The sequence below is a fragment of the Ursus americanus genome, chromosome 32 (genome assembly GCF_024610735.1).
Source record: "Ursus americanus isolate L20-20 chromosome 32, mUrsAme1.1.p, whole genome shotgun sequence".
NCBI classification, from domain to species: domain Eukaryota; kingdom Metazoa; phylum Chordata; class Mammalia; order Carnivora; family Ursidae; genus Ursus; species Ursus americanus.
In genome coordinates this window covers 41,370-110,996 of record NC_142158.1, presented here as the reverse complement: position 1 = coordinate 110,996, position 69,627 = coordinate 41,370, and the positions used below count along the sequence as shown (strand labels likewise).

General features: G+C 52.8%; 3 protein-coding genes across 4 annotated transcripts in view; 1 reads left to right on the top strand and 2 right to left on the bottom strand.

Moving 5' to 3' along the window:
* MOG (myelin oligodendrocyte glycoprotein) overlaps positions 1-4,250 on the bottom strand; it is a 12,147-nt gene extending 7,897 nt beyond the window's left edge. The window contains exons 1-4 of one of the 2 annotated variants that reach the window (XM_045803915.2): positions 3,984-4,250; positions 3,069-3,622; positions 1,397-2,186; positions 1-310 (exon numbers count right to left, since the gene is read on the bottom strand). The exon at positions 1-310 is cut by the window's left edge and continues 38 nt beyond it. In XM_045803915.2, the coding sequence (XP_045659871.1) occupies positions 1-310; positions 1,397-1,478 (392 nt within the window). In that variant the 5' untranslated portion in view covers positions 1,479-2,186; positions 3,069-3,622; positions 3,984-4,250. The remainder of the gene's footprint in view (positions 311-1,396; positions 2,187-3,068; positions 3,623-3,983) is intronic. The other variant, XM_045803914.2, reaches the window with a different exon arrangement.
* A 15,975-nt stretch (positions 4,251-20,225) lies between these two features.
* GABBR1 (gamma-aminobutyric acid type B receptor subunit 1) lies at positions 20,226-46,433 on the top strand. Its single transcript, XM_045803913.2, has 23 exons — positions 20,226-20,491; positions 20,873-20,960; positions 21,594-21,797; positions 22,553-22,738; positions 24,097-24,117; positions 25,466-25,626; positions 28,823-28,957; positions 29,208-29,378; positions 30,553-30,654; positions 31,233-31,298; positions 31,720-31,911; positions 36,394-36,636; positions 37,217-37,280; positions 38,314-38,391; positions 40,968-41,118; positions 41,573-41,705; positions 42,705-42,821; positions 42,911-43,018; positions 43,382-43,475; positions 44,059-44,186; positions 44,700-44,828; positions 44,998-45,141; positions 45,422-46,433. Exons 2-23 carry the CDS (start codon positions 20,873-20,875, stop codon positions 45,593-45,595), a joined length of 2,889 nt encoding a protein of 962 aa, XP_045659869.2. The 5' UTR covers positions 20,226-20,491; the 3' UTR covers positions 45,596-46,433.
* An 8,077-nt stretch (positions 46,434-54,510) lies between these two features.
* Positions 54,511-55,442, bottom strand: OR2H2 (olfactory receptor family 2 subfamily H member 2). Its single transcript, XM_045803899.1, is given in 2 exon segments — positions 54,511-54,923; positions 54,926-55,442. Coding segments are annotated over 2 exon segments (930 nt in total).
* Between the last annotated feature and the right edge of the window lie 14,185 nt (positions 55,443-69,627).

Here is a 69,627-nt window from a genome sequence, read left to right as displayed (position 1 = left end):
GAATGGTCCCGGAAGAAGCAGGTGAAACCGCCTTCATCCGAGAACCTCACGTTCCGGATCCTGAGGGTCACCTTCCCCTCGCCCATGGTGTCCCTCAGCAGCTCCGTCCGCCCCCGGTATTCGGGCGCCTGCTCTGCGTCTTGGTCCTTGCCGTTTCGGTAGAGGTGGACCACCCTGGAGAAGGGGGGCCGGTACCAGCCCACCTCCATGCCCGTGGCGTTCTTCCCGGGGTAGATGCGACACGGGAGCTCTGCTTCATCTCCCACCAGCGCCCGGATGGGGTGGCCTGGTCCTATTACTCTGAACTGTCCTGTCCAAGACACCAAAGGAAAGAAACCGAGAGTCACAGGACCTCGCCACACAAGCCTGTCCTGGGAAGGGCTGCTTCCTAAGAGCCAAGGAGGAAGACACCTATCTTTACATGGAGTTCTGGAACCGGGGAGGAGAGATCCCTCGTTACTGAGGCGTCTCGAGGGCCCTGGACAGGAGGAACGTTCTAGCATGTGGTCACTCAGCAGGGCTGCTCACCCTCCTGCCGACATATCCATCTCTGACTCTCCAGCCCAGCCTTTAGTTCCCACCACGGGACGGGCTCTGGCACCTTGCAGTATAATTCTCGGGTGGGGGCTCCCTGTCTGAACTTAACCAAGCTGCTCCCCGACGTTCCCCTGGTGGGTTTGCTTTGTCCTTGTTCACACCCTGTTCCCAAAACGTCCCACCCCAGAGCTGGCTCCACTTCCTTGTTCTCCTCTGTGCCTTCAGCCCAGGCTCCCAAACTTCTCCCTGCATGGAGTGTGTCTGTCAGCCAGAGCTACATGAAGGGAAGACACCTGCAAGGGTTCCCCAAGGGGGAGTGGGGCTGGGCTCCGCTCTGGGGGTTCCCTGAGGCGGAGAATCTGTGTTTTTGGTTTGTTTCGTTTTTTTTATTTCTCCCCAGAACGTGAAGGCCGGGCTCCTCTGTAAAAACTCGTTGGTGCTTGATCATGTGGAAGAGAGCTCTCACGCGTGATGAGATCCGGCCGTTCGGCATTTATCAGGATGTATCGGGGCAGGCACGACCAAGCACGTTCTGTACCTCACCCCATTAAACCCTGGCAGCAGCCCCAAGGAGCTGCTATTAGGGTGTCTCCACCGGTTGGTGAGAAAGCACCCGGGGATGATGGGTAAGAATGAGCTGAAGGAGAACGTGAAGGTCACATTAGGGAGCTCGGGTCCTACTTTGACATGCGTAGGGAGCCACAGAAGGTTTCGGAGGAAGGAGCCCCGTCAGCACACCCGTGTTTCCGACAGATAACTTGCAAGACACCCTGAGGATGAACTGAAGGAGGGGAACCCAAGGAGACTGACTTTTCGGTTGTCAGGGCCTCCCCAAGGCAGAAATAAAGATAAATCTTACCTGCAGAGCTGCAAGACAGCTGGAGGAGGAGGAGGAGGGAGGGAAGGCAGCTGGGCAAAGAGGAGCTCAAAAAACTGGCCATCTCTACCAGGACTGGGGACAGAGCGTCCCTGCAGCAGGGTCAGGCCAAGCGGAGGCCCTCAGGGTGCATGTCCCCCACCTCTGACAAAGCCTGAGGGGAGGATCTGGGAGGGCGGCCTCCTCCCAGCTCTGTGCAGCTGTGCTCCCAGGAACGGCCGAGTCATCCCCGCCAGGCACTTACACAAAAGGGCCACTGACCCAGGCGATGACCAGGGTTTGCCATCCCCACCCCCTCAGAGCTTCGGAGCAGAGGCCGCCTGGTACTGGCCGCCCAGCCCCTCCCCACAGCCCAGCCTCCCTGGGGCTTCTGGGGGTGACACTCCCTGGGCCTCGGGAAAGGCTGCTTGTGGTCTGTGAGGTTCCTTCAACCCCTCTCTTCCTGCTGTCAGCCAAGAGGGAGGAATTACTGTGGGCTTTTGATAAAGGCAGGCAGGCGTTCTCCCTGACCTCTAACTTCCCTCTCTCCCACGCACGGCCCGCCCCTTCTTCCTTATGTTCTGATGTGTGCGGGATCGCTTGGGCGTCGTCGGCTTCTCGTTCCCAGAGAAGACATTTGGGAGAGTCCTGAGCTGAGTGTTGCCTGTGCTCAGAGAGGCCAACACGGTGGAGGGAGGTTCACGGAGGTCAGTGGTGGGTGGGCAGCACAGCCGTCAGGGCGCATCTCCCAGCCTTGGCATGATTTCTCCTGGTCCTCAGACGCAGAGGGTCCCTGAGGAGCAAGACCAGCAGCATCACTGATGTGGAGAACAAAGACACGGGAAAAAAACCAGACTTACCTACAACCTACAGCCCTTGACAGTCCTTGAGGCAGGCAGAGGGACCTTCCTCTGGGAGCTCAGCTGCCTCTATGTTAGAACTTTACTGAGGGCAACAGGCAACCTTAGCTTGACATTATCGCGACCTCCAGGATCCTGTAAGTCTCCTTTAACATACAAAAATTCCCTTGGAAACTCCCTTTATCTCTACACCCCTCCCCCAAGATACGTGTTGGCAATCACCCCCCCAAGCATATGGCCCACCAATATACATCTGAAGGGTCTCAGGACTCAGGAGTTATTAGACGGTAATAAATGACCTTTTCCCAACAACAGCTAGCCCCTCAAGGTCCTGGAAACCCTGCTTCCGCATTCCTTAGAGACTTACGCCCTCCCTACCCAATTCCCAACTTGAGGGTATATATGGGCCACTCCTCGCGACCCCAGCGCAGCTCCTTCTGCCCACGGGTCCTGCACTCGTGCTTTAATAAACAACCTTTTTTCCAAAGACGTCTCAAGAATTCTTTCTTGACTGTTTGCTCTCGAACCCCAACATTTTCACAACAACCACCAAATTTGAGAAACATACTTGCCAATCTTAAAGCAAGGCTGTCTCACCAAAGAAGAAAAAAGGGTCAAGACGGACGGCTTAAAGCCATGTTGTCCAATACAGTAATCACTCGCCACAGTGGTCATTCAAATTAAACTTAAATAAAATTTGAAGTTCAGTTCCTTGATTCACCGGCCGTGTCTCAGATGCCCAGCAGCACGTGCAGCTGGCGGCTGACACAGAGGACAGAACAAACACAGACCGTTTCACCATCAGCAGGACTTACATCGGGCAGCACTGTTCAAGGGCCTGGAGAACAGATGGGTCCGTTGAGTGTCCTGTTCCTCCTTCCCGCAAGGCGATTGGAGCTGGGCCCACACAGGCTCGCTGCTCTGGAACTGTGAAGGTGAATGTCAAGGTCGGGAGGGGTCAATCAGCTGGGAGGGGCAGGCTCTGTGCTTGCCTGCTGTCTCCCCAGGGGGAGTCTTTCCTTCCGGAATCTGAAATACCCTGCTATCCTCTTCCTCCATGATGCCCAGGCAGGTGGGAGAGTTCTGCTCAAGATACTTCCCTGGGTGGGGCTCGAAATCATCCAGCACTGGTCCAGGTGTCAAAGCTGGATGGGACCTCAGGTGAAGTGCAGGGCTGGGAGAGCAGAGGGTCGAGAGCTTGCCCATCAGGACGCCTGGGGGGCTCAGTTGGTGAAGCCTTCAGCTCAGGTCATGATCCCAGGGTCCTGAGATTGAGTCCTGCATCGGGCTCCCTGCTCAGCGGGGAGTCTGCTTCTCCCTCTGCCTCTGCCTGGTGTTCCCGCTGCGTCCGCGTGTGCGCTCTCTGTCTCTTTGTTGAATAAATAAATAAAATCGTAAAAAAAAAAGTTCGCTAATCAAAGCCACTTTGGAGAACTCGCAGTGTCTCTGAAAACAAAGTAACAAACACCAAAGAAACACCTGACCCAATGCTTCCCTGTACCGCTGTCCTAAGGGATTTGCTTGTATTAATTCATTTAATCCTTACAACAATAAAGCAAATGTTAAATTATTACCATTCTTATTTTACAGATGAGGGAACTAAAGCACAAAAGTTAAGGAACGTGCTCCAGGTTACAACACTAGGGAGTGGCAGGGCTCGAATTTGGGCCAGGTTTTCTTTCTGCAAACTGGCACTTGTCTGGCTACACTGGTCCCCTCACCGCACTCACCTTCAGGTCCTCCTCTGCCCCAGGTCTCCAGAAAGGGGGTGGACCCTGGAGCTGGGGGAGCTGTCCCGAGGATAGCGTGCTCTCTGTGCAAAGGTGATGTGAACAAGAGGAGGGGGCACCAGGAGAAGAATCCAGTAGCGTCGCCATTTACAGGAATCCAGGTGTAGGACCATCAGGTTTTTGCTGGGTGTGGAGGTGAGGCAGACGAGTGGATGGGGTGAAGCTGCCCCGCGCTGATCAGAGCTGGGCATCGCCCTCAGTGCTGAGGTGTTACTTTAACTGACTTTGTGCAGCTTGTGATATGTGGTCTCACAGGCATTCTTGGGTTGTTATGGGGTGCATTTCTCTCCTCAATAATTTCCATTTTATCTGCACCTCTCACCATGTTTGATTGCAGCCTGGGGACACGGTCATGCAGGCAGAATGGCATACCACACCCAGCGCCTGTGTGTGTTACTGACTGTTATCCGTGTGCAGGACAGGAAGCGCTCAGGAAGACGTAGCCCGCTCAGCGGTTATGCAGTGAGAGTACTGTGTAAGCTCTCCCAGACACTGCGTACAACACGTGTCTTACACAGAGGACGACAGGCACGCTGCTCTTGTGTTCACTTAACAAGGCATCATTCCACAGGAACACGTGATTTCGCTCTCTTGCACTTCCAAAAATTAACTCTGGTTTATTTGGTTATTCGTATGCTTTTCTTTCAAAATCCTAAAGGTATATAATAATGTCCCTTGAAAACCTCCCTCCCAGCCATCTGGAGCTGAATTACTTCTCTGAATCTTTCCACATATGTGCCTCTAGACGAGACTCCAGGAGAAAGCTCTCCTCTCACCTTGCAGTTTTGAAAACATAAATGGGGGGCGCCAGGGTGGCTCAGTCGTTAGGCGTTTGCCTTTGGCTCAGGTCATGGTCTCAGGGTTGCGAGCCCTGTCCGGGCTCCCTGCTCGGCAGGGGACCTGCTTCTCCCTCTCACACTCCCCCTGCTTGTGTTCCCTCTCTCCTGTCTCTCTCTGTCAAATAAATAAAATCTTTAAAATAAAATAAACACTGAGATCTCATTAAAAAATGATAAAATAAAATAAAACATAAATGGCAATAAATTTTTTTAAAGTAAGCCCTACATCCAACATGGGACTCAAACTCACAACCCCAAGATCAAGAGTCATGAGCTCTACCCACTGAGCCAGCCAGGCTCCCCACAAATGGTAATGATTTATCTTAGAGACCTTTGCATATTTGTACCTAAAGAACATACTCATTATTTTATACAGCTACACAGTGTTTTACTGCACGAATGTATCAAACTTACTTAACTAGTTCCCAAGAACATTTAAGTTGTTTCAATTTTTTAAGTGTCTATTTTATTGGCTTAAATAAAAATGTATTTAATTAATTTAAATTAATAAATATTTCATAGAAAATCTTATGTGTTAACCTTTGTATGAGGCTCTGATGGTAAAAGTTTCAGGAAGACAAGATAGGTTCTTGCCTTCACGTAAATTATATGCCAATTACATTGCAACTATATACTTTAAAAAAATTATCTGTTTATTTGAGAGAGAGAGAGAGAGAGAGAGAGAGAGAAAGTGCAGAAGGGGGGACAGGAGTGGAGGGAGACAGAGAAGCAGGTCCCAGGCTGAGCAGGGAGCCTGCCCCTGCCCAATGGGGGCTCAATACCAGGACCCTGAGACCCTGACCTGGGCTGGAAGAGCTACATTCTAGTTACGTGTCACCTAAGGGCACACGTCACAGAGCATCAAGCCCCCATTTTCAATCTTTTGCTCTTACATATAATTTGCGAGTGAATATTTGTCCAGTAGGGCCAGCTGCGTAATGTGAGGGGCCCCTTGTCCAAATAGCAAGAAAGGAGATTTTCCTTTCTTGTGTGAGTTCCCTCTTGATCTGTCTTGGTGGCACATTTTTGTTTTTGCTGTTTAATGTCACATTCCTCCAGGAACACAGATACTTGAGGCCCTGCCCCAGGCTTGTCTAGACAGGTGTGCATGCCTGACCCTTTCTTTCCCCTTTGCCCTGGCCCCTCCTGGGAAAACACAGTACAGAGGGTGGCGGTGTCTCCTGCGGGGAGTGGGAGGCAGCTGGAAACCCGTCCTGCAGATGCTGGAGGCAGGAAGAGCAAGACCAAGCTTGAGCCTGGGCTCCAAGCCCCGGCGCGATCTCTTGGGACTTCACTTACAAAACACACATTGAAAGATAAGATGGCTAAGAATTTCAAGGTGATGACACAGAGCACGAGAAGCCAGACAGGGCAGTGCCTGGCTCCCCCTCCTGACTGAGCATGGGGCAGCGCCAGCGTCCTGGCCCAGGGCCCGTGAGGGGCATGGGGCCTTCCACACGAGGGAGTTGCTAGTTCAAGGAGCATGTGTATTTGTCATTTCGATAAGCACTGATGAACTGCCCTGCACCCAGGTGTGTGCTGTGTTCTCGTGTGGAGGGCGATGCTGAGAACTAGGGGTGCGACTCCCCATGAGCTGTGACCCCACACGGTGAGCGCTCTGCGCCGTGTTAATGCTCCCCGGCACTGGTTTATTCTTCTGGGACCGCCCCTAGTGGTGTAAATATCAGGAGGAATTTGAAAGTTCCTTATTTCCACAGCGTTTGTGTTTCAGTTGGTCTGGACAGTCCCGGAGACTCCGAGTGCTAGACGGTGAAGGGTCTGACTCATAGGCACTTACCCAGGTGTTTCACAGGTGGGCGGGAGGAAGGGGAGCCCGGGTCCGAATCCGCCCGGCGCAGGTGACCGAGCCTGTAGCTATGAGCATGTGTGTTGTGCTTCAGTCAGGGGCCTCTGTCTACACTGGTATGTTTACACAAGTGACACACACGGGGCAGAAGAATACGGACAACAGTGTTTTGCCAAAGGTTTACATTTTATCTACCAAATTTCCCCCATTTTTGTGTCTTCCCTGTTACTATTCTGAAATTCATCCATATTTTCCTCTTCTATAAAGGAAAGCGTCCCTCCTGTGACGAATCAGGTGAGTCAGGCACTCAGGAGAAATGCATTGTTCTGTGGAAGAGGCCTCGAGCCGTCGTGTGGGTCCTCGTGGGGCGGACTGGGCAGGTGCAGGCCCGGGACGCCGACTTCAGTTCAGTACAGAGGAACCGCCTCTCCATCGGAGCTGCCCAGCCAGACCCCACGGACCGAGCGGGTTTTCCGTTCTTCCCCTTGCTGGACCGTCACGCCGACGCCGAGCAGGAAATTAGCCAGGTAACCCGGTGGTCCTTAGCTGTAGGATCCTGCAGGAATTTAACTGCTTTCCCCATCTTTCTCCCCCGGTCTAGTTCGCCTCCTTTCCGTTCCCCTGGCGCCTTCGCTGTTCGCCCACACGGCGGCAGGGTTCGCAGGTGGAGTCCTGAGCGCGGCCCCGGTTTGCCCGGCAACAGTGACGTCACGACCCCGCCGCCGAGAATTGGTTGCCGGAGCCTCTGGGGGCGGAGAAGAGGCGGCAGGATCCGCGGGCGGAGGTCCGAGCGCGCTCCGGAGGCCCGAGCGCGCCCCGGCGGCCCGAGCGCGCCCCGGCTTTGCCCGGCAACAGTGACGTCACGGCCCCGCCGCCGAGAAGTGGTTGCCCGAGTCTCTGGGGGCGGAGAAGAGGCGGCCGGATTCGCAGGTGGAGGCCTGAGCGCGCCCCCGTTTGCCCGGCAACAGTGACGTCACGGCCCCGCCGCCAAGAAGTGGTTGCCCGAGTCTCTGGGGGCGGAGAAGAGGCGGCAGGATTCGCAGGTGGAGGCCTGAGCGCGCCCCCGTTTGCTGGCAACAGTGACGTCACGACCCCGCCGCCGAGAAGTGGTTGCCCGAGTCTCTGGGGGCGGAGAAGAGGCGGCAGGATCCGCGGGCGGAGGCCCGAGCGCGCCCCGGCTTTGCCCGGCAACAGTGACGTCACGGCCCCGCCGCCGAGAAGTGGTTGCCGGAGCCTCTGGGGGCGGAGAAGGGGCGGTGGGATGGCCGGTGAGAGCCGCGCGGGGTCCTGTGCAGGTTGTCCCCGTTCTCCCCGCCGCGGTCCTGCCTGGACGCGCGCACCCACCGGGCAGCACCCACCTACCCAGGGCCCGCTGGTCTCCACGGGACTGACTGCCCGACGCTGGGAAAAGGCGCTGCTGTATGTTTGGAAATGGGCCCTGTCCTTCTGCCGGTCCCGCCTGCCTGACAATTAGGGTCTTTTCCCGCAGAGGAAACTGTGCGGGGACAGTCGCATTCTGGGAGCTCTGGCACAGGGATGCCCCGTTCCGGCACCTGGAGGACCCTGCGTCTACACCAGGGTGTAGAGAAGCTTGCACCCGAGCGTCGGATGCCAATTCCAGCCTCGGTCTCTAACTGTGCCATGGGGGCTATCCCCCGCCTCCACCCCGTGGGCCCGACGTGAGGAGTAGCTGAGACAGGGGACACGAGGCTCTAGGCCTGTGTCTGACCCCTTTAGGACCATGGTGGCAGCCGCTGTGCACACGAGGTGAGGCCGGGAGGGCAGGACTCTCTCCCGTCTTCCCGGCTCCCCCTGCGTGGGTACAGAGCAGAGTGAGTGTGCTGGAGGGTGCGTGACGGAGCGGACCCCAGCCTCTGTGCTCTGCTCCGCATCGCTTCCTGCGCTCTAGCCGCAGAGGTCAGTATTGGCGCTTGTACTTGGTCTACGTACGGCATTCTGTGCACTCAGACATCAGTGCTCTCGAATTCTGGATGAGGGCTTTGGGTGCCGACGAGGGGCTTCGGGGGTCCGGGGCCGGAGCAGCTCTCTTGAACCGGCGGGGAATGGCTTTGCTGCTTTTCAGGGCCCGGAGCCAAGGTACATCCCTGCCGCCGGCTCTCCTCCCTCCCCTCCCTGCGCCCGCCTCTCCCGGTGACCCGCGGCGCTCACAGGCGCAGAAGTGTCCTTGTCGAGCTCCACCGTCCCGCCTGCTCCCGGAGGGGACGCGCGGCTCTTCCCCGCAGTGACGCTAGGTCTCCGTGTAAAGGCGCCGGAGCACCCGCAGCGAACAAGCCTGGGACGGCTCAGGGATCCTCCGAGTGCAAACCAGGAGCCAAATCAGGGGCTCCTCGGTGGCTTGGGAGGTTAAGCCTCTGACTCTTGATTTCGGTTCGGGTCCTGCTCTCAGGGTCCTGAGAGCGAGTCCCGTGTTGGGCTCTGCCCTGAGTGGAGAGTTGTCTTGAGTCTCTCTCTCTCCCTCTGCCCCTCCCCACTCCCCTCCCTCTCAAATAAATAAATGAATACATCTTTAAAAAAATAAAGATAAAAACTTGAACCAAATCAAATCGACTTGAACTGAGTCTATTTTGTTGAACCTTTCTTTGAACTTAGTAATAACTTCATTTTCAAAGAAACCTAGAATATTTTTATAAACCTGAAAAATGTTTATTGCTTTTGTATTTATTCTATTTATTTTTATTTTTTCCCCATTTTTAAAATTTAAATTCAATTAGTTAACATATAATGTATTATTGGTTTGAATGAACCTTTTGACAGCCATTTTGGCCCACCAGGGGTTTGGTTCCCATTTGCCTTTGGTTCTCACAGCGCTGGGAATGGTTGGTATTACTAAGTCACCCTATAAAGGAGGCAAACATAGTTACGGTGTTACCCCAGAAAAAATACTGTGTGTGTGTGTGTGTGTGTGTGTGTGTGTGTGTGTGTGTGTGTTGGGGGGGATAACTATGTTAATATGTTTCTAAGACTTTTCCAGCACTTTGAAAAACAGCATTGGTATTTTGATCGGGATGACATTGAAAGTGTAGATTGCTCTGGGTAGCATAGACATTTTAACAATGTTTATTCTTCCGATCCATGACCATGGAATGTATTTCCATCTTTTTGTGTCTTCTTCAATTTCTTTCATAAGTGTTTATTCCTAGGTATCTTATGGTTTTTGGTGCTATTGTAAAGGGAATTGATCCCCTAATTTCTCTTTCTTCAGTCACATTGTGTATAGAAATGCCACTGATTTCTGTGCATTGATTCTGTATCCTGCCACATTATTGAATTTGTTTCTAAGATTTTTATTTTATTTTTTAATATTTTATTTATTTATTTGACAGAGAGAGACGGCCAGCGAGAGAGGGAACACAAGCAGGGGGAGTAGGAGAGGAAGAAGCAGGCTTCCAGCAGAGCAGGGAGCCCGATGCGGGGCTCGATCCCAGGACCCTGGGATCAGGCCCTGAGCCCAGGCCCTAAGCCTAAGGCAGATGCTTAACGACTGAGCCACTCAGGCGCCCCTGTTTCTAAGATTTTTAACATGCTTCTTGGAACTGTTGATTCAGTTACTGACTTGCTGACACCCCAAAAGTCTAACCAGCTCAGTTAGCCTGTTAATGCCATTCCCTCGATAAGGATGAGGGCTTCGTAAGAAGCCAGTGAGTGATGAAGGGGACTGGTGAGTGTTGAATGTGGACCTGTGTTTCTGAGGGTGGGAGGGGGAGGTGTGGGTGCAGTGGCTTTGTGTTGCTATGGTTACGCTTTTGAGGTGATTCCAACTAGCCCAGCAGGGCTTTCTGGCCAGTTAGGGTTAATTGGGGTTGCACATTATTATTGCATTCAAACCGGGGAGAGGACACTGCTCCGAGGCTTACCAGAAACGGGAGATTTCCTTTTTATTTCTTATACTGTTCGATGTATTTTCACAGTGAGCATACAGTCTTTATAATGATTTTTTTTTAAGTTACAAAACAAACCAACTTGAAGAAGCTCCTCAGTAGGGAAAATGCTCAATTTTGGGAGGGACCGAGGGCTCGCCTGGTCACTGGCGCCATCTAATGGTCACACTGACTTACTGCCCTGACGGAGGACCCGTAGCGGGGCAGGGTCCATCCACCTGCCTGACGTTCAGCGGAGCGGCAGGTGAGAGCGCGGGGCCGTCGTCAAGGTTGCCCACAGTTTGTACTTACTGGGCTAGGAACGCATCGATGAACTCCTGCTCAAGGGCCGGCCGGTGCGCGACGTGCTGAATCGCGTGCCAGTCAGTGGCGGGGATACTGTTTTGCCTTCATGCGGAGTTTTTAACCTCCTCAGAAGTTTCCGGGATTGTACGTGTCCGTCACAATAATATGCGATCAATAAGTGGACCGAATAGTTGTATTGAGATGACAAAACTGAGGCCGGAGGAGGTGTGAGGAGCCCAAGGTGGGCCAGACCCGGAAGCCTGGGCCGCAGGTGCACAGCGGGGCCCTTTGCCGGGCGTGACGGCTGCCCCGACACAGGTGTGCAGGCTTAGTTCTTACCAGGCGTTTCACCGGGAGCCATGACCTAGTGGTTCCCTAACCTTTCTCTACCATTTCTACAGCTTTTGCTAGGGCTTCTTTTTCTTTTTATCCTTTATTTTACTCTATTTATCTATCGATATATCTATTTATCTATTATTTTATTATTTTTTTCTTTTATGGTATCTCTCTTTATTTATGGTAACTTTTTATAATTTGTCCCAACTTGAACTCTGTTTGGAGATGTGATTTTTAACAACAAAGCTAAATTTACGTATAATTCATTTCTGTTATTAATCAAACATATTTTAAAGATTTTATATTTTTGAGAGAACACGCGCGCCCGAGCACAAGGGGGCGGCAGAGGGAGAGGGAGAAGCAGATTCCACGGTGGGAAATGACCTATGTATAAAGTGATTCAATGCAGTGTTGTTTGTAATTGCAGAAGATGATAAACATCTTAGGGTTTATTAAAAGTGGACTTATTAAATAAACTATGAGACAGCCATGCAGTGGAGGGGTATTCAGCCATCGTAAGGCAAGAGGGAGCTGTCTGTGTATTAATGTGGAATTCTTGCCTCAACTACAGCACTCTACTGTACTTACAGTCATGAAGCGGAAACACATTTGCTTAAACAGCTATAATCTCTCTCTGGAAGAAAACATAGGACACCAACCCTGTCCACGATGCGGCCTGGCCAGGACATCTCTTCGTTTTTTGTTTTTTTTTTTTAAGTTTATTTCTTTAAGTCATCTCTACCCTGAATGTGGGGCTCAAATTCAAGACCCGAGATCAAGAGTCGCTGACTCCTTTGACTGAACCCACCAGGGGCCCCCAGGACATCGGTTCTGGATCCATTGTGAGGTGTCTGAGCTGAGATGGGCCCCCGGTGAATTTAGGGGCATAAAGGGTGCTACCTGTTTTTGAGGGCCTCTCTGGGCTAGCAATTCTCACATGGGTGATTCATCAGTCAACCCCTACAACACCCCCAGGAGGGATACACTATTAAGCCCATTTTAAGAATGAGGAAGGTGAGGGGTACAGGGAGGCCAAGCAATGTTTTGCAAATACTGGGGAGGTGGTTTCTGGGGGTACTTCCTGGTCAGTTTGGGCCTGGGTGCAGGAGCCGTGCCCAGACAGAAAAGATCTGAGAGTCTGGGCGTAGCACTCGGACAGGAGGCTCGCAGCCTCCCTGAGCTTGCTGCTTCCCACAGCCCGGCCTTTCCGAAAGGTCACTGTTGGAGGATGTGGGAAAGTATGCACTCTGGGCTGGGAAATCGGGAAAGCTCCGCATTTCTGTTTGTTTGTTTGTTTTTTTTTTTTTTTAAGATTTTATTTATTTATTCGACAGAGATAGAGACAGCCAGCGAGAGAGGGAACACAAGCAGGGGGAGTGGGAGAGGAAGAAGCAGGCTCATAGCGGAAGAGCCTGATGTGGGGCTCGATCCCAGAACGCCGGGATCACGCCCTGAGCCGAAGGCAGACGCTTAACCGCTGTGCCACCCAGGCGCCCCCGCATTTCTGTTTGTAAATCGACCACACGTTCGGTGAGTGGCTGCTGCCTTTGTAACCTGACGCACAGACACTTCCTTTCTGCGAGCACTGGATCACCGTTCCTCTTGCATCTACTGCTCTCCCATAGTAAACTTCTACGCACTAACATTTGTCAGTGTTTCAGGCTTACAGAGCACTCTGGCTTGTCTGAGCCTCATAACCACGTCCTGAAGGAAGTGGGCAGGAGGGAGGGTCCCCACTGTCAGGAAAGGGAGCCAGGGCTCAGGGGTCTGAGGTTGCTCACACCAGCTGCTGTTTCCTGGACCACACAGCAGATTGGACTCCAGGTTTTGGGTTTTGGTTGTTACCTCTCTTACCTATGCTTTGCTGCCTCCCCTTATTTCAAAGAATTTCATAAATTATATTGCCTGTGATACTGTCTTACCACTGAGAAAAGCAGACATGACTATATCCCACTGTTCGTGTCTTCTCTCCCTCTCTCTCCGTCAATGCCCAGAGGAGGAAATCCCTCGGGAGTTAAACTCAAGAGGATTGGTTGTGCCTGTTTTGAGCTATTTCTCATTCTCCTCCCTGACTAGTTTATCCGCCACCCCCAACATGAACTGCCAGTTAGCTTGTACTCCTCTGTCTTTGGCCCCAAGACTTAGAAGCCACATGACCGCCGTCTCCTTGGTAAGATGTTGGTAAGAAGCAAAACAAGTGAAGGATACTTGCTTGATACATTCTTTGTACGATTGGACATTTTCTCCACCATGGCTTCACTTGGGTTGGATGTAGGAGAGACGATGCAAGCTCGTCACAGATATAGGATTGAGGGTGTCTAGTGCAGGGGGAAGAGGAGAGAGCCCTGTCTCACGGGCTGGCTGCTTGACAAAAACCAGGGACAACGGGGCCACCAGTCCTTTTCCTAGGGTCCATTGGCTCTTGGTTCATTCGTTCCTTCCTTCCTTCCTTCTTTCCTTCCTCCCTCCCTCTCTTTCTTTGTCTCTTCCCCCTTTCCTACTTGTAATTAATCCGGACAGGATGAGAGTTTGTTCTTGACACAGCTGGAAATTCTCCACCTTTGCCCCTATTTCACAGCAGAGTCTTAGGGGTATGAGCAGAGAGACTGATTTTGGAAAGGCACGTTTGTTAAGAGCCGCAGGAAGAGCAGCAAGACCATCTTCTGGGTACCACGTGCTGTGCTGATAGGGCTGCCGTGAGCTACCCTGCGAGCCGCCACGTGGACGAAAGCGCCAGAAGTCATACCTGCAGGGCGGACTCGTGGTGGCGGGATTTCAATGTGTGGAGGTTGTGCCAAGCTGATGGCCTGCGGAAGAAAGCGTCTCATGAATGCGTGGATCTTTGACAAGCAACAGAGACCAGCAAGAGGTCCACAGGCTTGGAAACTGGTGAGATAATCCCACACTGCGGAGTGAAAACTGATCTTGGGGTCAGACGATGTTTTTGTTGATTGATCTTTCATTACGCTTTTCACCAGGTGGCAGGGGAGGAAGTGAGCACCGTGCTCAGTGTCCCTGCTCCCACGGAGCTAAAGGTCCTGTCGGGAAGGCAGGTAGTAAATCAATGGTGCTATAATCAAGACAAAATTACCGCTGAGATGAGTGCTTTCAATGGCGAAGGCTGTGCTGGGAGAGCACCTGGCTGGGAGGGTGGGGTCCCTCAGGGGGTGACTTAGGCAGTTACTGAGGTGCCAATGGCATGGGGTGGGGAGGCTGAAGAGAGCGTGTCCAGGGTGCTTGCTCCCTGAGCTGACAGCACTTGGGCAAGGTCGTAGAGTGCCATGAGGCCAGGATGGCTGGAACACCAGCAGCAGAGGGAGGAGGACCAGAGGTCTGGCTGGAGGCCCAGCTCTGCTGGCATTGGCTGTGTGACCTTGGGCAGGTCGTTTCACCCCTCTGAGCTGCAGCTTTCTGTTCTGAAAATGGATCCTGATAATAACAGTGCACAGAGACGGTTGGGAGGATTAAGACAGATAGTGTGAGTTGCTTGTGGGCTATGTGTCGATAAGGTAGCATGTCTCTGTGCGGATCTAAGCGTAATAAACACCGAAAGCATCCGAAGGTGTGTCTGAGTCATGCTGGCTTTCAGAATTTCAGAGTGATGGTTGGAAAGACGGGGAAGGAAGAGTTAAAACTCAGCAGCCGTTTGCTCGCTCTACATTGCTAAAGGCAGACCTTGCCTCACCTCTGTCCCAGGCTTTCCTTTCTGCTTAGATTCGAGGTGTCCATTTGGGTCACTGGACAGGGCAGGACCCATCCCACCCAACGCAATAGGGTCCTAATTTCCATACAGGGCCATTATGGGTGTCCTCGCTGGTGTTTTTATGGTATTTCTATGAATAGAATCTCTAGTCCTTGGCCTCGGATGTGTTCACTTGACTCCTAAAGTGTCCATTTGTAGATCTTTTTTCATGTTTGTACACTCAGTTCCACACACCCTATTCTGTAAATCCAAAACCCACAGTGCTCCGAAAATCAAAAACTTTGCAACTCATTTGGCGGCGAGACCAGCTGTGAAGGTGTTTATGGTCGTTATTTACTGCACCTAATATTAATAAACACGTATTTTGGGGCACGTGGGTGGTACAGTCAGTGGAGCAACTGACTCTCAGTTTCAGCTTAGGTCTCGATCTCAGGGCCATGAGATTGAGCCTCGCGTGGGGCTCCACACTCAGAGAAGAATCTGCTTGATATTCTCTCGCCCTCTGCCCCTTCTGCTCATGCTCTCTCTCTGTCAAATAAATAAATAAGATTTATTTATTCATTTGAGAGAGAGAGAGACAGCCAGTGAGGGAGGGAACACAAGCAGGTGGAGTGGGAGAGGGAGAAGCAGGCTCCCAGCGGAGGAGCCCGATGTGGGGCTCGATCCCAGGACTCTGGGATCACGCCCTGAGCCGAAGGCAGACGCTTAATGACTGAGCCACCCCAGCACCCCTCAAATGAATAAATAAATCTTAAAAAAACCTTGTATTTTACTGCAGAAACATGATTGTGCTTATTACAGGTGTAAGACCTGTACTCACATGTCAAATAGCAGAGTTCTCAGCATTCTGTAGTTTCTCCTAGAAAAGTGCGGTGATGCGTCTTTTTTCTCTGGGTATTGTTTGGATACTGTGATAGTGTGCTCTGAATACATGAACAATTAGTTCCTGAGCTGGGCGTAATGAGACAGAAATCTGTTTCAGCAAAAGGAACCAGCAAAACCCTACCAACCCGGTGCCCAAACGCATACGTGCATAAGGATACGTACGCTTTTGGGACTGGTATGAATATTCATACCTGGTAGATTCTTCATTACATATATTTAACTAAACATAATACTTGTTTGTTTTGAAATCTTCAAGAAAATCTGATCCTCTTGTAGTTCCAGGAATAGAAATACTACATTTGTGTGTAAAAACTGAGTCTTTTCTACATCTGTTAACCTGGCCTCACATCCGCTTCAGAAGGGACAACGAGCTGACTGCTGTCCTTTCTGTGGTTTAGGTTAGCCTAGCACTTCGTTACATTGTCTTCATTTATTTCTCATAGAAGGGCTCCCTCACAGAAACGTTGTTTACAGAAGCAACGGTGTCAACTTTGTAAGCTGGCGATTGTCCCCAGCACCTGTGAGACAGTGCTCCCCATGACCCGCAGTGTCTGGTGCGAGAGGGCCGGGGGTTCCAGCAGGGACTGCATTGTGGCTTTCCTATCTCACTAAAGTCTCCGGATCCCACTCTGGGTTCCCGGCCGGGCCTGTGAAGGCACCCTAGAAATAACTTTGTAACTTTGCTGTTTCCTTTTCCTGGCACAAAGCCCCAAGGCCTGCCGAGTCAAGACCGCACAACCGAACTAGAGCTGGACATGGGGAGCAGGTGAGAGCCTTTGTTAAAGGTTTCCCTTACCCCCGACCCTCTCCTCCTGGCAGGGCAGTGCTGCGAGCCGTCCCGGAGGGGGGAGCACCCGCAGAAGCTCAGGACCGTCTTAGCTGCAGAAAGGGCTCCAGCCATCACGGAGAAGCCGAGGTGAGGCTTGGCTTGTAAATAACCTCATGGTTGAATTTTAAACCTTTGCCCCATACAGTTTTCTAAATCGCAGGAGCTGTCTGTGTAGGATAGAAGACTGTCCTTGAAGACACGACTTTCACCAGAGTACATCCCCCGCACACAGACCACTCACCACTAATTCTGATGGGAAACACTGAGATGCTCCTTGACCTCCGACAAGGCTGCCTTGGGGTGGAAGTTGGGTAAGAGGAGGGCCTTGGTACTAAATCTCAGAACACAGTGGAAAGAATTTGGAAACGGATTAAGAGGCTTGAGTTCAAATATTGGCTCTGTCAATTTCACAGCTGGGTGACCTCTGATTTGTACTTAGTTTTCCCAAATCATGGTTTACTGGTCTCCAAACTAAGGACACTATGTGTTCTTTGCATGGCTGGGTAAGAATTACGTTAGATGCCCTCTGAAGGCACCTAGCACCCAGCAGACTCTCAGTTAACTCAGCTCCTTTGGTTAATACGTTACCAGGGGGTGTGGGGTGTTAAGTTCTGGGCTCTACGCTCCACGTGTTGGGCAGAAGATGAGGCAGAAGACAGCGAAGGAAGTGGAAGGATGGAAAATCACATGAACAGGAAGACTGGTACCGTTCTCAGGTCATCTGAGCAGGAATGCTGCCATCTCTGAGAAGCAGGCCGAAACTGTAAGAGGAGGTGCTGTCACCAAAGGCACAGGGACTAGGGGACAGGATTGAGTGGGACCTTCCCAGAGGAGAGGAGTTTGGTGCTTGGAGTGGAAGGCAAAGGAGTGGACTGGCTGTGGGAGGGTGGGGTTGGGATACTGATGGGGGAGACGTCAGTACGTGTCCTGAGGAACGTGGGCCTGGATCTGGGAAGGGACACTGGAGGATGAAACAGGGTGAAAGGAGGAAAAAGGCGAGCAGTGTCAAAGTGCTTAGGACGGTTAAAAGGAAAACCTAAGTGATTATAAAGGTAACACTTGTAAAACACTTGGGCAGAAACTGAAACCACCACCACCACAAAGGACGCCAGTATTCATGGCCCCAGAGGCAGTTCCTGCCAACATTCGGACGTATTTTCTTCCAGCTTTTAAAGATATATATACCACAGCTGCACAAACTTTGTATTCTGCTTTTCTTCCCCTCAAACTCTCATATTTTCCCATCGTAATGTCATTAGTTCCTCTTTTAAACGCGTTTTCATAGCTATCTCTTTGAATGGATACATTCCAATGTGTGAAACCAATATTCTGTGATTTGGACATGACGGTGGTTTCCTTTAGCACCAGCCATGAGGCAAAAAATACTACCAGAGTAATTTTCAATTTCATAGACTCATAGAATCCTCTTCCAGGGGCATTCTAGCCTCCCATGCCCCTCAATGCAGCACAGAAGAGCAGTCAGGACTTCAGGGAAGCCAGAGACAAGTCGCCGGAATGAAGATGAGATGAGGACCTTGAGAACTCATTTGTAGGCTCCCGAGAGGGTGTCTCTCACATACTCCCCTACGGAAAGGCCATGCGGGATCTGGGAAGGGTGTCCTCTGGGCCGTCGGCCAGGACCACACAGTAGCACACAGAGACGGTGTTCTGGCCAGACCGGGCACACGCAGGAAACTCTTCCTTTCAAAGCACTCTGGGAAATTTCTCACCCTGGTGTCAAGAACTTTATTTTGCTTCACACTCACATTTTTTGGTCCTGCCCTGCTGAGAGGACAGCAGGCCCCTCAGAGGAGGGGTGGCTGCTGCTTTGAGTGGTTAGAAATTCTGCCCCAGTCTCTTCTGCCCATTTTCTAGCTCGGTGGGTCTCAACCACTCCCTAGGGAATGTTTAAAAAAAGCTGTGGGCTTTTCTTTTGTAATTACAGCGAAGAGGGGGGCCATGAGGGGCATCGATGAGTAGGGCAGACGAACAAGATATCCCTCCAAGCATAGCCTGCACAATGAACTGACCCGCATCCAGAGTCTCAGATGTCCCCTAGGACCTTCATGTAGGTGAAAACCTGTGTTTAATTATCTGAGCCTAGAAATTAATACTGTTTAAAAAACGGTATTACTATACAATGAACTTTCTAGGAATGCAATTACAGTTCTGTGTATATTTAGGGAAAAATGACTTTGCTACCAAGAGTTGTTCAACATTTTGTTAAATCAGTTCATTGATGACAACATGCTGGAGGTGCTGAGTCACTGACTGAGCACCCGTGTCTGTGCACCTGCAGAGGTCCACACCTGCGAGTCTGTGCACAGGTGCACACACCTGCCTCCTCATCACCACCTCCCGAGTCATCAGGTCTCAACACCCACATGCTAAAACATGGCTCATGTTCTTTTATTACAAATTATTGTTTTTCATTGGCCCTTTATGTACAGATAGGGAAGCACGTTGATTTTTAAAAGTTATGTGTGTAGGTAGGTGGTATTATCTATGAATTTCAATTCAGTGTAGTAAAGGATTCACCGCAAGATATCGGTTACACAAAGGGCTCAAGGCTGAGAACCTCCGTTCCCATCAGTCTCACACTATTTGCCTTCTCCCACCTCTTTCCCAGGACCAGCCAGAAAGGAGCTTTTTTCCCCCATAAGGAGTCCCCTGTCTCCTCTAGCAGCCCAAACTCACTCCCATGAACACACACACACACACACACACACACACCCTTCATTCCCATGAATATACACACACACACACACCCTTCATTCCCATGAATACACACACACACACACACACACAGGCCCTTTGCTCCCACGAACACAACACACACACACACACACAGGCCCTTCGCTCCCATGCACACACACACACTCACGCACACCCTCTCCACCGTATAAAAGCGCGGAGCCGCGGGAACTGTCAGAGGCCTGCACTTTCCCCGCAGTCTCCAGGCTCCCAGCTCCCCATCCCCCAGAAATACGGACGGGCCCAGCAGGAGTAAAGAAAGAGACGGTTGGCTCCAGCCCGCTGGAAGCTCCTTTGTCTCCTTTTTTCCCTCTACTACTCCATTTCTCTCCTGATGCTCCCCTCCCCGGCTTTCGCCTCCAGTCTTTTCCCCGAGTTGCCTGCCCAGGGCAGCGAGACAGAGCGGCTGGGCCGCGGGAGCCGCTCGGGGCGCACGGCCTTCACCCCCCTCCTCCGCCCTTCCCGGTCTGACCTCAGCTTCTCCTTTCCCTCCCACCTGCCTCGCTCCCCTCGCGGCCCCGGCCTCCGCCTCTCTCCTCTCACCCCGATCCGGACCTGCCTCCTGCTCGTGCGGCCGTCCCTCTCCACCTGCATCCCAGATTCCCAACCTCTGCGCCCGCTCCTCCGCCTTCGGCTCGGGGCCCCTCGCCCCCACCCGGCTCCGGTGCGCGCCCCAGCCTCCCACCCGCCGCCGCCCGCCCCCCGCGCCGTGGGAGGTCCAGGGCGGGGCCGGGATCCGGGGCGGCTCCCGGGGTTCGGCTTGTGGGAGGCTCCCTCGCTTCGGTCTCCCCCTCCCTCCCCCCGCCCTGTCTTCTCCGCACCCTCCTTCTTCCCTCCGCCCGGAGCCTCCCCCGGTCCCCGGCGCCGCCTCCTTCGCTCCCGGCTCCCGCTCCCGCGGCCGCCGCCGCCGCCCCGGGAAGGAGAGACCCCGCGGGGTGGGGTTTGGGGGAGCGCGAGGGGAGCGAGACCCTGGCCGGGCAGGAGCCCGGATTCACGGGGAGGAGGGCTGGGAGGAGGGCAAGGTTGTGGAGAAAGGAGGGGGAGCGGGAGGAGCGGCCGGGCCTGGGGCCTTGAGGCCCGGAGAGCCGGGAAGCCGGGCCGGCGCGCCGAGGTAAGAGCCGGGCCGGCAGCCGGGCTCGGAGCTGGGCGCGCGGGGGAGGGCCGCGCCGGGGCGCGCGGGGCAGCGGCCGGGGAGCGCGGGGCGCCGGGCTCGGAGAGCCGCGGGGGCCGGGGGAGAGGAGGTGGTTAGAGGTGGAGTCCCGGGAGGGTGGGGGGCCGAGGGAGGCAGGAGGAGGGTGGGGACAGGCGCTCTCTCCTCCCCCCCCACCCCGCGCCGGGCTCCGCCCCCGCCTCCTCCGCTGGGCGCGCGTCTCGTCCGCAGGCGGAGCCGGGTCGGAGCCCGCGAGGCCCGGCGAACGAGGCCGGGCGGCACCCCCGGGTTGGGCCGCGCCGGCGGGGCTCGGTCCGGCCCTCACGGCCGTCTGTCCCTCAGATGCTGCTGCTGCTGCTGCCGCTGGCGCCGCTCTTCCTCCGCCCCCCGGGCGCGGGCGGGGCGCAGACCCCCAACGCCACCTCAGAAGGTGCACCTTCGCCGGCGACCTCGGGCACCCCACCCACTGCCCCCTCCTTGCACCCCCTTTTCTGGGCCTCATTACTGCCCCGGCAGCCCTACCTAGACAGCGTCCCGGCCTGGAGACCCTGGCTGCCCGGCCCCCCGTTAACACCCTGAGCTCCTTTCCCTCGCCCCACCTATGACCCCTTCTTCTCCGCCCCACGTCACTGCATCAGCTGCCTTTCGGTGACCCTGCACTGTTTCCTCGACCCCACCCCTCCCTCCTGCCCATACGCTGCCTGGGTAGCCTAAGAAGCCCCCCTGGACTCATCCTAATTTACTCAGAAATCCTGCTTTAGCCTGTTTTACCAAGCTCACTGGCATATTGTACCCTTGCACGAATTCTTAATTTTCTTTTCTCCATTACCCCCAACCAGCACCTTCCCTCCTCACTTATGAGCTCTCACTGGCCTTAACCCCGGCTCAGGGCGCTCTGTCCTTCAGCCCAGGGTTCTGGACCCATCTCTACTCCCACTCCGGGCATCCCATCTGGGCCCCTGGTCCGCCACCTGCCCACTGACCACGCCCTGTGCGCCTGGGCTTCGTGCAGCTGACTCTGCCACCCCCCAACCCTCTCTGACTCCTGGGACTCACCCCTCAGGTTGCCAGATCATACACCCGCCTTGGGAAGGGGGCATCAGGTACAGGGGCCTGACTCGGGACCAGGTGAAGGCTATCAACTTCCTGCCGGTGGACTATGAGATTGAGTATGTGTGCCGGGGAGAGCGCGAGGTGGTGGGGCCCAAGGTCCGAAAGTGCCTGGCCAACGGCTCCTGGACAGATATGGACACACCCAGCCGATGTGGTGAGTAGCCTCGAAAAGCCCCTCTTCTCTTCAAGACCATTCCTCTTCCTGCCTCAAACTTAGCATTACTGCTCACAAGTCGGCTCTGTGAATCCGCTGTAACAAAATTCAGATACGTTTATTGAGCGAACACTGTGTAAGAAGGGTTTTACTATGTGCACTTGGAGGCAGTCAAGTTAGCGGCCCACCTTTCATTTCATCCCATCCTCCCTGCATTAGGCCACCGACCGTTTGATAAAATAACTTGATTATTCATCTTGTGAGCTCTTCTTTTTGAGGGTTTTTAGTGGCAGATTGTGCAAAAACACTCAAAATGATTTCATGGCATTTTTGAATACCTCTGTCTCCAACATAGAGATCATATACCCACAAAGCAAACCCCAGTTTAACATTCGTGTAAGTCAACTGTAATAAGAAAGGTAAATCTGATTGTGCATCTAAAGTTACATCCATCCGTATGAGCCAGGGAACCGCCCACTGCCACTGACTTTGAAGAGATCCCCTTCTATGTTCTTATAGCTCCATCTTGGGTTCCTACCATGGAAATGCTTTTTCCTTTTTTCTGTTGGTAATGTGTGGATGCTTCCAGGGTTAGGGGAGGAATGGAAACTAGAGAGGCAAATCCTTTGCACCCCTGATTTTCTGCAGAGTAGGATGCTTGAGGCCCCCAAGCCCAATCTGCAGCCCCTGCTCTTTAAGGGGAAGGAACCTTCCCCAGTGTGCCTCTCTTTTTCATTTTTCATATCTCTCCACAGTCCGCATCTGCTCCAAGTCATATTTGGCCCTGGAAAATGGGAAGGTTTTCCTGACGGGTGGGGACCTCCCCGCTCTGGACGGAGCCCGGGTGGATTTCCGGTGTGACCCTGACTTCCATCTTGTGGGCAGCTCCCGGAGCATCTGTAGTCAGGGCCAGTGGAGCAGTGCCAAGCCCCACTGCCAGGGTGAGGGGCATGGCTGCCTGCTTGCAGCTGAGGGTGCTTGCAGAGGATGGGAGTGGGGTGGGAAGGGATGGCGGGAAAGGACGGGGCGCTATGCAACATGGGGGGCTTTGGGGGAGTGGAGCTGAAAACCCAACTCTTTTTCCCCTCCCACCTGTCTCTGGCCCCTTCTGTAGTCCCCAGTGCCCACTTCACCTACACTGGGGGCTTCCCTCCTCTACCTCCCTCTTTTTATGTCTCCTCCCTGCTCCCAATTCTTCACATGTTCTCTTTTCGAGTCTCACCCTCCATCACCTTTCTTAAGGGTTAAGTACTCCAGTTTCCCCTAGCCTCAGTCCCTTTCTCTAAACTTAGAACTTTCTATGCATAATCCTCTTCTGCTACTGATTCCTCTCCATTTGTTATATAACTGGATTATTGTAAAGACTCAGAAATAAATCATATGTCATACTTAGAAAAAAATGTTAAAACTGGGAAGAATATCTGGGGTGGAAAATTATCAGGGTAAAAATTAAAAAGAGTTAAAACTGGGGGCAGAACCATCAGAGGACTAAGGACCACCCAGGGGTGGGGCAGGGGAAGAGGACAGTCCTTTTCCGGAAATCCCAGACAACCGCCATCATTCCCAAGGGACTCAGTCTTGTGTCCAACACCTTTTTTTTTTTTTTTTTGTCATTTAGTTCTGCAGAATTCCCCCTTTCCTAAAGGGCACCCAGGTTCTCCCTTTGCAGTCTTCTCTGCGGGATGCAGGCATACCTCATGCTTCCCCTACTCTTGTAGACTCTTTCAAGGTCCTGGACCTGGCTTTCCTCCCTTAACGTAATGATTCTGCTTGTCGTTTACCATTCCATTCTGGAAACTGAGAGTCCCATCCAGGGGTGGACTTACCACGGAGCTAATGCAATTTAATCTCAGGGCTCCTCATTCACACAGGTCTCTTCTTGTGCTCTAATTATGTGTTCACATGGTCATAGCTTTTTGTAAAAAATGCAAAAGTAAGATTTTAAAAGCAATAGTTTAAAAACAATTGTATTTGTAATTTGTATTTTTTTTCTCTTAGAGACCCCTGCATTTTATAGTATTTAGGCTCCACAAAACCAGGATCTGCCCCTGTCTTAGCTGTTGGCACTCGGGTCTCAAATTCTGTTGTCCTATGAAAAATAAAAGAAGAAAACCGACGGGTTCTGACCCACAGCCCCACCTTGCTCTTATCCCCAGGCACCCTTCCCTCAGAAACTCAGGCTTCTGCTCTTCCCGGTCCTCTCCGGCCTGGACAGGTGTGGGAGGGGGCTGGGGATCAGGCCGGGGAAGCTGGGCGCCAGTGGTAACTCTTCTCTGATCCCCGTCTTTCCTGCTGCCAGTGAATCGAACGCCGCACTCAGGTGAGATCAGAAACCCTCATCTCGCGCACTGCAATCCCCTTATCCCTCACTCTTCACCCTCCAACCCCGGGGGTTCTGCCCCCAGGCTGTGGGGTCCTGTCCTTCTTCCCCCAACCTCCCCCACCCCCCCACCCCGTCCCAGTTCGCGGCCGGCCCCTTCTTTCCCTACCTGTTTTCTGCCTCCAGTCCCGGTTTTCTGCGAGGCTGCGGTCCCTCCCATCTCCCCGCTTGGCTGCCCTGCCCTGGGCTCCGCCTCCTCCCAGACTCCGCTACCGCCGAAGGGCAGAGCCCGGCCGGGGGCGGGGGGCGCCGGCAGACCCCGCGCGTCCGCGGCCTGCTCCCTGCGGGGTTCCGCCGGACACCTCCGGCAGCCCCGCGCGGCCGTCTCCCCCTGGCCGGGCCTGGCTCTCCCCTCTTCGGCTCCTCCGCACGGCCGTCCCTTCCCTCCACCTCCACCCTCTCCCTTCTCGCAGCTCCCATTCCTTCCCGAGCTCTGTCTCCCCAGCCCCGGGTTCCCAGCCTCCGCCCCATCACTCCCCTTCACGCCACCCCCTTCCCACCCAACCACCTCTCTCCTAAGCCGCTGCCATCGCCCTGTCCCCCACACCCTCAGCCCTTGGCCCCATCCATCCACACCCCGGATTCAGACACGCGCGTCCCACCGCCGTCCTTTCGCGTCTCCATGCCCGGCTCCCCGGCGCTTCGGCCCACCCCGCCCTCCCGGCACGCCCCTTCCCCTCTCGGCTCCTCCCTGACCGCCCCGTAGGTGGGACCCCCCCCCATTCCCGGTCCAGGCCTTTCCCGCGGGGGTCGCGTCCTTCTCCCTTCCCCGCCCCGCCCCTCCGCCTGTCGTTCCCACGGCGGCGCGCGCCTCCCTCCCCGCCCCTCCCCCCCGCAGCTGCCGCGCGCCGCCCGTGACGTCAGGGCCCCCTCCCAGCCCGACATCTGCTCCTCCTCCCCTCGGTCGGTCAGTCAGTCCGCGAGGAGAGTCCGCGGTGGAGCTGGCGGTGGCAGGGGCGGGAGCTGGAGCCGTGGGGGCCCTAGGAAGCCAACCTTGCCCGCTTCCCTGGGGCCCTCGCCCCCTCCTCCCTACACAAGCCAGGATGGAGGACCCTCTTCGACACTCCCTCAGCAGCCCTCCCCAGGAAAAGTGTCCCCCCTGAGCTCCTCCCTCTCCCCAAACAGCCCCTCTCCCTCCCGGCCATGGGTCCGGGGGCCCCCGCTCCCCGGGTGGGGTGGCCGCTGCCGCTCCTGCTGGTGATGGCGGCGGGGGTGACTCCGGTGTGGGCCTCCCACTCCCCTCATCTCCCGCGGCCTCACTCGCGGGTCCCCCCGCACCCCTCCTCAGAACGGCGCGCAGTGTACATCGGGGCGCTGTTTCCCATGAGCGGGGGCTGGCCCGGGGGCCAGGCCTGCCAGCCCGCGGTGGAGATGGCGCTGGAGGACGTGAATAGCCGCAGGGACATCCTGCCGGACTACGAGCTCAAGCTCATCCACCACGACAGCAAGGTAGCCCCGGACGGGGGAGTGGGCGGGCGGCGGGGGCCTGGGGGGCAGGGGGCCAGCTTCACGCGCCTCGGGCTGGGTGACTTCTGGGATTGCGGAGCAGACCCCTCCCACGTGTGACTAGCGGGAGACGGGCTGGGGGTGCAGGAGCTCGGGGAGAGTCACGGGGGCTGGAGGTTCAAGATGAGGGTCTAGGGCTTTAAGAGGCTTAATGGGGCTGTGAGGCAGACCCTCTGCTCCCCAGGACGCAGGGACGTGTTGGGGAGGGTTGGGGAAACTGGTGGTGGGTTTAGGGTACTAGCTGATCCTGGTCCTCCGGGATGGGTTCAGGGTACGGTGGAGGTGTCAGAGGTGAGGCGCTGGAGCAGGGCTTTGGATTTACCATGGTAACAAGGTAAACCTTGGCAGAAGGCTAGAGACGGAATAAGAAACATTTTGAGGGACTTAAGTGCTCTGGTTTATTTATCACAACAAACAGCAAGGTAGCTGTGAGCCCTACCCTGTGGAGGGTTCCTGGACTGTGGGGTATATTGGCATATTGTGATTTGGGAACGCTAATGGTCAGGAGATGGGCAGAGGTACTGGGAAAATGAACTGGATTAGAGGTCCACACAGGAGCCCTCACCCCAGCATGGGGATAGAGGGAGTCTGCATATAGGCAGCAGAGAGAAGAGAGAAGAGGAAAGAGTGGCAGTAGGGGAGGGGGCGGTGCGGAGGAATGGGGTACAGATCAATTCTTGGGCAGCCTGTGGAACTTGGGTCTTGAGTTTATCTTCCTTAGAGCCTTGTGGCCTCTGCGATGTGAGAAGGGAAAGAGGATGTAGGCTGAGGGAGGCGGGGAAGAGAGAAAGGGGGAAGGAAAGAACATTTGGGTCTGGTAGTAGAGGGTGGTCCCGTAAGATTCCTTGCCCACTCCATTGCCTACGGTAATTGGGAACATGGGGAAGGATGTGGCACAGGGAAGGAAAGAGACTTGGGACCTCAAATTTATCTTCTCTGACACATGGCCCCAGAAACCCCCAGAATAAGGGGCTGGGGGAGAGCAGAGTGGAGTAGAGGTGAGGACCTGGTCGCCTTCGCCTGGATGGACTCAGGGTGTATAGTCGTCCTTGAGCAGCCATCCACACCAAGAAATAGGTTTGTGAGGGAGGAGCGGGCAGAGTGGGGTTGAAGGTGGGGTGGGGAGAGAAGAGGGCCCAAGGACAGTTAGGAGCTTGGAGAGAGGACTTCAGACCCCTCCTGACACTTTGGCAGGGATTCCCAAACTTCGGTGTCCATGAGAATCACTAGAGGAGTGGGTTTAAAACAGATGCTAACCCCTAGTCAGGAATGAGTCCCGAGGATCTGCGTGTTTACCATTCCACGTCCTGTCCTGGTGGACGCCTAGGTAGCCACCCCAGGATGCCCATGGAAGAGCAGCAGCGTACAGGGGAGAATTAGGTGTTGGGGGGAGAGGCAGGGAGAGGAGCAGAGGGTCAGGTCTGCTGGAGCTGGGAGTCTGGGGAGAGAGACTGGGAGGGATGGGTGCAGGGGTCAGGGTAGGGGGTCACAGGGAGCCTGGGAGCCCCCGTAACCCTGTGTGTGAGCTCAGACTGATCCACCGTGACAGGTGACTCCCCAGAGGTGCTGGGGAGCAGATGGGGGGCCTGAGAGAAACTAGAAGAGGCAGCGAGGGAGAGAGGGAAGCAGGCACACTGGAATGTGTGACTCCTGCCTGCAAATCCGGATCCTTTGCAGAAGAGAGAGCGCGGAGGAGAGGCTGAGAGGAAGTCTACTGGGGCGGGGGTGAGAATCAGGGAATCTGCTGGGAGGAGTTGGGTGTGGAAGGAGAGAAGGTAGGGGAGGAATGAGCACGGAGAGCAGAGCCCAGGTCAGCCTGCCTGCGTGTTTTCTCTGCTCTCCTATGTCCTCCTTGCTCCTGCCAGCCCTGCCTTCAGGCTGCAGCGGGGAGCTGGGCTAGGATCTGGGCTAACCCACTAGGAGAATGCAGGAAGCTGGGGCCTGAGAATGGCAGAGAGGCTGGGAGCAGCCCGAGTGGGAGGGTGAAGAGGCTTCAAAAACACCTCTTAGCAGGGGGTGAGGGGACAGCAGAGGGTTCTCCCTGCTCCACCTGGCTCCCCTTCTCTAACTTCCCAGGGTGTCTCCAATGTCAGGCCCCAGTGGGAAGTGAGCAGGCTCTGGGGGGCCTCCCTTATTCCCTCTCTGCCTGCCCCCATTTCACCCCTCAGCCCCTGGGCCTCCTGCCTGCTCCTCTCTAACCCGGCTCCCCACTGCCTTCCATTTCTTTTCCACTTCCTTTGGGGCTCCAGCAGCTTCTGAAATGTCAGGCTTCAGCAGGGGGGGAACAGGCAGGGGGACACCATGCAGCTCTTCCTCCCCATGTCCCTTCCTCCCACCATCCCTTCCCTCCCCAGCTCTCTGCATTGTTTACTCTCCCCATCTCCCTGCCCCTCCTTCAGCACCCCTAAAAGCATCTGGTTTGTTGAGAGCCTCATTCTGTTTATTCTCCCCAGTTCTTCCTCACCTGTTTCTGCACCACTTCCACCCAACCCCCCCCCCCCCCCCCCCCCCGCCAGCGCCTCCTTTTCTAATGGACCCGTCAAATGTCAGGGCCCAGCAGGAGGGAGGGATCACCAAGCAGGACTCCCCAGTGGTCTTGTTCCCAGTTCTCCTGGTGTTTATTTATCAGCAGCCCTGATTGGAGGAGGGGGGGGGGGACAACTGGAAAGGTGGGGAGGGGGAGTTTGCAGAGGTGAAGGAGTTTTCGTGGCACGGTTCTGAGGAAGCTGTGGGGGGGGGGCGGTCCCCGGGGAGAGTTCATTCACATTCCTGCAGACTTTTCTACTCACAGATATTTGGAGCTTGGAAATATGGGGAGGGGGACGGGGTGATAGAGGAAGGTAGGCTGAGGGAGGGCTGAAGAGGGGCTGAAGGGAGGAAAGGTGGCCTCTGCCGAAATCCCCATGCAGGTGTGTATGGGACAGGACATGGGGAAGGAGGCAGGGGGAAGCCAGGAGGGTGTGTGTGATGCGTGAGGGGAGCCAAGACACCGGACAGGAAGAGATGTCAGGAAGGAGAAGAAAATGGTGCTAAGGACAGAAGGATCCAGTGGAGGGATGGGCACTTGGGGAGTAACTGGATTGCTGGGGATGCAGTGGGGAGCAGCGTGGGGGACCCTACACTTACCCTCCCCGTTCAGTGTGACCCAGGCCAAGCCACCAAGTACCTGTATGAGCTGCTGTACAACGACCCCATCAAGATCATCCTCATGCCTGGCTGCAGCTCCGTGTCCACACTCGTGGCCGAGGCCGCCCGGATGTGGAACCTTATCGTGGTAAGCCGGGCTGTCCTGCAGCTGTGCATTCAGGGGGCTGCGGAGGACCCACGTTCCAGGCTCATGGCCCTTACGCCTGACAGCTGCCGCTCACTGCTCCTCCTCAGAGGAAGTGAGCCCCTGTGCAGGGGTGTGGGCCTGAGAGAACCCCTGCTTGCAGGGCAGATGTGGGCGGGAGGCCTGGGGGCAGCCGGGAGGTTGCAGCGGAGCTCTGGGCGAGTGTGTCCTGCGCTGTGTCCCTGTCCCTTAGCTTTCCTATGGCTCCAGCTCCCCGGCCCTGTCCAACAGGCAGCGCTTTCCCACATTCTTTCGAACTCATCCGTCGGCCACGCTCCACAATCCTACCCGCGTGAAGCTCTTTGAAAAGTGGGGCTGGAGGAAGATTGCCACCATCCAGCAGACCACTGAGGTCTTCACCTCGGTGAGCATGCATGCGTTCAGACTCCAGGGCAGAGACGTGGCCTGGATTCCTTCTGGGGAGAAGAGCCTGTTTCTTTCTTTTTCTTTTTTTCTCTTTCCTTTCCTTTCCTTTCCTTTCCTTTCCTTTCCTTTCCTTTCCTTTCCTTTCCTTCCTTCCTTCACAGATTTTTATTTATTTATTTGACGGAGAGCGAGCGCACAAGTAGGGGCAGGGGCAGAGGGAGAGGGAGAGGCAGGCTCCCAGCTGAGCAGGGAGCCGGATGCGGGCTGGATCCCAGGATGCCCAGATTATGACCTAAGCCAAAGGCAGATGCTTCACCGACTGAGCCCCTCACGTGCCCCGAACAGCCTGTTTCTTTATCAAAAGCAAACACATTCTGGGTGGGCTTAAGTGTATGTTCTGTGGTCAGAGGAACACACAGAGTTGGGTTTTCAGGACCTTTTCCAAGTTTTTGGTTTTAGGACACTTTTTCCCTTTGATGCTCTCTTTCCCAGACAGATAGACCCAAAACGACCCACTTCTATTAAAGCAGGTTCACTCCAAAGCTGTGATAAGAGAGGGAATATGAGATAGGAACCCAGAAAGGCAGCCAATTCCGGAGACACTCAGAGGGTGGAGTGTGCCTGTGAATGGGAACAGCAGGCATAGAGAGGGAACAGAGAAGGAGGGAGAGGGAGAGAGAGACGGAAGCAGAGAGACAGGAGACGTGGAAGTGGGGAGAGGGTTAGGGCTCCGAACTGGAAAAGACAGTCAGCCCCTGTCTTTTGTTCCTATCTTTGGATCCCCCATCCACCCTTATGCTCAGTGGCCCTTCAGTCCTCCGCTCTCTCTCTGAGCCCTCTGTCTGTCTGCACACTTGCCTCTGAGGCTCGAGACCATCCTGTGCACACCAGACCCTGTCTCCTTTCGCCCACTCTTGCTGTCTGGTGGGAGTGGGGTGAATGGGGTGACTTCCCGGGGCTCGCGAGCACCTTCCTGGGTAGCGTCCACATTCTGAGACCGCAGACGCTTTCCTTCGAGCTCCCCGCCCCGGCGACAGACACTCACAGGCACACTCCACCCTCAGAACTGCCGTTCGTCCTGCTCTAACTGTGCAGTCCTCAGGTAACCTCTCCGGTCTTGACCCCGTTGTGCACCCCACGTTTTCTCCGTTTGTTTCTCGTTCCCACCCAAGACTCTGGATGACCTGGAGGAGCGCGTGAAGGAGGCTGGAATCGAGATTACTTTCCGCCAGAGTTTCTTCTCAGATCCAGCTGTGCCCGTCAAAAACCTTAAGGTGTGCTGCTTGGGAGGGGTGGGCTCCCCCTGCAGAGGGACCAGGTAGGGGGAACCGTGGGAGGCTGGAGGGGAGAACCAGGCAGGGCCAGATGGGGTTTTTGTTGTTTTCTTTCTGTTTTTTGCCTGGTGTTTTTGTATCCAGGTATAATTAGCTTATGACATCGTATAAGCTTAAGGTGTGCGATGAGTTGATTTGATAAACTTTTATACGTACGTACCTACAATATGCACTTGTATGCTATATGACGTGTTGTACGCATTGTGTATTCTATGCAGTTATTGATTGCATACAATTGATGAACAGTGTGTAGGCTCAGTGTTGATTTGATACATTGATATGTTGCAATATGATCTCCGCCCTAACATTTGCTGACGGGTCTATCCTGTCACAGAATTTTGATTCTGGGAGACAGTAGCATCTCCTGGGGACCTTTATTTTCATCGTCCACTTGGCATTTGTCCAGCACCCCGTGAGCAGAGCCCTGCACCCAGCTGTCCGGAGTAGGGAGCCAGGGTGTGGAAGTGCCTGCGTGTTTCCAGGCCTGTCTCAGGAGCTCTGTTTCCCTCCGTCTATAGCGCCAGGATGCCCGAATCATCGTGGGACTTTTCTATGAGACCGAAGCCCGGAAAGTGTTTTGTGAGGTAGAGTTGGAATCCAAAGCAGGAGGGGCCTGGGTGGGCTCTCTACCTTGGGAGTCTGATGGGGTCTCTCTGCAAGTCTGCTTGGGTTGATAGCAGATGATCTGAGGAGATGATTAATACAACGCCCCTGTCTCTTGGCTCTGACTGGATCTCTTGGCTTCTCACATTCAGTGCTTTCTCCAGATCTCGTTTTCCTACCCCTCTGTGTTCCTGCAGGAACCCTTGAATCCTATCTTTCCTGGCTAGCTGGGGAGGAACTTAGACGGAGGAGTAGTTGACCCTCTGCTGCTCCCTCCAAGACTTGTAGATTCCTCTTTTCAGTTCTCTGCTCTTCTCTGATTCCCAAGAGGCTGGATGGTGTCAAGGGAATTAAGACAGAAAAAGAAACAAAGCCCCCACCCTGCCCCCTCTCTGCTCCCAGGTGTACAAGGAGCGGCTCTTCGGGAAGAAGTACGTCTGGTTCCTCATTGGGTGGTACGCTGACAATTGGTTCAAGACCTATGACCCGTCCATCAACTGCACGGTGGATGAGATGACCGAGGCCGTAGAAGGCCACATCACCACCGAGATTGTCATGCTGAACCCTGCCAACACCCGCAGCATCTCCAACATGGTGAGCGTGGAGACCGAGAAACCAGCCCCTGGGCGGGTGGGGCGAGCTGAGGGTGCCTTGCGGGGGAGGGGAGCAGCGGTGGGCTCTTCAGGCACAGTAGGGCACAGGGAGCTTGCTTGCATGTGTTTCCTGCGGTTTCCACCTCTGCTCCGACTTCCTTGAGCAGGAGAGAGAGAGAGAGAGATGGGAGTGGTATGTTCACGAGGCCCCTGATGAGAGGAAGGGCTGTTACCATGGCAACAAGGAGCGGGTTGGCAAGAAGTCAAATGAGGGAGAGGCGTTAATGATAATATAGGTGGTGCGTACGCAAGCACACCTCGCACAAACGCTGTTCCTGAGCAGAAATGCGTTCTCTTTTCTCGGTGACTTCAGAGCCCTTTGGAGTTGCTTAATATTCACTCCTGACTGATACTCAATTAGCTTGGCTCCTGATGTTTTTTATTGATCCTCTTTTAGAATTTTGGATGTAAAAGGGACTTTTGAAATCCGTTAGTTCCAGAGAGCTGACTGTTGACATGCCTGGGGCTGGAAGCACGTGCTGTGGTCTGGGAAGGCGGGGTCAGCCCTGCAGGCGAGGGGCACGAGTGAGGCGCGTGGGGCCGAGGCTCTGTTCTTGCTCGGGATTCTCTCTGGGGTCACAGGAATCTTGGGCGAGCTTACGAGGCAACTTCTGTGTCTGCATATCATCACGAGGGGTGGCCCCAGGTCTGGAAGACCTGTTTTGGGAGGCACGCTAGGGGCGAGTTAATGGTTGTAAAGCCCCACATATCCCATTGAAACAAAGGTGTAGTCATCATGGCTTTTGCGCAGTAAAGCAGGAATTTAGGTACATGGCTTCCGGGGTCCTCCCAGCCAAGCTCTGATGGAGGGTTTTCGTTTCATTCTATAGACCAGGAAACTGACTCCGAGAGGTTGAGGGACTTGGTCTGGGCCCCGTAACTGCCGAGTGGTGAAGCCCGCATTGAGCCCTGTTTGAGTCTAACTCCAAACCACTCTGCCCTGTCACCCTCCGTGGAAAACGGTGAAATCTGACTGAAGAGTCTGCCTTTACTGGCTGACACTGGCTAGCTGATGGGAGTTTTTGAGCAAGGGAGGAAGAGCATTCAGGCAGTGTGTCCTAGCTGTGGATTGTGTCATGTGGACTCTGGTTGTGGACACTGTCCTGGGAAATGCCAAGGCACTTTATGTTTCAGGCATCTTGGTTGAAACATGCAGTGGGAAGACTCTGGAGGAGCACTTCCCTGTAGGGTGCCTGAGACGTGAGGCATCCTCGAGACCTGCGGAGTAGAGGAGCTGGATCCCCCGCCAAGCGGCTTACCGGCAGCCCGAGTCCGGGGGGCCTGCCCCCTGCGGCTTCGACCCCACAGCAGGGAACTAGAGGAGCCCCGCAGGGAGCAGGGACTCGGTTAGGAGTATAAAGGGACATGTGGGCTTTGGAGCGGAATGCCCTGGGGGTCGTCGTTGGGGCTCTTGGTCTCTAGCGAAAGGTGGTGCTGCCCTTTGAGGCCAGAGGGCTTCTAGCAGCCGCAGCCCTGCTTGGTAGCTGAAAATGCCAGGTGGAAAAGCCAGGATTTTCCACAGGGTAGAAGCAGCCTTAACGGCTGACCAGGAATAGATCGTAGATGAATCAAGCAGGACCAGGAGAGGTAGACCAGAAGCAAGGGTTGGACCTGGGGACACAGAGCCATGGAGATCTAGGAGAGAATCAGCTGCCTTCACTTCGTTAGACCCCTGGTTCTCAAACGCTGCTGTCCCAGAGGGTTAGTTAGGGCAGATTGCTGGGCTCTTCCTCCGGAAGTTCTGATGCGGTCGGTCTGGGGTGGGCCTTTCCGGCAAGTTCTAGGGATGTTGCTGGTACTGGTTAGAGACCACGTGTTGAGGGATTGGCTGGGCAGGATCTAGAGAGCATCTGGCTGTCACATCTGGCATCTAATGGACGAGCTGGGCAGGCTTCTAGACACCCTATAAAGCACAGGTCCGTCCCCCAGCAAAGCAGTACCTGGATCCCTATGTCAACAGTGCGGAGATTGGGAGACCCTGCTTTAGAAAGGAGCCAGGACTGGCAGAGTGGGTCGGGTGGTTTGGGCACAGGGGCAGCTGGGAGGTGGCCTTACCTGGGGATAAGATTCTGTTCCAGTTCACAGATTGGGGTGGAGGTCCCGTCAGATCCCGGTACAATACCAAGTCGGAAGCTGCCTCAGGATACATGGTTTGGGTCACGGTCGGGCGTCCCTGTCATGTCCCTCCCGCAGAGACAGCCCGCAGAGCTGTTGGAAATTAGGCTCATGGAGTTGCCCTCCATTACTTTGCTCATTTCTGTGGGTTGTCGTTCACTTTTCCTCGAGCTGCTTTGTCATGTTTGCCCCTGAAAATCTGCAGCGGTGTCTTTGCTGCCCCAGGGGGAACTATTTTTTGGGCAAGCATGTTGGTCGAGTGACCTGGAGCCCGTGGAGAGTCGCAGATCTGGGCACCGTGCAGGCCAGACGAAGCCCTTCCCATCTGGGTGTTTTTCTGATCCAGTGTGTGCTTTGCACTGAAGACTGGAGACACCTGGGAAGGGTGACGCAGGAAGTCTCAGCCTCGCGGCGGGCTGCCGAGCGGATGCTCTGGGAGAGACGTGTCAGCACACAGAGGCAATGCAAGGGTTAGGGAGAGTATGGGCTTCGATGCCAGGCTGCCTGGGCTTGAATCCCAGCCCTCCGTGCCGTATCACTTCCTGCAAGTTACACTTCTCTGTGCCTGTTTCTATATATATGTGTGTAGATATATATATATATATATATATATATATGCCTCAGAAAAATGGAAAAGTGCCTGGAACACTGTAAGGAAATATAAATGTTAGCTACTATTATTATTATTATTATTATTATTATTATTATTATTATTATTAACACTGTTCTATGTAGGGACCGATGGTCTTAACGAAACATTTCAACAGAAGAATTAAGAGGACTTGGGGATTCCAAGGCTTCAGTCTCATGTCCTGGGAAGGGCTGGGGAGTGAGGAAAAGTGGAGCTTAGTCTCAGATATTTTTAGTTTGGGATTATTGGTTTGATAGCTGTAAATGCCTCAGAGACAGCTGGAGATGCAGGACATGAAATGCGGAGCTGGGTCGCGGACCCGAGTATCAGGGACACCCACATGGTTGAGACACAGGGAAGTCTGCAAAGAGGAGCTGTAACTTGATACCCAGCATTTCATATATGTTGTTATTTCCTGTAATAACTCGTTGAGGTTCCTCAGCGGGCAGGTGAATTGGTTGGAATTGGAATCCGTCCGTCCGTCCATTTATCTGCCCAGTGGACATTTTTAAAAACACTTTTTTAGAGTGATGTGGGTTCACAGCAGAGCCGACCAGAGGGTACTCCCCGACCCCGCATGCATGCCTCCCACCATTGCCGACGTTCCCCAGCACCGTGCTAGCAGCCGATGAATGGCACCGGTGCGGGACCACCGAGAGCCCGCGGTCTGAAGGAGGGCTCCGTCTGGGTGCTGTGCATTCTGTGGGATCTGACAGGTGTGCAGTCACCTGTGTCTACCTCACAGCACCATACAGAGTGTTTCCCTGCCAGACGCAGTGGGCATCGTCCATCAGGTGCCGGGCACAGTGCTGGGTGCGGAGATGTGCAGGGCGATGGTACGTGTCATGGCTTATGTTGCTACATTCCAGATCTAAACAGTTGTGAGGTGCCCCTCTCTGTTGCTGGTGCCTTGCCAAGGGGTGGCCACTGAGCATTTCCTTGTGTGGCTTCTGGGAGGTCAGAAAGGGCAGGTGTGATTTTCTCCATTCCATGGTGGACATTTCCAAAACCTTGAGCAATTTACCTGTGGTTTTTGGCCAGACGAGGTCCTTGCCAGGTATAGAAATTCAGGTCTCCTGGCCCATTTCCTTCTCTTCAGCTTTCTTGGAGAACAAATGTTGAGGATGGGGAAGGGTGTGGGTAGGGGCTGCATACTGGCTTTCAAATATATGAAGGGTATCTCTGGGGCCTCAGCCTCCTGCAGACCCTCCGGCGGCTGTGAGCAGAAAGCACGTGAAGTTGCTCAGGGAGCACACACTGGCTGACGAGCCCAGCGAGGAAGGCTCTGTGGGGGCCCCTCTAGGCTGTTTTAGAATCGGAGGGGCTGTGGGGTCCTGGGTCCAGCCCACCGAGAAAGTCTGAGCCCAGGAGAACATGGCCTCGCAGCTCCCTGTGTGCTTTCTCTGGCCGCTGGTTATGCGGCGTGTCCATCCCTTAGACCTCCGGTTGCGGTTCTGAGAGGGTGGCTGTGTACCCCGAGGCCGTGGGCCCAGCTCCGCCCAGCTCGGCCCAGCAGCTTCTGCTCCAAGACGCACACATGGCGTCGCTTCAGACTTGGAACGTGCATGTGCTCGCTCTGACGACACACAAACCAGCTGTTCGATGACAAGAGCCGCAGCCAGAGTCAGAAGCCACACGCGGCACCCACGCCAGCCCTGCCCATCCTTCCCTCCGCAGACATCCCAGGAGTTTGTGGAGAAACTGACCAAGAGACTCAAGAGGCACCCCGAGGAGACGGGTGGCTTCCAGGAGGCACCGCTGGCCTACGATGCCATCTGGGCCTTGGCGCTGGCCCTGAACAAGACGTCTGGAGGGGGTGGCCGTTCGGGGGTGCGCCTGGAAGACTTCAACTACAACAACCAGACCATCACCGACCAGATCTACCGGGCGATGAACTCCTCGTCCTTCGAGGGTGTCTCTGTGAGTGACAGCGGTCTCCCTCGCACTCCCCTGTCCCCTCGAGAGAGCGCACCCTCCTGTCCTGCACGCACGCAGGAGCCTGCAGTCATCGGTCTCAGGCCCCAAACCAAGAAAGCCTGTAAGAGACCAGAAGGAAAAACGCTGTGTTCCATTTCTCTCAACCTGCCTCATTTATCTCCAGTGCAGGCACTTATGAGTCAGATGAGAATCAGAGGGTCTTAAAAGAGGAAATGGTCTGAAAGATCATCTAGATGTTCCCCTCAAAGTGGGGAGATCAGTGTCCACAGGGATTTGGTGACGTGCCCAGGTCACATGCCAGAGGTCAGGTCTCGGGGGGCTCTATCTGGGGATGTTTCCCACCCAAATCCCACGGGTGAAGCTTCTTTTCAAAAGAAGAATGTGTCTAAAATCTAGGGTACGGGCATCTGGGGTATGTCCTAGATGCAGACAAATGCCGTAAATAGAATCCACTCAGAGGCTCCAGTGCATCAAACACACAAGGACCCAGAGAGGCCCTGACGCTCTCTTCTGGCTCCCGCTCTCATCACCTTTGCCTGCCTCCGCATGTTCCCGCACCCAGGGTCACGTGGTGTTTGATGCCAGCGGCTCCCGGATGGCCTGGACACTCATCGAGCAGCTGCAGGGTGAGCGCGGGGGCATGGGGCCGAGAGGGCTGGGCTGGGCTGGGTCACCGCCTGGGGGAGGAACTCGGGGGGTGCCTCCCCACTCCTGCCCTTCTCTTTGAACTGGTTCATCAGGCGTTTACGTAATCAGAATAGTAAGGAGCTCAGAGAGGGGTGGGATCCCTGGCGTTGGGAAGGGGCAGCACACTGTCTTGCTCCCGTGGCTTCCCTTGCGATTCCAGAAGTTTCCCTCTGGTGGCCGGGCTTTGAGGGGCTAACGCCTTGTCAGGGGCACACTCGCGGACTCCAGACAAGCCGCATCCAGCAAACCTGCTATTTTTAGAGGGGAGCTATTGAATCTCCTCGCTATATACGCAGGCATTCCTGATGTCCGTGTCTTACGCGTAGTCTGGCTCTTTGGGATCGTATTTCCGTACATGTCAGCACACACACGTATTTGCCGAGCCGCTGCGAGTGGAGCTGGGCACATGCCGCTCTCAGCCTCCTGGGGCATGCAGTCTCCTTCTCCCTGCTCCCACCTGTCCACAGACCTTCCTGGGGGCCCAGACCACAGGGCTGTGGGCTGGCTTCTGAGGGAAACCTTCTGGAACGGGAATCTTAGGAATGGCTAATTCCCCCCTCGTGGCTCTAAGAGGGAGATGCCACTTTCCAAGGAATTAGAACCCAAGCCAACAGAAGAGAAATTTCTAAAATTAAAATGAAAGCCACTGGGAAAATAGATCCTGTGATCCTGTCTGCCATGAGAGGGAGAATCAGTGGAAACGCTGAAGGCTTCAGGAGCCAGAATCAAAGTGGGAGATGACCGACGCGAGAGGCGTGAGGCCGAGTGGCGTCCGGGGCGCCCGCTCCACCGGCGGCCTTAAACATACAAGATGCACTTCTGTGCTTCTGCTGCCCTGGGATCCACCTTCCATTGCCTTTCGGGTTGTCCTGGGGATCCCTCAGGGCCTCAGACACAGCAGGGAAGTGACTTTAGGGGAGTGGGGAGTAGTGCCTAGGCTGGACTCTTCACCTTCCGTTGTCTCCCGCCCAGGGGGCAGCTACAAGAAGATCGGCTACTATGACAGCACCAAGGATGATCTTTCTTGGTCCAAAACGGACAAGTGGATTGGTAAGCAGGTCCTGTGTGTGTTTTCCTCCAGTGCGTCTGCACAATGAAGGGGAAGCGTGCGTGTGAACCAGGGTGGGGTGGCAGGTGCCATGGGCCAGGGTCCGGGGTAAGACACAGGTAGGGGAGCTGTGTATTTGCAGAGGGAGCAATGCACTAGCAAAAATAACGCATTGCTCAGGTAGGAGGATCAGAGGTGCGGCACACGGGGGGTGGCCTTGGAAACCCCATTTGAGTTTCCCAGATGCGCTGGTACCTGGATACGTGTGAAGCAGCTACTCTGAGGCTGGACGGGCCTTTTCATCTCTCAGGAAACTGGTTGCTTAAATTATAGGAGAGGTTGCAAAACCTCATATGATTGTCTTCCTCTCAAGTGTGCTTTTTAAAGAGAGAAAGTAAGCAGTTGTTCCTTGTGTGCTTGGTGGGCTGAATAACCGGAAATGGGAAGGACGCTCGAGGTGGACAAAAGGAAGGGCCCCTGATAAGTGCAGGCTCAGCGTGCTCGGTGGAACAGCTGTCAGCTGCCCTACCCAACTGGAAGCTAGTAGTTCCCAGCTCTGCTGGGGTTCTGACATGTTTTTTATAATTTGAATTTAGGACAGTATTCTCTACTGCTATAAATGCTGCATGGCCTAAATTACGCTTTTCTTTTTAAAGCTAAGCAAATTGAAATTAGTTTTTTTTTTCCACTGTGAACTCGTTGACAAATTTGAGCTTCCTCTTAATAATAACTAGAGAACACCTTTGGGAATATCATCCTGCCAGGGTTAGAACTCACAGATCGGGCTTTTTTTTTCTTTTTCTGAGGTTAGGGGACCAGACTGGATACTTTGAACTCTTCAGCTTTGATTCTATAGCTGTCTTTTGCAGCTTTTGATTTGAGTTCCGAGAGACCTCATGAACTTTACCTCTCGGTCATTCCCTTCTTTCCCTCCCTTCCTTTGCTGCAAAAAAGACAGAAAACACAGAACAAACACTAACAGGAACAGACTACAGCTCTGGTGACATATCTTGGCCGCTAGCTCCTCGCCCTCCTCTCACTTCTGACTGCTTCCTGAGACCCCGAGCTGCAGGGAGATTCCACTGTAGAGCCCCGGGTCAGGGCAGCAAGGGCCCATGTCCTCAGGGATACAGACAGGTGTCCCTTGCCCCTTTCTCTGCCTCATCTTCATTTCCTTGTCCCCTACCCCTGCCTCCCAGTACCAAGTAGGAGGGGCCCCCAGCTGACCAGACCCCCCCCCCAGTGCCATGCAGGAGGGGCCCCCCAGATGACCAGGCCCCCCAGGGCCAGGCAGGAGGGGGCCCCCAGCTGACCAGATCCCCCCAGTGCCATGAAGGAAGGGCCCCCCAGCTGACCAGGCCCCCCCAGTGCCAGGCAAGAGGGGGCCCCCAGCTGACCAGCCCCCCCCCCCAGGGCCAGGCAGGAGGGGGCCCCCAGCTGACCAGACCCCTCTCCACTGCCATGCAGGAAGAGACCCCCAGCTGACCAGACCCCCCTCAGTGTCATGCAGGAAGGGCCCCCCGGCTGACCAGACCTCCCCCAGTGCTATCCAGGAAGAGCCCCCCAGCTGACCAGGCCCCCCCAGTGCCAGGCAAGAGGGGGCCCTCAGCTGACCAGCCCCCCCCAGGGCCAGGCAGGAGGGGGCCCCCAGCTGACCAGCGCCCCCCCCCCCCAGGGCCAGGCAGGAGGGGGCCCCCAGCCGACCAGATCCCTCTCCAGTGCCATGCAGGAAGAGCCCCCCAGCTGACCAGACCCCCCTCAGTGTCATGCAGGAAGGGCCCCCTGGCTGACCAGACCTCCCCCAGTGCTATCCAGGAAGAGCCCCCCAGCTGACCAGCGCCCCCTCCCAGGGCCAGGCAGGAGGGGGCCCCCAGCTGACCAGATCCCTCTCCAGTGCCATGCAGGAAGAGCCCCCCAGCTGACCAGACCCCCCTCAGTGTCATGCAGGAAGGGCCCCCTGGCTGACCAGACCTCCCCCAGTGCTATCCAGGAAGAGCCCCCCAGCTGACCAGCGCCCCCCCCAGTGCCAGGCAAGAGGGGGCCCTCAGCTGACCAGCCCCCCCCCAGGGCCAGGCAGGAGGGGGCCCCCAGCTGACCAGATCCCTCTCCAGTGCCATGCAGGAAGAGCCCCCCAGCTGACCAGACCCCCCTCAGTGTCATGCAGGAAGGGCCCCCCGGCTGACCAGACCTCCCCCAGTGCTATCCAGGAAGAGCCCCCCAGCTGACCAGACCCCCCCCCAGGGCCAGGCAGGAGGGACCCCCTGGCTGACCAGACCCTCCCTCAGGGCCAGGCAGGAAGAGCCCCCCAGCTGACCAGACCCCCCCCCCCCAGGGCCAGGCGGGAGGGACCCCCGGCTGACCAGACCCCCCTTACCCCCAATGCCGTGCAGGAGGGGCCCCCCTGGCTGACCAGACCCCCCCCAGGGCCAGGCGGGAGGGGGCCCTGGCTGACCAGACCCCCCCTTACCCCCAATGCCGTGCATGAAGGGCCCCCCGGCTGACCAGACCCCCCCCCCAGGGCCATGCAGGAGGGACCCCCTGGCTGACCAGACCCCCCCTTACCCCCAATGCCGTGCAGGAGGGGCCCCCCCGGCTGACCAGACCCTGGTCATCAAGACATTTCGCTTCATGTCCCAGAAGCTCTTCATCTCGGTCTCTGTACTCTCCAGCCTGGGCATCGTCCTGGCTGTGGTCTGTCTGTCGTTTAATATCTACAACTCTCATGTCCGGTAAGTTTCCTTTCCGACACTGTCCTCCTTCTGCCTGCCCCTCGAAGACAGTGAGCATGCCTGTGGCAGGGACTGAGAAGAGACCTGTGTAACTGCTGCGGTCGTGGGGGGTCAAGGTGTCCACTCTGACCTATGCTTTCCCGGTGCCCATGCCCAGCAAAGGGGGCAACCAGATGCAAGTGCCATTCCAGCTCCAGAGCAGCTAACCGAAAACTAAAAGTTCTTGGGGGTAACGCAGTGGGGGCTCTACACTGTGTGTGCAGGTGGGGGTCTTGTGCTGGGGAGCCTTCTGCACCCACCGCCGGCCCCTGCCCCAGGCTGCACCAGGCACCCTGCGGTGCGTGTGGCCGCGGGCTGGGCTGGGCCAGGCCCTGGTGGTTCTGAAGAGCCCAGCCTCCCTGAAGAAGAGGTTAATCCTTCTCCTCTCCCTCCTCCTCTCCCACCTCTGCCCTAGTTACATCCAGAACTCCCAGCCCAACTTGAACAATTTGACTGCTGTGGGCTGCTCCCTGGCGCTGGCTGCCGTCTTCCCCCTCGGGCTGGACGGTTACCACATTGGGAGAAGCCAGTTCCCCTTCGTCTGCCAGGTGAGGAGGAGCTGGGCAGACACCCTGTGGAACGGGGCTGTCCCCGCTCTGGGGCCGCTCCTGGAGGCACAGTGCCCTGCCTTCCCTCCACTGTCCCTGCTCCCTCTGGTCTTTGCCCGGCTGCACCCCTTCTTCCTGACCTCCAGACCTTTTCGCTGTGTGGCTCTAGCCAGTTCCAAGGTTGCCATGGCATGCCTCGCAGAGAAGGGGGGGGCTCCGAGGGTGCAGGACGGGGTCTGCACAAAGAACCCTCCAACACTGGCAGCTTGTCTGTGCTGTGGGGGCTGAGCACAGAAACTGTGCTCGAGGGGGACAGACCTGACCTGACAGCAGGGGGTGGGGGCAGGGAGGAGACATGGGAGGTCCTGGGGCTGTGGGAAAGGCTGCTTCAGCAGCCACATTTGTGCGGTTCTGTTCTGCTGGTGGGAAACAGGCCCCTGTCCCTGCCCGTACGTACTCCTCTTGACCATGCTGCTGTGCACATGGCATTTGCACGCACAAGCACACTTCCCCAGAGGCTGTAGGTCTGCCGTGAAACCAGAGGACAGTGCCGGGGGGGGGGGGGGCACTGAGCTGCAGGGCAGCATGAGAGATCTCTGCACAAAGTGCTGTGGGAGCAAAGAAGGAGCTTATCAAAGGATGCATGGGCTTTCCTCAGCTGGGGGAATAAGGATGGTCACTCCTGTGGCTTGTAGGGATAGAAAGACCAGTAGATTCGGTGAGCCCGTTGGTGTGGCCAAGCGTGGGGGGAGAAAAGGGCCAGGAGCCTGGGAGGATGGGTGGGGCTGTGTGGGGAAGGGTCTGCTGCCACACCACACAGCAGGGGTCAGAGGGGATTAACCCCAAGTGACCAGCAAGGTTGCCCTGCTGGCGCAGAAGGTGGTGGGAGGAGGCTGCTGGAGGTAGACAGACTCCCGTGCGGGCCCTCTGCACACGCCCATCGCTCCTGGCTGTGCCTCTGTTGCACACGGTTCTGCTCTGCCCCCTGTCCGGTCCTAGGCACGCCTCTGGCTCCTGGGTCTGGGCTTCAGTCTGGGCTACGGCTCCATGTTCACTAAGATCTGGTGGGTCCACACGGTCTTTACGAAGAAGGAGGAGAAGAAGGAGTGGAGGAAGGTGAGCTGCTTCTTAACCTTCACCCTTGGGTCCTTGGCCCTTGGGGTTTAGAGGGTTCCCCGACCTGCCTGTGCTCTGTGTCCGTCCAGACCCTGGAACCCTGGAAGCTGTATGCCACGGTGGGCTTGTTGGTGGGCATGGATGTCCTCACCCTTGCCATCTGGCAGATCGTGGACCCCTTGCACCGGACCATTGAGGTACTGTGAGAGGAGGCCCTGGAGGTTAGGGCCTCTGCCCTGCCTGGGGTCTGAGGAGGAAAGCACTGGTGGCGAGTGGTCTCCAGCATTTGCACAGCAGCCGCTCCCCCTCCCCGAGCTCTGAGGAGCCCTAGCGCAGGTGGGGATTCTGGAAGGACGTGTGGACGTCCCAGGCATCGTGGAAAGTCGGGGACATGCACTCCGGAGGTGTTCACGAAAGCACTCCTTGGCCGAGAGTGGGACCTGGCAACCATGCCAAGCGTGGCCTAGGAAAGAAGGGGAGGGTTGGGGGTCAGGGACTGAGCAGAGGTGGGGTGCAGAGGGTGACCGCCGTCTTCCCTGGGACCCTGTATCTCTCTTTAGACTTTTGCCAAGGAGGAGCCGAAGGAAGACATTGACGTGTCCATCCTGCCCCAGCTGGAGCACTGCAGCTCCAAGAAAATGAATACGTGGCTTGGTGCGTGGGATGTGGGGGAAGGGCGGGACGAAGACAGCAGGCAGGGGCAGAAGGGTCTTTGGAGAAGGGGCAGTGTGAGCGTCCTCCTCTGTGTCGTTGCACTGATCCTTTCTGGGGACTGGGCATACTTGGTCTTCCTCCATGAGGAGCTGGGGGTCAGAAGCGGGGCTGAGGCAGAGCCAGTGGCAGAGTGGCCAGTGGGGGAAGGATCCGTCGGGTCAGCTCCCTAGAGTGAGACCAGGGCGGTGAGGGCCTGCGGTCGGCCCCTTTCGGTCTCCTGAACATGGGTCTGGTCTGTGGCCAGAAAGGGCAAAGCCTCTCCCCAGCCTGGAGGGCAGGGAGGTGAGACATTGTGTGGCTGACGGCTGCTCTCAGCAGTGGTCGTCTTCTGTCCCAGGAGGGAGTGGTGAGGTTTGCACAAGTTGGGGGGATGGACAGAGATGGGTGTGCTGGGTCAGAGGGGCCGGCTGGAGAGGAGCCCCTTCTCTGTGGAGCTCTAAGCAGACACAGCAATAGGCGAAGGGTGTGGAGGGTGTGGGGAGTGAGTGGACGCATGCCCAGGTGACCATGTCCTCCGTTCTAGGCATTTTCTATGGTTACAAGGGGCTGCTGCTGCTGCTGGGTATCTTTCTTGCTTACGAGACCAAGAGCGTGTCTACAGAGAAGATCAACGACCACCGGGCTGTGGGCATGGCCATCTACAATGTGGCGGTGAGCCCCGGACACCTGGCGCTGACCCCAGCCTGCCTGGGAAGAATCAGGGCTGGGATCAGTGGGCAGAAGTCTTACCAAGTCTTTTAATGCCTTGGGTTTGTGAAGCACTTTATAGTGGGCAAAGCATGGTGCAGACACTATCTTACTGCTCTTCCCGAGACCACCCATGAGGCAGACGGTAGTGTCCCCCTAACAGGTGAGGAAGCAGAAACAGGGAGGTAGATGGCTTGTCTGTGGTTCCCTGGCTGGAATCGGAGTCAGCTTCCTGCTAGATTTTCCTGACTCGATGCTCAGGGACTCTGAATGTGCCTGTGTGAAGATCGCAGGACCTCTGCCTGGAGGGAGGGGTTCACCTGGAGTGGGAAGTGGCTTGGGACCCTTCCAGATCTGGAGCTGAGGGTGGCCTTGAGTCTGGACCCTTTTCTGATGGGAAGTTCCCCTAGGACCTTCCTCATGGGCTCTCTCCCGGGGGAGGAGAGCCTGGAGGTCCCAAACAGGGTCTACCCACAGGTCCTGTGCCTCATCACTGCCCCGGTCACCATGATCCTGTCCAGCCAGCAGGACGCAGCCTTCGCCTTTGCGTCTCTTGCCGTAGTGTTCTCCTCCTATATCACTCTGGTCGTGCTGTTTGTGCCGAAGGTGAGGTGCTCCCCGCTCCTCTGTCCCCACAGTCCACCCTACTTCCGGGACCCTCCTCCCACTGCCGCCCTTGGTCGGGCCCAGCTTGCCCCTCTTCGCTCACTGTTTTCCACGGCACCCCACCGCCTGCTAGTCGCTGACAGTCTCACGCGCAACCCTTCGCCCCCAGATGCGCCGGCTGATCACCCGTGGCGAGTGGCAGTCAGAGGCGCAGGACACTATGAAGACGGGCTCGTCCACCAACAACAACGAGGAAGAGAAGTCCCGGCTCCTGGAGAAGGAGAACCGGGAGCTGGAGAAGATCATTGCCGAGGTGCGGGGGCGCTTGCGGCGGTGGGGGGTGAGGGGCGTCGGCACAATCTGTGCGCAGGGACCACTCTCCCGCCCCGGCCCCCCTCTCTTCTGGTGCCTCTTCTTCACCTGCTGCCCCCTCTTTGCTCTTGGGCTCTCCTCCGTCTTTCCTGATGCCTCATTTTCATGTCTGCTGTCCATCCTGGCCTCCAGCCCCCCCCCCCACCTCCCCCGCGTTCTTCTCTGAGCGTCCCCGCCTCACTGCCCCTTCTTCCAACCTCTCCCAATCTCTCTTCCTGCAGAAAGAGGAGCGTGTCTCCGAGCTGCGCCATCAGCTTCGGTCTCGGCAGCAGCTCCGCCCCCGGCGCCACCCCCCTACTCCCCCAGACCCCTCGGGGGGCCTGCCCAGGGGGCCCCATGAGCCCCCTGATCGGCTCAGCTGTGACGGGAGCCGGGTGCATTTGCTGTACAAGTGAGGGCCTGAGGGGTGGGGGAGGGGCTGGGAGGAAGGCCTCCTCTGTGAGTCTGGGGTCGTCCGGGTCCCTAGGACTGTGGGACCGGCGCGTTTTCTCTCGCGTGCTCGCCGTTTTACAGCTTGCGCTGTCCGGTTTGTGCCTGGCTGCAGCTTCCCGGCCGCGCGCCGCGCCCCTTGCCCGCCCGCTAGCGCCCTTCTCCGGCCACCTGGTCTCCTTCCGCCGGCCCGCTGCTCTCCCCTCTCCCCCTGGAGTTTCCCGCCTCCGCCCTGTGCGTGCTCATGCTCCGCCCCCCCCGCCCCGCTTGTGTGCATGCGTGCTCACGTGTGCTTTCCTTCCTGTGCTCGCGTGTGCGCCTCGTCCTCGCCCCCTCCGGCGCTCGTGGCCGTCGCGCCGTTTGCCTGCCGAGCCCGCCGGCGCAGCGCCGTGCTCACCCGTGCGTTCTCCCTGTGCCCGCGCCTTTGCCCCTGAAACTCGCTGTCTTCCAACAGAGCCTGCACATCGTTATGCGCCCGCCCCGGTTCACACCCTCACGTGCCTCTGCTTGAACCCCCTTTGTGCTCCTGCACTGCACTAGGTCCACGCTCCCAGGCCCCCTTCCCAGGACTGCTCCCTTTGGGTTTGTGTTTTTCTGGGGGGAATTAAGGGAGAAGAAATGGGGGCAGGCTTGGGGACCTGCTTCCAGTAGACAGTTGGTGAGAATCCCAACAACCACGGGAAGGCCCCCGGACGGCCGACAGGGACAGACGGAACTACGGGCAGGAGGTGGCGCCCCCTTCACGCCGTGGTGTCTCTTGGGGAGGGATCTCCCCCAGTCTCAATAAAGCAGTGAACAGTGTGACTCGGCCGCTTGTCCCTTGCTGTGAACAGATTGGGCTTCAGTCCAAGGAGGGAGGCTCGGGGTCTCCATGTTAGTGAAAAGGCGTGGGGTGCAGGGGTGGAAAGAGGTGTTGGGCTGGTGCACGGAGGGCCCCGCCAGGCAAAGCAGGACAGGGTTAGGCTGAGACAAGTGAGGGATGGCATTGGCGCTTCCAAGTGTGGCTCTGGTGCCCGCCGACCCAAACGTCTGTCACCACCGCCTGAGAACAAGTTCCCTATCCCTTCTCCGTGGCCCCATTTGTGAAGATGACACCGGACATCCTGCTCATAGCCGTCGTGCAGTCTGCACGCTGGGTGCAGGGCCAGTGCTCGGACTGTCCCTGGCCCATGGAGATGTCATCTGTGCTAGCCATGGTCATTCCTGTGGAATGGACCCTCTGACAGTGGTGGGCACTTCATGGGAGACCGGAGCATGTGGCCACTCAGCTGTGAGGACCCTCCCTCCTGAGAACCAACAAGAACAGGAAAATGGCTGGCTGCTGCTGGGGACAGTGGATGAGACAGCCCGTGAGACAGCCCCCGAGTGCTTCCAGCCTGCAAAGTCTGTGAGAGCTCGGAGCAGCTGGGAAGGAAGTTACTGTGCAAGAAAAGAAGTAGTGAGTGGTCAGTGAGGGAAAGGAGACTTGCCCAGACTCTTAGAGATCTTCGTGTCCTCGTACAGAAGCGTTTCTTTGGAGCTGGACTTTCTCTTTCCCTTTGGCTCTGTTTGTTTTTTTCTTACATTCTCACACTTTTGCAAAGGAGCTGAAGGGCTGGGTGGGTCCTGTCATTTCATCACCTTGTTTAGCAGCTGGTTTCTTTTCTTTCTTTTTTTTTTTTTAATATTTATTTATTTATTTGTTTATTTATTTATTTAATGTTTTTTTTTTTTGTTATATTATGTTAGTCACCATACAGTACATCCCGTTTCCGATGTAAAGTTCGATGATTCATTAGTTGCGTATAACACCCAGTGCACCATGCAATACGTGCCCTCCTTACTACCCATCACCGGTCTATCCCATTCCCCCACCCCCCTCCCCTCTGAAGCCCTGTTTGTTTCTCATAGTCCATAGTCTCTCATGTTTCATTCCCCCTTCTGATTACCCCCCCTTTCTTTATCCCCTTCTTCCCCTACCGATCTTCCTAGTTCCTATGTTCCATAGATGAGAGAAATCATATGATAATTGTCTTTCTCTGCTTGACTTATTTCACTTAGCATTATCTCCTCCAGTGCCGTCCATGTTGCAGCAAATGTTGAGAATTCGTTCTTTCTGATAACTGAGTAATATTCCATTGTATGTACGGACCACAACTTCTTCTTTTTTTTTTTTTAAGATTTTATTTATTTATTCGACAGAGATAGAGACAGCCAGCGAGAGAGGGAACACAAGCAGGGGGAGTGGGAGAGGAAGAAGCAGGCTCACAGCGGAAGAGCCTGATGTGGGGCTTGATCCCACAACGCCGGGATCACGCCCTGAGCCGAAGGCAGACACTTAACCGCTGTGCCACCCAGGCGCCCCTGGACCACAACTTCTTAATCCAGTCATCTGCTGAAGGGCATCTCGGCTCCTTCCACGATTTAGCTATTGTGGACAATGATAGCAGCTGGTTTCTGAAGGTCCCCGAGGGCTCCTGCAGGTTAATTTCCAGACCAGTGCTTGAAAACCAGTCCACTGTGATTGTTGGGCTCAGGCCAACAGGACACGATAGGAGTTCCCCTCTTCCCCCCGAGGCATATTCTCAAGAAAGTGGAAGATGCCCGTGGTGTAGATTTCCACGTGCAGCGTGGAAAACGAACACTTGGCTTCAGAACTGTCCCTGGTACAACCTAAAAGCCCAGAATCACCGCCTCCCACTTTCTTTGCACTTAGGTGGGGTGTAAAGCACAAAGGATCAGAAGTCCTGCTGTGAGCCAGTGTTTCCATGGGAGCAGGAGTCAGGAAAGAGCTGAAGGAGGGCTGGCTGAGGCCCCTGCGGGAGGGAGGTGGTGAGACAAGCGCTCAGCCACGCTCCAGCCCTGCCTCTCCCCACAGGCGAGCTCTGGCTCTCTCTGGTGACTTCGGAGGGCACTGGGGTCTGGACGGCCTGGGAGGCTGCAGTTGGCCTCTGCCCATGCACTCACCAACAGGGCATTTTGGAGCACTCTGTGCTTCGTTGGTTTTATTACCTTTTCAATAAACGAGTTTTGATTGGGAACGCTGCTGGGGCAGGCGTTCCTCTGGGCCCTGGGCTTCACAGGACACGCGTTCTCCCCGTGGGAAGGCAGAGTAATGACAGAAGCCTGTCAAGTACAGAAACTAGGTAAGTGGGAGAGCAACCTGGAGTGTTGGGCTGGGCAGTCATCAGCTCCGAGGCTCTGGGCAGCCCTGTAAGGAAGGTGCTGTGTGCCCTGGTACGGAGACCGCAGCTCAGGGAGGGGAGCCCCTTGTCCAGGTCACAGCGCTAACGAGGAGTGGAGTCTGCCGTCAAGTTGTGTGTGTTGGGATTTACTGCTGCAGGACCTGTCACCCAAAACACTAGTGAATTTTTATCTCCCGGTTTCTGTGGGTCAGGAACTCACACGGGATGGTGGGGAGATGCCCGGGAGGCGTGAAGGATGGGGGCCGGAGTCATCAGAAGGGTCTGAAGACGGGTGATGGCTGTCAGCTGAGACCTCCGTGGGCTGTCGGTGGAGCCCTACGAGTGGCCTTTCCGTGTGGCCTGGGATTCCTCATGACAGGGTGGCTGGGATCCCATGGGGTGTGTCCTGGGAGAGGGACGGGAGGGGAGCCAGCTTGGCTGACGGGTGTCCTTTTCCTGGCATAGCCATGGAAGTCCCGTGGCATCACTTCTACCGAATCCCATTGGTCCAGGCAGTCGCAAGGTCTTGCAGGTTCCCGGGGAAGAAGCACAGACCCGCGTCTTGGGACGAGCACTACGTTGTAAAAGAGCACGAGGGATGGGCCGAGAGGCTGTCGCAGCTGCCTTGGGAAAGAGCACAGTGTCACCTGTGCTGGCCTGCCGGGGTCACCCACCTCCTCACATGGGGAGCCTGCACCCAGAGCCGGTCACCCAGTCCTGCCTCCTTGCTGGCGTCCAGACTCTTACTAGGGGCCTTTGCTTCAGGATGATTCAGGGCCAGCAGCCGTTCTACGCTAGCTGTGTCTGCCAACGGTGGACCCTCCCACCGTCCTTCGTAATTTCAGGCCATTAGGGGCTGGTGTCTTTTGGTTTATTCACTCAGGCTTTTGGAGCCGGGAATTTTGTTTCTTTGCACTTCGTGGTCCATTAATGAGGGAAATCAGAGGACAGGCTCTCCCCTCCTCCAAATAGCAGTGATTTTCAAAATACTTCTCCAATACGACGTCCCCTTATATGGCCGCCTGGAGCGGGGAAGGAAAGGCTAGAGAGGTTCACAAGAGAAAGACAAACATGTTTTTTTGTTTTGTTTTTTAAGATCTTATTTATTTGTCAGAAGTGAAGAGCACACCAGCAGGGGGAACAGCAGGCAGAGGGAGAAGCGGACTCCCGCTGAGCAGGGAGCCCGACGTGGGACTCGATCCCAGGACCCTGGATCATGACCTGAGCCGAAGGCAGACGCTTACCTGGTTGAGGCCCCAGGCGTCCTGACAAATACGTTTTTGAACACTGATCGCACAGACCTGGGGAACACCCAGTGCTGAGTGACTTGAGGGGCGGTTAGAGGCGGGGCCTAAGCCTTTGAGGCCAAACAAAGGGAAGAGGTGCTTGGGCGGAGTTAGGGAAGAACGTCCGGGAAGGAGTGGTGAAGGGTTGCATAGCGAGGTTTGTACGCGACTTCAGTTGATGACTTCACTGCTGACAGAGGCTGTGAAGGTTCCTCCTGGAGCTCAGGGAGGAATCACCTTTCCAAATGTGAATTTCCTTTGCAAAAGGAAGACTTAGCCTGGCTGTTAGAGCTTTTCCTGCCTGGCTGGTCCTCAACGGCCTTAGCTCAAAATAATACAAATGCCAAAGAGCCCTGTTTGGGAGCCTTCCCTGGTACCCTCCAGGGGTGCGTGCCTAATTCCGCATGGGAGGAACAGGAGCCTGGCTCCACCAGGGGCTGGAAGGAGGCAGCGGGAGCTGGGCCCTGGGCGTCCGTGTCTGCTCGGGATGCAGTGAACCGTCAGAAGGGACTGGTGTCCATACTTGAGTAGGCAGCCCAAACCCTGAGCTCTCGAATGCCATCCTTACATGCTTCTAACTGAAGGCTGCACTAGGTGGGTAGGTAAGTGCCTGTCCTCGTGGGACCTAAATCATACAGGCTTCAGGCATTTGTAAGGGATTTTTTTCCAGTTTCACCCAGTTCAGTAGCTTCCATGCACTCCTAACATAATCCCTACCTTCCTTCTCAATCATTCGGCTCCCTGGTGTAACTCCTTCTCCCACAGCGTCCCACCCTCATGATGGGGTTTTGGATTATAGGTGAGGTTCAGTGGGGTGAGGTCTGGAGCCGATGACCAAGAAGGAATTCTTTTTTTTTTTTTTAAGATTTTATTTATTTATTTATTTGACAGAGACAGACAGGCAGTGAGAGAGGGAACACAAGCAGGGGGAGTGGGAGAGGAAGAAGCAGGCTCCCAGCATAGGAGCCTGATGTGGGGCTCGATCCCAGAATGCCAGGATCATGCCCTGAGCTGAAGGCAGACGCTTAACGACTGAGCCACCCAGGCGCCCCATGAATTCTTGAGACGTCTTTGGTGCAAAACGTTGGCTTATTAAAGCACGGGGACAGGGCCCCTGGGCAGAAAGAGCTGGGGCCCTGGGTTGTGAGGGGTGGCTGATTATATACTATGGGGTTGGGGGAGGTGAGGAAAAGGGAGGTTGAGAAAGTACTTTCATATGTTAAAGACTCACAGGATACCAGAGGCCTGGCCATTGTCAAGTTAAGGTTGTTTACCCCTCTAGTAAGGCATTAACGTGAAGATAGTTGGGAACTTCCTGGAGAAACTTCACAGATCCCACCCAGGAGTGGGGGTGGGGGAGGTTGCAGGGTGTAGGCTTATGCTTTGTCTTCAGCCAGCCTTCTGCTCCCTCATCACTACCACTCCTGGTGACAAGCAGACCTGACAGGAAGACAGCGGACCTTGCAGGTGGGTACCGCTCTACTATCCCAGCAGGACGAGGGAGCGTTCTCATCCCCTGTCCCCTGCAGCCGCTCAGGCAGTGAGAAGCCACCACACTTCGAATCCCCAGCTTTGCTGCAATGGACTGCTAGTTCCTAACAGCCTTCACCACTCACCCCTTTTGTCCTTAAAAAAAAAAAAAGAAAAAAGTGTGCCTCTCCTGTGTTTCCTGCATGTGCCTACCATTTTGCTGCACCTTGTTTGTCCCAGATTACGATTCTTTTTTTTTTTTTTCCCCTGGGTAAACCCATCTTGTGCTGGTGAGATAAATGGCAGTTTTTACTTGTAAGGCTAACAGCCGCAAACTCAGTTACTTAAGCTGGAACTACGTCTCTGGCCCTCTCCATCCTCCCTGCACACTTTGAGGATTACGATTAAGTTTAGCATAGGTTTTCCCCTGAAGTTTTGAGTTGATAACTTCACACGTAGAATTAATTCCAACTGAGATGCTAGTTCTAAAGCCTATGTTAAACCGTTCATTCAACTCGTCAGGTTTCATTAGAACGGTTTCTTTGAGACTGCTTCATAGGGTTGTCTGTTGTAGTCCCGCACCAGACTTCTCTGCGCACAGAGCTGAAGAACAGGTGCCGTGGGAGAAAAGGGAGAGGGGGTCGTGAGAAAAAGAAATTACGTAAGTGATTGGGAATTGGGATTAGGGTTAGCGATACTTGTGGGGATGAGATTAGGATGTTAATACCAGAAAGGGATCTACATTAAGACCAGGACATAGTCTAATAGGCTGAGGAAACACGGAGACGACTGCACGAGGATGGCTGGGAGGATGAGGGCGAACACAGCGAAGGCTGCTGTTGTGAGCTGATGCAGGGAGAATGTTCCTCCAAAGCCATTTGTGGTGGGACTAGAATAGAAGTAGGATTTTCCCGTTTTCTTATTTCATCAGCATGCACCAAAGAGAATGTGGTGTTGTCATTGCCGTGGAAAAGCTGGGAGACAGCATGTGTGCGATTAGGACCCCCAGAAAGCTATACGCATTCCTTGGAGAGATTCATTCATTCATTCATTCATTCATAGAATTAATTGGGCGCCGATCTTCTGCAACATTTTGGCCCTTGCTTTCTGGGAGTCTGAAACATAGTGGCGGATGTAAGCCAGGAACACATGCCGTGAGTCGTAACAATGCTTCTTCCAGGCAGTCACTGTTTCTTCATCACGTGGGATGCTTTGAGGCGTTCGAGAAACTTTTTTTTTTTTAAAGATTTTATTTATTTATTTGACAGAGAGAGAGACAGCGAGAGAGGGAACACAAGCAGGGGGAGTGGGAGAGGAAGAAGCAGGCTCCCAGTGGAGGAGGGAGCTCGATGTGGGGCCTGATCCCAGGACTCCGGGATCACGCCCTGAGCCGAAGGCAGACTGAGCCACCCAGGCGCCCCTCGATAAACTTTTATTCCCAGGAAGGAAACCTCCTTTGGATGCAAAATCAGATTAGATATATTTCTGGATTGTGATGATTTCCTCAAAGGTTACTGAGAAGCTGAGACATCTTACCTGGGCGGTGGAAGTACTGTTTCTACCAAAAGACAGGATTAAGTACACAGAGACTTGACTCGGCCTCCTGGGGACAGATCACTGGCTAAGCTGCGCTTAAACTCCGTGTCTTGTGCAAGCCAAAAAGCTAGGATCCGCTTCATGGTGTGACAGCGATTAAGTAAATCAGGATGTGTAAATCACTTTAAGTGGTACCTGGAGTGCCCTAATCAATACATAAATATCCGATGATGACAATGTCACCATTTACATCTGTCTGAGCGGAGTGCGGGACTGATGATAACCCTCAAGAGGAGCCAGCCGCAGTGCCACACTCCGCTGCTCGACGCTGCCAGAGCCCCGCGGGGGACATGTGCCCGCCTGGTTGCCACGGTGGGGGTGCTCCTGGCTCCAAGATTGGCCTGCAGCTCCTGGGTGCCCAGAGGAAGACACCCACACCAAGGTGACCCGTGGACTCCGGGGGAAGGAATGTCCGCACCGAGGTGACCCGTGCAGGCCGGGGGAAGGAATGTCCGCACCGAGGTGACTCGTGAACACCGGGGGAAGGAATGTCTGCACCGAGGTGACCCGTGGACGCCAGGGGAAGGAATGTCCGCACCGAGGTGACCCATGAACACCGGGGGAAGGAATGTCCGCACCGAGGTGACCCGTGGACGCCGGGGGAAGGAATGTCTGCACCGAGGTGACCCGTGGACGCCGGGGGAAGGAATGTCTGCACCGAGGTGACCCGTGGACGCTGGGGGAAGGAATGCCGGCACCCAGGTGACCTGTGGAGTGGGGACTGAGAGTAAGATGCAGGTGCTGATGTGACCCGTGGTGTGTGTGTGTGGGTGGAGAAATGCAGGCACTCAAGTGACCCTCCCCTCTCTCTCCTGAGGCTCCTCTGTTCCCAAGCCTACGGTGTGGGGACACTTGAGTGCCATAAGAGAGGTCGCATGGCTTGGGTCTTAGGTCTAAAGTGCATGTTCTTGGTCTGGTTTCGGAGCTTGTCTGGCCTCTGCTCCCTCTCCTGCTGTCATTTGGGAGAATGAACTGGATGGACAATGCGAAACCCACAGAAGGAAGTGGGAAAAACTGGAGGGAGAAGCAAAATGATGTGGCAGGGATCAGAAATGGGGGTGAAACTGTTAGGACAGGTGGTTTAGGCACATCACGCTGGAGGCAAAGACTATTGAAGACAAACTAGAACAAAAGGAAATACTCAATCTGAAATCTCTCCTGTTCACATGTTGGTAAGCTCCCCTCCTCAGCCCACTTCCAGGCTCTGCCTTACTGGCAGGGCACGCACAAACGCACACACATGCACACACACGGCTGTCATCCACCGACATGGCACAGTGGGGGAGGGACGGGGCATGAGGAGCACAGGCTTCCTGCCAACAGCACAAGGACCTCCTCTGGACTGGAAAGCACATGGACCAGTTCTCAGCTCCCCCTTGTGTCCCCGTCCTTCCCCAGCAACCTCCTGAAGGCCCTCTTAACTTCCTTATTCCTCAGGGTGTAAATGACAGGGTTAAGGGCTGGAGTGCCCACAGCATAGAAGAGACCAAAGAACTTGCCCCTTTTGCGAGCATAGGAATTTTCGAGCTGGAGGTAGACAGCAATGACTGAGCTGTAGAAGAGTGTGACCCCTGTGAGATGGGAGGAGCAGGTCCCAAATGCCTTTCTCCACCCTTTTGTGGAGTTAATTGTCAGCACTGCCCAGGCAATGGCACACTAAGAGACAAAGATGAGGCCGAGGGGCACGACCAAGATGAGGATGCTGGCAGCAGCCGTCTGGATCTCATTGGAGGTGGTGTTCCCACGGGACAGTCTGATGAGAGCTGGGACCTCATACAGTCATCCACCTGCCGGTGGGGACAGAAAGGCAAGCGGAGAGTAGGTGGTGTGTGAACTACTGACTCCAGCAGACTGATGACCCAGGCCATGGATGCCGGCGGCCGGCACAGGCGGGGGCAGATGATGGTGGTATAGCAGAGGGGTTGGCAGATGGCCACGTAGCGGTCGAAGGCCATCACTGTCAGGAGGATGCACTCAGTGGTCCCCAGGAACAGAAAGATGAAGAAATGAACAGAGCAGCCAAGGAAGCTGGTGGTCTTTGGGCCCCAGAGGTTGACCAGCGTCTGCGGGATGGAACTTGTGGTGAAGCAGAGTTCCAAGAAGGACAGGTTAGAGAGGAAAAAATACACCGGGGAGTGGAGCCTGGGGTCCCACATGGACAGCAGAATGATGAGTGTGTTGCCCACCAGAGTCAGAAGGTAGGAAGTAAGGACAACCACAAAGAGCATTCTTTCAAGTCCTGGGTGTTCAGAGAAGCCCAGAAGGAGGAAGCCCCCAGGGGAGCTTTGGCTGGCCATGGTGTGTTCCTGCGTCGGTCTGGAGGGATGAGGACAGTGTGTTCTGAGCCGTCATCCAGAACCTCACCTGGTACTGGTCAGGTCACAGTAGGTGCACCTTTCTCTTCCCCTGTTCCCACCAGTGTCTTTTGCCAGGCACACCACCCCCAGCGGCTCCTTCCCTTCCTGTCCCTCCTGGTCAGTGGTCTAGCAGGTGTGGGGGCAGCAGGACATGCTGGCAGATGGACGGAGCTGTGTGCTGGGGCCTGGGGCTGATGGCCGAGCATAAAGGAGGCTGGTGGAAAGCATGCAGGCGTGAGCTGAGTGATACTTCAGCACCCGTGTATGGAACGCCTCTGTCCTGAGTGCTGTTCTGAGTGTTGCATTGTCCCTATGCGTTTGTTGGAAGAACCTGCAAGGTCATGTATTTTCTGGATTTTCAGATTATGAGCTATCTACGTATAGTTGATCATTGTTTGTCAGATGACTGTCGTAGAGCTATTTATACTACATACATTCGGTGCGTCTTCTTTTGTAAGGGAGCTTCAGAGACAGAATGTTGTATCTATGAGAGAGGTTTTCCCTTTGTGTCTAGTGACCCCATGCACAGAGCAGTTTGGTTGCCCAGGTTGCTGAGCCAGCTGTCTGGCAGGGGGGTTGGTCCCCATGATCAGTCGCTATCCTGGGAAGCTTACAGGTAGGACGCAAGCATGGCCCCAAGTACGTTAAAATCGTTGAGGAGTTCACAGAAGCATCATCAAAGTCCCCAAGACTTCAGGATCAGGAATACCAGCACACTGAGGGAGGGAATAGGGTCTATAATAAGGTGAAGGACCAATTTGGGTAAATATATCAGGGAAGGCATCCTAGAGGAGGTGACTGTACGCTTTCTATAAAAAAGAGGAGCATTGGGCATAGAAGGCCAAGTCAGAGATGCGGCAGGAGACTGAGGCCACTGGCACCTCCCTGGCCTTAGCCAACGGCAGCCTCAGGGAGGGCTTGGGGTGGGGCCGGCTGGCAGTGCCTGGGCAGGGTGGCCCTAGCATCTCCTGACACAGGTGCCCATCCTGTTGCATCTGCTTTTCCTAGAGACTTCTGCTTCTGTGTCTTCCCTGGTTGGTTCTTTTTCCCCCGTGCTTTTCACCCTTACAGGACGTATTTTAAATTTTTGTCATGTCTTTATACATTTCAAAAAGTGTGAGTAAAGCACATCTCTACAGTTTAATGAGTAAAAAAGTCACCCCTGGCACGACCACAAAGAACTGAGCACGTGTTTCAAGTATCTTAGATGGTCCGGCGTGCCCACACCCCAGATGGAAGCACCATTTTGCATTTCTTTTTTTTTTTTTTAAGATTTTATTTATTTATTTGACAGAGATAGAGACAGCCAGTGAGAGAGGGAACACAAGCAGGGGGAGTGGGAGAGAAAGAAGCAGGCTCATAGCGGAGGAGCCTGATGTGGGGCTCGATCCCATAACGCCGGGATCACGCCCTGAGCCGAAGGCAGATGCTTAACCGCTATGCCACCCAGGCGCCCCCCATTCTGCATTTCTAATTATTCCTTTGTTTTCTTTCTGGAGATAGAGTTTACATAGACCCTTTTTAAAGTGTATAATTGAGTGGTTTTTAGTATATTCACTATTGAGCAACTAATACTATCAGCCTCCAGAACATCTTATTACCCCCAAGCAAAACCTCATGCCAAGGAACAGTCTCCCTTCTTTTGCTTTCTTTGTGATATTCAATCACTGTAACCTAAACAGTAGCCAGCTGTTTTTGTTATTCCTCAACTCTCATCCTAATCACTTTGTTTGCATTTCTGAATTTTTCATTCTCCTGGTGCTCCCCTCCCTCTTTCCCGAGTCTCTGTAGATGGCCTCCCCTTAGCGACCCTTCACCTTTTCTCCCTCGTCTCCATCTTCTCCACACTCTCTCATTTACCATTTTGTTCCTGGCTCTTCCCCCCGACACGGTCATTCCGTGGTTTCTGCATTTATTCATTTCTTGGACTGCAGGAGCTCGCAATGTGCTGGGAGCCAGGGTATGAGTGGGGGACCCACTCAAAGGAGTTTGTGATGATTCAGAGCTGCTTGCTACTGCTATTAGTAGCTAGCATGTGTGGAGTGCTTCCTACATGCCTCACAGCTACGCAGTCACCTGGATCTCACAGCAACCCTGCAGACAAGATGCTCTTATTCCAGCTGCATCAAGAAGTAAACAAGTTTCGGAGGTTAAGAAACATGGCTGAGGTCAGCAAGTGAGTAGGTGCCAGGGCCAGGAGTGTAGACCCTGGTTAACGTCCACTCTGGTGTTCCACTGTTGGGGGCCAGGTAGAAGCTGATGTCTCTTAGGAGAAGAACAAACTTTCTACTTACCCTCAGTCAGATTAAAATGCCCTCTACCAATGGATAGAGCACGTTAACAAAAGAAGAGACAAGAACCATATGATCCTCTCAATTGATGCAGAAAAAGCATTTGAGAAAATACAGCACCCTTTCCTGATTAAGACTCTTCAGACCGTAGGGATAGAGGGAACATTCCTCAATATCATAAAAGCCATTATGAAAAGCCCACAGCGAATATCATTCTCAGTGGGGAAAAACTGAGAGCCTTTCTCCTAAGGTCAAGAACACAGCAGGGATGCCCACTGTCACCACTATGGTTCAACATAGTACTAGAAGTCCTAGCCTCAGCAATCGGACAACAAAAAGAAATAAAAGGCATCCAAAATTGGCAAAGAAGAAATCAAACTCTCACTCTTCCCAGATGACATGATACTTTATATGGAAAACCCCAAAAAACTCCACCTCCAAATTATTAGAACTCATACAGCAATTCAGCCACGTGGCAGGATACACAATCAATGCTCAGAAATCAGTTACGTTTTCATACACTAACATGTAGGCTGAAGAAAGAGAAATAAAAGAATCCATCCCATTTACAGTTGAAACAAAATCCATACGATACCTAGGAATAAACCTAACCAAAGACGTAAAGGATCTCTACTCTAAAAAGTACAGAATACTTATGAAAGAAATTGAGGAAGACATGAAAAGATGGAAAAATATTCCATGCTAATGGATTGGAAGAATAAACATTGTGAAAATGTCTGTGCTGCCAGAGCAATCTATACTTTGAATGCATTTCCTATCAAAATACCACTGACATTTTTCACAGAGTGGGAACAAACACCTAAAATTTGTATAGAACCAGAAAAGACCCTGAATTACCAGGGGAATGTTAAAAAAGAAAATTAAAGCTAGGGGAATTATAATGCCTGACTTTAAGCTGTACTACAAAGCTGTGATCATCAAGACAGCATGGTACTGGCACAAAAACTGACACATAGATCAACGGAACAGAATAGAAACCCCAGGAATGGACCCTCAACTTTATGGTCCACTAATCTTCGACAAAACAGGAAAGAATATCCAATGGAAAAAAGACAATCTCTTCAGCAAATCGTGCTGGGAAAATTGGACAGCTATATACAGAAGAATGAAACTGGACCATTCTCTTACACCATACACAGAGATAAACTCAAAATGGATGACAGACCTCAATGTGAGACAGGAACCCATCCAAATCCTAGAGAAAATAGGCAGCAACCTCTTCCACCTTGGCCACAGCAACTTCTTTCAAGACAGGTCTCTAAAAACAAGAGAAACAAAAGCAAAAATGAACTTTTGGGACTTCATCAAGATAAAAGGCTTTTGCACAACAAAGGAAACAGTCAACAAAACTAAGAGGCAGCCCACGAATGGGAGAAGATATTTGCAATTGACATTACAGATAAAGGGCTAGTATCCAAGATCTATAAAGAACTTATAAAACTCAACACCCCAAAAACAAATAATCCACTCAAGAAAGGGGCAGAAGACACGAACAGACATTTCTCCAAAGAAGACATACAAATGGCCAACAGACACATGAAAACATGCTCCACATCACTAGCCATCAGGGAAATACAAATCAAAACCATAATGAGATACCACATTACACCAGTTAGAATGGCAAAATTTAACAAGGCAGGAAACAAGTGTTGGTGAGGATGTGGAGAAAGGGGATCCCTCCTACATCGTTGGTGTGAATGCAAGTTGATGCAGCCACTCTGGAAAACAGTATGGAGGTTCCTCAAAAAGTTAAAAATTGAGCTACCCTATGACCCAGCAATTGCACTACTAGATATTTACCCCAAAGATATGATGTAATGAAAAGAAGGGGCACCTGCACCCCAATGTTCATGGCAGCAATGTCCACAGTAGCCAAACTGTGGAAGGAGCTGAGATGCCCTTCAACAGATGGATGGATAAAGATACGGTACACACACACACACACACACACACACACCACACTCAATGAAATATTACTCAGCCATCAGAAAGGATGAATACCATTTGCATCAACATGGGTGGAACTGGAGGGTTATTATGCTGAGTGAAATAAGTCAATCAGAGAAAGATAATTACATGCTTTCACTCATATGTGGAATATAGGAAATAGCACAGAGGATCATAGGGTGAGGGAGGGAAAACTGAGTGGGAAGCCATCAGAGAGGGACAAAAACCATGAGAGACTCTTAACTATAGGAAACAAAGTGAGGGTTGCTGGAGGGGAGGTGGGTGGGGCAATGGGGTAACTGGGCGATGGGTATTAAGGAGGGCATGTGTTGTGATGAGCACTGGGTGTTACACGCAGCTTAAGGAATCGTTGAACACTACATCAAAAACTAATGATGTACTATATGTTGGCTAACTGAACGTAATTAAAAAAAATGAAATTTAACTGGGAGTAATAAAAGTGAATATGATTTTATTAAACTTTTTTGTTTAATATTTAAGCAAAATTTGAGTATGTTTAAAAAAACTTACTGCCTTTGGAAGACTGAGAGATTTGTTGTAAATTCTGTGGTTTAGTCCTGCTTATTAATATCTGTATACCCCAAATAATACTTTTAATCCATAGCACTAGTATATAGTAATTTATAAGTTAATTGATAGATCATTAAGCGTGGTCTGGTTGTCTGTGGTATGGATGGGCTGAGGGTAACAAAATAAGAAATAAGCAAGGGTATGAAGTGTGTTTTGGAATTTCCAACATTTCATGCCGAAGGTCCTGAACTTTTTACCCATCTTGAAGACAGATTACCACCTCTTTCACCATTTCTGTCATTAAAGATAGTAGAAGGGAAGTAGGGTCCTGATGACGATGTTTGGTTGATTTGCAGTCCGTACTTCCAACTACCGAGTCCTAGAACTTTGGCTTCCACATCATGCTGTTATTATCGTTCATTAACATGCTCGGGAGAGGTGGACCCTTTACGAGTCTTCGCATTTGTCTGTTGCAGAATCAGCATTTGTCTGCCCATCAATTTCATTTCTACTTCATATGTAATAGTATTACAGTTCTGCCTTTCACTTTAATTTGGTTTTTCTTTTTGTTTTGCTTTGGCTTGATTTTTCATTTTACAATTCCATGTATCATGTAAATATCAATATTGATGAAGAAATGAAATACCTTTGTAATATAAAAATGTAAACCCTATTATCTTTTCTTTTGAATGATTTATTAAAAATGTTATGAGGGGGAAAAGAAAAAACAACCCCTCCTCTGCCACCAGTGATGACAGAACTCTCCACTGGGGCCTCCCTGTGGACATCAAGAGAAGAGGTACCAGAAAAGAGTGGGCATCCTGGAATGGGCTGTTCCGTCCGTGGTCTCACAGAGGGTTGATAGCCCTTCCTGCCAGGCACTTCTCCAGGCACACGGACACGGGTTGTGCTGGTGTTGGCTCATACTGGCTCCTGACTGTTAAATTTTGGGGACTTTTGTGAGAGAGAATTAAACCATTGGTGGCTTGGACCAGCCACTGTGGGAATATTTACGCAATGGAAGTTGGCCAGCCCTTCAATGGGGGGGGGGGCGTATCTCTCCCAACCAAGGTGGTTGTCAAACACCAGCACGCCTCTGATCACCCACACAGCGACTGTGCACCCTCCCCCTTTGATGCAGAGAATCTGAAGCAGAGAAAGATTAAATCCCTTGCCTCAGACAGGCCAGTCAGTGAGCACAAGAGCTGGTATTTGAACCTAAGCGGGCTGGCTGCAGGGGCTGCGTGCCAACCTTAGCCCTCCACTTCCCTGCAGGGAAGGTGAGGCCCCAGAGGTCAGAAGCCCCTGCTTGTGAACAACCTTTGCCCTTGGGCTGGGGAGAGGTAGGCTGTTTGAGGGGCACGGGAGGTAGAGGGGTTGATCTGGTGCTCGAGGGAGCGATTGCATGACTGCCATCCCATGGAGAGAAAGAGCTCATTAATTTTATTAAGACCCTAGGGTCCCACAGTCCACAGACAATCAGTCCCTGATATTGTAGAGAGGCAGGGGACTACCTAGGGGAACTGTGCCAGCAGTCGCTATCCCTGTGGTAGGTAAAGAGGTCCCCCACTGCTGCTTTCTGTCAGGAAGAACAAGGTGGTGTCCTCTTTACCACTCCAGAGACTCCCCCAGGCTTCTAGATATTCCTCTAAGTCTCTGATCCAGCCATGTAGGATCCCACTTTTTAAAGTGCTCAACTTCCTTCTGTTCCATCGACTTCCCTCTGAGTTGGACCTGACTGCAGCACAAAATTACAAAACCCTAGTGATGAGGTTGTGGGATATCGGTGAGGTTCAGTGGGGTGGAGTCCGGAGCCAATGACCAAGAAAGAATTCTTGAGACATCTTTGGTGCAAAACGGTGGTTTATTAAACCACAGGGACAGGATCCCTGGGCAGAAAGAGCTACTGCCCCAGGTAGTGAGGGGTGGCTGATTATATACTATGGAGTTGGGGGAAGGTAAGGAAAAGGGTTGAGGTTGAGAAAGTACTTTCATATGTAAAAGAAGACTCGCAGGACACCGGAGGCCTTGCTATTGTTGACCCCTTCAGAAGGTGTTAACAGTAAGATAGTTGGGAGCTTCCTGGAAAATGTTACTTTCCTCTTATCACGTGTCCTTGTCAATGGGCTTCAGGTTTAGAAGAAATTCCATTTTATTTACATTTCCTTCTGCTTCAGCCTCCCTCAATTTTACGGAGGGGATGGTAACGTTAGGGCTCCAGGAAACTGAATTGTGGGTCTCTGGAAGTTCGGCTTTGATAAGGAAGCTTCTCCCTTGTGCGTCACTAGGACAGGTGTAAACTGAGGGAGACCCAGGTCTCCCAGGATTGTGAACTCTGTCAGTTAACCATTTGGTTTTTCCTTTCCCTAGTTTTAGGGGAGCCAGGAATGCCAAGGAATGTTGCATACATCGGGGGGTGTTGCAGGGTGTCAGTTTCTGCTTTGTCCTCAGCTTGCCCTCTGTACCCTCATCACTAGGGCTGCAACAGTCTAAGGCTCATACAACATAGCTGAGTCATAACTCGCCTGTCCTCCATTGCAGTAGGAGCTCACGGGATCAGCTCGTCAATGGCACCCTGGCCCTGGTACCAGTCACACTGGCTCTGCAAGGTCCGTGGACCTACTCAGTAGTCATTTTTATAGTCCCTGAATGTGTAACTGGAATGCATACACCTGGTGTTTGGCAGAATCCCCATGTTGGTTCTTGGGCCAGTGGAGTAAGTGATATGGTAGGAGGAGGCTGAGTGGGAGCCCCAAATCTGTACCCCCTTCCTCACAAAAACACGAAGTCCAGAGCAGTATCACAATCCAAAGGAAGGTGGAGTTTGAAGCCACTTTAATGGATGCAGGAGGTGGTGGTTCCTATCATAGTCATTTCATTGACCACTCTGGTCACTAAAAACACCAGACCAGATCCTGGAAGAGGACAGTAGGCCACCAGAAACTCAACCAGGTAGTTGTCCTAACTGCAGCTGTCATGCCTGATTAACACAGTTTGGGGCTCTGTTACATGGCTCTTGGCTACTGGTGAATGTGTTTTCAAATACTGTGAGGATAGAGGATGAGAAGCAGTTTGCATCCGCATGGTGTGTGCATAGCTATGTTTACGTTACTATATCATGACGCCGGCATCATAGTACGGTCTAGAGGGACGTGGACAGCATGTGCTGGTACTGCAGGCAGAGAAGTGTGGTTTGTCCAGTTTGCTGATTTCGGTAGTGTGAATATTTCTACCACACCTAATTTTAAGCTGCCAGTGTGACTTTACTGAAAATGCAGATTTGGAGAGCTTAACTCGGTAACACAGCCCCATGCACTATATTATAGTTGTTTTTTTTTTTTTAATCATACAGACACAATGTCAAAAAGCATAGATCAGCATAAAATATAGCTCTTCCCATAAGCAGACTGGGGTGATCTCTGAAAATGGTTCACTATTCACGTGACCCAAAAAAACCATACAAAATCACGCAAATCAAGAGGTTCAAATCTTTGTGTTCACTTGAAGAACACACCTGAAGCTGCCCAGGCCATCAGGAATATGCATATCAGGAAAGCCGCCGAGTATCTGAAGGATGTCAGTCATGCTCCGTACCTTGGGTTGTTCAACCATAAGCCCCGGTTCTTCTGGATTCCTTTCTACCCACCTGTTCTCTTAGGACCGCTCCACATGGTCCCTCAGACATGGCAGTCAAACTTCTTTTTTTTTTAAACATTTTTAAATTTAAATTCAATTAATTAACAAATAATGTATTATAGGTTTCAAAGGTACAGGCCTGTGATTCATCAGTCTTACACAACACTCAGTACTCATCACATCACGTGCCCTTCTTAATGCCCATCCCCCAGTGACCCCATCCCCTACCCTCTCCCCTCCAGCAACTCTCAGTTTGTTTCCTACGATTAGGAGTCTCTTATGGTTTGTTTCCCTCTCTGATTTCGTCTCATTTTATTTTTTCCTCTCTTCCCCTATGATCCTCTGTTTTGTTTCTTAAATTACACATATCAGTGAGATCGTTTGATAATGTCTTTCTCCGATTGACTTATTTCGCTGGGCATCATACCCTCTAGCTCCAACCATGTCATTGCAAATGACAAGATTTCATTTTTTTATGTCTGTGTAATATTCCATTGCCTATATGGACCACATCTTCTTTATCCATTTGTCTGTCTATGAACATCTGGGCTCTTTCCATAGTTTGGCTACTGTGGACATTGCTGCTATGAACATTGGGGTGCAAGTGCCCCTTCAGATCACTACATTTGTATCTTTGGGGTAAATACCCAGTAGTGCAATTGCTGGGTCATAGGGTAGCTCCATTTTCAACTTTTTGAGGAACCTCCACACTGTTTTCCAGAGTGGCTGCACCAGCTTGCATTCCCACCAACAGTGTAAGGGGTTCCCCTGTCTCTGCGTCCTCGCCAACATCTGTTGTTACCTGACTTGTTAATTTTAGCCATTCTGACTGGTGTGAGGTGGTATCGCATCGTTGTTTTGATTTGTATTTCCCTGATGCTGAATGAAGTTGGGGATTTTTTCATGTGTCTGTTGGCCATTTGTATGTCTTCTTTGGAGAAATGTCTGTTCATGACTTTTGCCCATTTCTTGACTGGATCATTTGTTCTTTGGGTATTGAGTTTGAGTTCTTTATAGATCTTGGATACCAGCCTTTTATCTGATATGTCATTTGCAAATATTTTCTCCCATTCCATAGGTCGCCTTTTGGTTTTGTCAATTGTTTCCTTTGCTGTGCAGAAGTTTTTTATCTCGATGAAGTCCCAATAGATCATTTTTGCTTTTGTTTCCCTTGCCTTAGAGATGTGTTGCTGCGGCTGAGGTCTGAGAGGTTGCTGCCTGAATTCTCCTCTAGTATTTTGATGGATTCCTGCCTCACATTTAGGTCTTTCATCCATTTTGAGTCTATTTTTGTATATGGTGTAAGAGAATGGTCCAGTTTCATTCTTCTGCATGTGAGCTTTCCTGACAACCATAGAGTTGAGCATCGATTTTTGTGGTTTCTATTCTGTTCCTTTGATCTGTGTGTCTGTTGTTGTGCTGGTACCATGCTGTCTTGATGATCACAGCTTTGTAACAGAGCTTGAAGTGCAGAATTGTGATGCCACCAGCTTTGGTTTTCTTTTTCAACATTCCTTTGGCTATTCGGGGTATTTTCTGGTTCCATACAAGTTTTAGGATGTTTGTTCCAGCTCTGTGAAAAATGTCAGTGATATTTCAATAGGGATTGCATTGAATGTGTACATTGCTCTGGATAGCATAGATATTTTATCGATAGTTGTTCTTCCAATCCATGAGCATGGAACATTTTTCCATTTCCTTGTGTCTTCCTCAATTTCTTTCGTAAGTGTTCTATAGTTTTCTGAGTAGAAATCCTTTGCCTCTTTGGTTAGGTTTATTCCAACGTATCTTATGGTTTTGGGTACAGTTGTAAATGGGATCAACTCCTTAATTTCTTTTTCTTCTGTCTCATTGTTAGTGTATAGAAATTCAACTGATTTCTGTGTATCGATTTTATAACCTGCCACTTTGCTTAATTGCTGTATGAGTTCTAGTAATTTGGGGGTGGAGTTTTTGGGTTTTCCACATAGAGTATCCTGTCGTCTGTGAAGAGAGAGAGTTTGACTTCTTCTTTGTCAAATCAGATGCCTTTTATTTCTTTTTGTTTGTCTGACTGCTGGGGCTAGGACTTCTAGCACTATGTTGAATAGCAGTGATGATAGTAGACATCCCTGCCATGTTCCTGACCTTAAGGGAGAAGCTCTCAATTTTTCCCCATTGAGAATGATATTCACTGTGGATTTTTCATAGATGGCTTTTATGATACTGAGGTATGTTCCCTCTATCCCTAGAGGGAAGAGGGAAGTAGAGGGAAGAGTTTTAATCAAGACAGAATGCTGTATTTCATCAAATGCTTTTTCTACATCTGTCGAGAGGCTCATATAATTCTTCTCCCTTCTTTTATTTATGTAGTGTATCACATTGATTGATTTGCAGATGTTGAACCAACCTTGCAGCCCAGGAATGAATCCCACTTGCTCGTGGTGAATGATTCTTTTTATGTACTGTTGGATCCTATTGGCTAGTATTTTGGTGAGATTTTTTTGTATCCATGTTCACCAGGGATATTGGTCTGTAATTCTCCTTTTTGGTGGGGTCTTTGTCTGGTTTTGGGATCAAGGTAATGCTAGCCATAGAAGGGTTTGAAAGTTTTCCTTCCATTTCTGTTTTTTGAAACAGTTTCAGTAGAATAGGTATTATTTCTTCTTTAAATGTTTATAGAATTCCCCTGGGAAGCCATCCAGCCTTGGGCTCTTGTTTGTTGTGAGACTTTTGATTACTGTTTCAATTTCCTTGCTAGTTATGGGTCTGTTGTTTTCTATTTCTTCCAGTTCCAGACTTTGTAGTTTATACATCTGTAGGAATGCATCCATTTCTTCCAGATTGTCTAATTTGTTGGGATATAGATGCTCATAATATGTTCTTATACTTGTCTGTATTCCCTTGGTGTTGGTCATGATCTCTCCCCTTTCATTCATGATTCTATTAATTTGGGTCTTTTCCTTTTTTTTTTTTTTTTTTTTTGGTAATTAATCTGGCCAGAGGTTTATCAATCTTATTAATTCTTTTTTTTTTAAGATTTTATTTATTTATTTGACAGACAGAGAGACAGCCAGTGAGAGAGGGAACACAAGCAGGGGGAGTGGGAGAGGCAGAAGCAGGCTCCCAGCGGAGCAGGGAGACCGATGTGGAGCTCAATCCTAGGACTCTGGGATCATGCCCTGAGCTGAAGGCAGATGTTTAATGACTGAGCCATCCAGGCACCCCTCGATCTTATTAATTCTTTCAAGGAACCAGTTTCTAGTTTCGTTGATCTGTTCTACTGTTCTTCTGGTATCTATCTAGTTCTTTGATTTCTGCTTTAATCTTTATTATTTCTCTTCTGCTTGGTTTAGGCTTTATTTGCTGTTCTTTCTCCAGGTCTTTTAGGTGTAAGTTTAGCTTGTGTATTTGGGATTTTTCTAATTTTTTTTGAGAGAAGCTTATAATTCTATGTACTTCCCTCTTAGGACCACCTTTGCTGTATCCCACAGGTTTTGAACTGATGTGTTTTCATTCTCATTAGCTTCAATGAATTACTTAAGTTCTTCTTTAATTTCCTAGTTGACCCCTTCATTCTTTTGCAGGATGCTCTTTAACCTCCAAATGTTTGTGTTACTTCCAAATTTCCTCTTGTGATTGAGTTCCAGTTTCAAAGCATTGTGGTCTGACAATATGCAGGGGATAATCTCAATATTTTGGTGCTGGTTGTGACCTCAGTTGTGACCCAGTATATGATCTATTCTGGATAAAGTTCCATGTGCATTCAAGAAGAATGGATATTCTCTTGTTTTAGGATGGAATGTTCTGTAGATATCTGTATATATCTATGAAGTCCATCTGTTCCAGTGTGTCATTCAGTGCTGACATGTCTTTGTTGATCTGCTTCGATGATCTGTCCATTGCTGTGAGTGGGGTGTTGAGGTCCCCTACTATTAAGGTATTATTATCATCAGTATATTTCTTTATTTTGGATAATAATTGTTTTATGTAATTGGCTGCTCCCATGCTGGAGCCATAGGTATTTACAATTGTTAGATCTTCTTGTTGGATAGACCCTTTAAGTATAATATAATGTCCTTCTACATCTCTTACTACAGTCTTTGGTTTAAAATCTAATTAGTCTGATATGAGGATTGATACCCCAGCTTTCTTCTGAGGTCCATTGGTGTGGTAAATTGATCTTCATCCCCTCACTTTCAATCTGGAGGTGTCTTTAGGTCTAAAATAAGTCCTTTGTAGACAGCACATGGATGGTTCTTGCTTTTTTATCCAATCTGATATCCTGTGTCTTTGGTTGGTACATTTAGCCCATTTACATTCAGTGTAACTATTGAAAGATATGGATTTACTGCCATTGTATTGCTGGAAAGTCTCTGTTTCTGTAGATTATCTGTTTCTTTCTGGTCTATGTGACTCTTGGGGTCTCTCTTCACTTACAGTATCTCCTTTAATATTTCTTATAGGGCTGGCTTGGTGGCCACATATTCTTTCAGTTTCTGTCTGTTCTGGAAGCTCTTTATTTCTCCTCCATTCTGAACGACAGCCTTGCTGGAAAAAGTATTCTTGGCTGCATCTTCTTTTCATTTAGTACCCTGAACACATCATGCCAGCCATTTCTGGCCTGCTAGGTTTCTGTGGATAGGGCTGATGTTATTCTGATGTTCCTCGCTCCATATGTAAGAAGCCTCCTCTCCTTAGCAGATCTCAAGATAGCTTCTTTTTCTCTAATATTTGCAAGCTTTACTATTATATTTTGGGGTGTTGATTATTTTTAATGCTTTTGGGAGGGGTCCTCTCTGCCTCTTGGACATGAATGCTTGTTTCCTTCCCCAGATTACAGAAGTTCTCAGCCATGCTTTGCTCCCATGTACCTTCTGGACCTCCTTACCTCACAACATACACAAATACTAACTCAAAAGGGGTCACAGACCTAGCTGCTAAACTATAAAAATTCTAGAAGAAACTTTAAAAATGGGTATTTTCCTCAAATTGCTCTATAGATACAGACCTATTAAAAATCAGGATTTTTTAAAAGAAATTGAGAAGCTAATCTTAAATCTTATATGGGAATACAAAAGAATGAAAACAGCCAAAAGAGATTTTGTGTAAAAAAAAAAAAAGATGGAGAAATTATACACTCTGATTTCAAAACTTATTATAAAGCTTGAGGATTAAAGACTGTGTACTAATGACATAAGAATAGACATAGAGATCAATGGAACATAATGAAAAATCCAGAAATAAAGACTTATATTTGTAAGTATTTCCAAATTGTCCTTTGAGAGTGGATGAATTTTTTCCCAATCATCAATAAAGGAAAAGTCGCAGTAGGTTTTTGACTGAGTTTGGCTTACGTTTCTGAAGCAATATTCTGGATGTCAAGGCAGTTTTCACAAACGCTTTCCTGGGCACCATTAAAGAGACGGGAGCAAGGCCTCTTCTCCAGGAAGGCTTCAGCAGGGCAGCAACCAGCCCAGGACTGCCCATCAGTGACGAAGACACCCTGGGAGCTTTGTGCATATCTGAGACATTGGTTTTATGACCTGGTGAGATCTGCACGACCTTTTACCTTGGCTGGTTTCCTGAATTTGTCGAAGGGCAGATGGAAAGAGATCTTCCAGCCTCTGAAAACATTTATTGTGACACAGAGGGAAACAATGTCAGATCGATAGTATGCTAGGAAGCAGGGAGGAGGTCAGGTCCCGGGGAGAAATCCT

Coding starts and splice junctions, on each gene's coding strand:
- GABBR1 (XM_045803913.2), top strand. CDS start 20,873: ATGCTGCTGCTGCTGCTGCCGCTGGCGCCGCTCTTCCTCCGCCCCCCG. Junction 22,739..24,096: donor TGCCAAGCCCCACTGCCAGG/GTGAGGGGCATG, acceptor TCCTGCTGCCAG/TGAATCGAACGCCGCACTCA. Junction 38,392..40,967: donor CAAAACGGACAAGTGGATTG/GTAAGCAGGTCC, acceptor AATGCCGTGCAG/GAGGGGCCCCCCCGGCTGAC.